This window comes from Herpailurus yagouaroundi, unplaced genomic scaffold, assembly GCF_014898765.1.
Source record: "Herpailurus yagouaroundi ecotype Mexico unplaced genomic scaffold, PumYag 438, whole genome shotgun sequence".
NCBI classification, from domain to species: domain Eukaryota; kingdom Metazoa; phylum Chordata; class Mammalia; order Carnivora; family Felidae; genus Herpailurus; species Herpailurus yagouaroundi.
Window position 1 is genome coordinate 1,131,411 of NW_024412655.1, and position 66,958 is coordinate 1,198,368.

The 66,958-nt window shown below is 52.6% G+C and overlaps 6 protein-coding genes and 1 long non-coding RNA gene across 15 annotated transcripts; 3 read left to right on the plus strand and 4 right to left on the minus strand.

Annotated features, from left to right (window-relative positions):
- Positions 1-4,303: 4,303 nt before the first annotated feature.
- LOC121022778 (uncharacterized) lies at positions 4,304-6,183 on the plus strand. The gene is made up of 2 exons (XR_005787104.1): positions 4,304-4,718; positions 6,017-6,183. It is a non-coding gene; the product is annotated as an uncharacterized LOC121022778 (long non-coding RNA).
- A 328-nt stretch (positions 6,184-6,511) lies between these two features.
- Positions 6,512-19,229, minus strand: PSMD13 (proteasome 26S subunit, non-ATPase 13). Its single transcript, XM_040464223.1, has 13 exons — positions 19,059-19,229; positions 17,387-17,465; positions 14,070-14,104; positions 13,930-13,985; positions 13,643-13,686; positions 13,367-13,453; positions 11,019-11,190; positions 9,970-10,049; positions 9,766-9,891; positions 8,156-8,218; positions 7,846-7,926; positions 7,542-7,658; positions 6,512-6,974 (listed from the first exon to the last, which is right to left on the minus strand). The coding sequence occupies exons 1-13, from the start codon at positions 19,151-19,153 to the stop codon at positions 6,879-6,881; spliced, it is 1,131 nt and encodes a 376-aa protein (XP_040320157.1). The 5' UTR covers positions 19,154-19,229; the 3' UTR covers positions 6,512-6,878.
- Positions 19,206-38,656, plus strand: SIRT3 (sirtuin 3). Of its 7 annotated transcripts, none has more exons than XM_040464215.1 (8): positions 19,275-19,557; positions 24,036-24,183; positions 25,183-25,371; positions 25,467-25,699; positions 27,286-27,386; positions 32,587-32,748; positions 36,474-36,683; positions 38,125-38,656. In XM_040464215.1, the coding sequence occupies exons 3-8, from the start codon at positions 25,325-25,327 to the stop codon at positions 38,143-38,145; spliced, it is 774 nt and encodes a 257-aa protein (XP_040320149.1). In that variant the 5' UTR covers positions 19,275-19,557; positions 24,036-24,183; positions 25,183-25,324; the 3' UTR covers positions 38,146-38,656. The 7 variants fall into 7 exon arrangements, with proteins under 7 accessions (XP_040320150.1, XP_040320149.1, XP_040320152.1 ...); XM_040464217.1 differs by having other exon boundaries at positions 19,483-19,793; XM_040464216.1 differs by lacking the exon at positions 25,183-25,371 and having other exon boundaries at positions 19,206-19,557.
- A 575-nt stretch (positions 38,657-39,231) lies between these two features.
- On the minus strand, positions 39,232-45,275 carry RIC8A (RIC8 guanine nucleotide exchange factor A). Its single transcript, XM_040464214.1, has 10 exons — positions 44,849-45,275; positions 44,576-44,623; positions 43,901-44,488; positions 43,354-43,445; positions 42,444-42,594; positions 41,278-41,373; positions 41,048-41,192; positions 40,829-40,973; positions 40,362-40,481; positions 39,232-40,019 (listed from the first exon to the last, which is right to left on the minus strand). Exons 1-10 carry the CDS (start codon positions 45,164-45,166, stop codon positions 39,899-39,901), a joined length of 1,824 nt encoding a protein of 607 aa, XP_040320148.1. The 5' UTR covers positions 45,167-45,275; the 3' UTR covers positions 39,232-39,898.
- Positions 45,276-45,831: 556 nt separating this feature from the next.
- BET1L (Bet1 golgi vesicular membrane trafficking protein like) lies at positions 45,832-50,874 on the plus strand. 3 transcript variants are annotated; one of them, XM_040464226.1, is made up of 5 exons: positions 45,832-46,737; positions 47,892-47,978; positions 48,258-48,314; positions 48,459-48,558; positions 49,011-50,874. In XM_040464226.1, the coding sequence occupies exons 1-5, from the start codon at positions 46,054-46,056 to the stop codon at positions 49,031-49,033; spliced, it is 951 nt and encodes a 316-aa protein (XP_040320160.1). In that variant the 5' UTR covers positions 45,832-46,053; the 3' UTR covers positions 49,034-50,874. The 3 variants fall into 3 exon arrangements, with proteins under 3 accessions (XP_040320160.1, XP_040320159.1, XP_040320161.1); XM_040464225.1 differs by having other exon boundaries at positions 45,944-46,737; positions 48,459-50,874; XM_040464227.1 differs by having other exon boundaries at positions 46,604-46,737; positions 47,887-47,978; positions 48,459-50,874.
- A 1,210-nt stretch (positions 50,875-52,084) lies between these two features.
- On the minus strand, positions 52,085-56,010 carry CIMAP1A (ciliary microtubule associated protein 1A). Its single transcript, XM_040464228.1, has 7 exons — positions 55,816-56,010; positions 55,298-55,414; positions 54,699-54,899; positions 54,252-54,353; positions 53,952-54,073; positions 53,007-53,147; positions 52,085-52,425 (listed from the first exon to the last, which is right to left on the minus strand). The coding sequence occupies exons 2-7, from the start codon at positions 55,404-55,406 to the stop codon at positions 52,336-52,338; spliced, it is 765 nt and encodes a 254-aa protein (XP_040320162.1). The 5' UTR covers positions 55,407-55,414; positions 55,816-56,010; the 3' UTR covers positions 52,085-52,335.
- Positions 55,652-59,214, minus strand: SCGB1C1 (secretoglobin family 1C member 1). Its single transcript, XM_040464281.1, has 3 exons — positions 58,362-59,214; positions 57,548-57,761; positions 55,652-55,775 (listed from the first exon to the last, which is right to left on the minus strand). The coding sequence occupies exons 1-3, from the start codon at positions 58,414-58,416 to the stop codon at positions 55,652-55,654; spliced, it is 393 nt and encodes a 130-aa protein (XP_040320215.1). The 5' UTR covers positions 58,417-59,214.
- Positions 59,215-66,958: the final 7,744 nt, after the last annotated feature.

A 66,958-nucleotide genomic window follows, 5' to 3' on the forward strand; every position in this document is an offset into this window, starting at 1 on the left:
TCCTGCTCTACTTACTTAGTGGAAGTGTGTTTTTGTAGGTAAAAGGAAAGGGCTGAGTTTTGCAGCCTGGGTGAGATTTATTTAAAAAAATCTTTTTTTTTTTTTTAATTTTTTTTTTTCAACGTTTATTTATTTTTGGGACAGAGAGAGACAGAGCATGAACGGGGGAGGGGCAGAGAGAGAGGGAGACACAGAATCGGAAACAGGCTCCAGGCTCTGAGCCATCAGCCCAGAGCCCGACGCGGGGCTCGAACTCACGGACTGCGAGATCGTGACCTGGCTGAAGTCGGACGCTTAACCGACTGCGCCACCCAGGCGCCCCAAAAAATCTTTAATGTTTATTTATTTTTGAGAGACAGAGCACGAGCAGGGGAGGGGCAGAGAGAGAGGGAGACACAGAATCTGAAGCAGGCTCCAGGCCCTGAGCTGTCAGCACAGAGCCCGACGCGGGGCTGGAACTCACGGGCTGTGAGATCATGACCTGAGCCGAAGTTGAATGCTTACCCCACTGAGCCCTCTCAGGTGGCGGGGTGTACATTTAGTTTCGAATGAATAGCATGAAGCGTCCAGTTTTTATATAACATAAAATGGTTCTCAAACTTGTCTGTGCATCAGAATTTCGTGGGAAGATTATTGTAACAGGCCACTGGGACCATCATAGAATTTTTTTTTTTTATGTTTATTTTTGAAAGAGACACAGAGAGAGAGAGAGAGAGAGCAAATGGGGGAGGGGCGGGGGGGGGGAGGGACACCGAATCGGAAGCGGCCTCCAGGCTCTGAGCTGTCAGCACAGAGCCTGACAGGGGGCCTGAACCCATGAATCGTGAGATCGTGACCTGAGCCGAAGTCGGACGCTCAACCAACTGAGCCATCCAGGTGCCCCTAGAATTTCTAACAAGTTCCCAGGTGATGCTGATGCTGCTGGTCCAGGGACCTTACTTTGAGAACCACTGTTTTATGTGATGAAATAGATTTCCAATGCAAGAAAAACAATATGCAAATGTTTGCGTGCATGTGCATTTTTTTCTGGGTCCCTGAGGCTAAGAACCTTTGTCTCGCTGTCAGTGCCTCTCTGGTTTCTCCAGCAGCTGCTGTGGTTCCGAGTATGGACACAGGGTGGTGCCATGCGCCCACATGTCTACCCCAGACCTTGCAGGTGGCCTGGCAGCTTTGAGAGGGAGGGTGTGCACGGGTGTCCCCGGGGCAGCAGGGACAGGTGGAGGGCAGAGATAGGTACATGCTGGATGTGGCTGGATGAAGGACACGAGGCTGAGGATTCGGGAGACAGAGGTACTTCTGTGTTGCCTTCGGGAGCTCTTCCTGATGCTACTTCTGTCCAGGACAGGCCAGGGACAGGCCTGGCTTGTCCCGAACCCTGGGCCCGCTCCCTCTTCAAGCCATGATTTCTCCTGCTGTTACAGGGGATTCATCCAACCCTCCAGCCCTCAGAGCCTTTTACTTTGTTGTTCAATACGACCCCCAACTTGGCCACCACACCCTTCTCCATGGGTTGTCTCATTTCCTTCCAGGTGGAAGAAGGCAGCCCAGGACACAGGGCAGTGCTCTGCAGAAGCACTGTGGCCACAGAGCAATGAAGGTAGAGGCCATGCCAGGCTCCCCACCTCTAGTAGCATCTGTGTGGGGTCGGGGCGGCAGGGATCTGTGCAGGGTTTGTTTTGAACAGGTGGTTCTTGGGACTAAAAACCCAGTAAGGTTGAGGCCTGAAGCCCACCACTACAGGTGGTGGGCTCCCCGGAAGCTGCGCGAACACAGAAGCGAGGGAGGCAGGTTTGTGCTCGGGAAGGCTGGGAAGGTTAGGCATGGAGGGTATGGATGGAAAGGAGCTGAAGGCGAAAGCTGGTGTAGCATAAAAGTTTGAGGACATCTCTCTCCCTTGGAGGGCAGCCCCAGCTCCCCTGTCCCAGCCCTCACCAGGGCCTTTCTCATCTGGTGCTGGGCTGCCATCCTGCAGCACAGTAGCACATGCCCCCCCCCCCCCCCGCCCCCCCCCGCCTCCTGAGCTGGGAAGGACGGAGAAGGCCTTCCTTACAACCACGCCTGGATGGTTGGGGACAGCAGGTCTTTTCTGTGAAAAAAGAAACACCGTAGGCTGGATGATTGATCATCTGACCCGCAGCCTTATTCCTGACTGGACCTATAATTAAAGGTTTAGGTGGAAGGGATTACTCTAGAGGAGGGGCAGAGCCCCCCACGGCCTAAGGCTGACATCGGGACCCAGCTGCTGGAGATAACATTCAGGACACACGCCCGCCTCCAGCCTCCAGGGACTTGGCTCCTCACTGGAAACCAAGGCACAGGGAGACAGTGGGAGGCGGGGTGGGGCGCCCAGAAAAGAGCCCCACAGTTGGAACGAGGGTGGTTTCCAGGGAAGGACAAAAGCGAAACTAGGATCCTCCTGCGATGTATTCGGATCATCAACCCACCGTTTGTAGACAAGCGGATTGGGGTGTCATCATACCTGGTGAGGACGGTGACCGCAGCCGAGTCTGGGGGCTGAGGGACCGATGTGGTCAGATGGCCTGCTGCTTCTCGGCGACTGGCCTGTGCCCACACTGATCAGGTCTGGGCTGTGACCTTTACTGCCGTCCACAGTAATCAAGGTCCTGCTGACAGTAGAGTAAAGCCCTGCAGTTTCCCCTCTCAATCCAAGCCGATGCCAGCTGTGACATGAGAACTACACCTGTCCTCCCGACCCCATCCATCCAGGCCCCGCTCCCATCCCTCCTTTCCACACCCCAACCTATCCTTCCAACATTGATTGGAAATCTGCCAGGCCCCAACAGTTCTGTGATGAGCCCAACAAAGTCCTTGCCCTTATCGGGCTTGTATTCCAGCTACATAAGCAGACCACCAACCAATAAGATGTGTCTGAGGAGAGGTCGTTTGAACAGGGCCTGACTAATTTGGAAACATGAGGCTGAGGCACCAGTGTGGGTGGGAGTGAGGTGTGGCTGGGACCAGGCAGGCAGTGGTCAGACCCTTTAGGCCTTGGAGGCCATGAGAAGGAAGTGGGTGGAGTCTCTGGGGGGGGGGGGGGCGGCGCTGAGCAGTGGCAGTGGCAGGCCCTGGTTGTTCCTGAAGGGCTGTCCTGGCCACTGTGTGGGACAGTCTCAGAGGACACATTCAAGGTTGTACGGGGGGAGGGTGGGGTGTGGTGATGTTGGTGACCTGGTGGGAGCGTGAGCACCCGAGGGAAACAAGGGTGGTGCTCAGACATTTGGGCTGAGCAGCTGGGGAGGGACAGGGTGGGGCACTCACTGTAGAGCCTCAGGAACCCCACCAAAGAGGGGGTAAGGGTTGGCGTCGGTACATCCTAAATATCGTGACGGATAAGCCGCCGGGGTACAAGGCCAGATGAGGCGTGAAGGTGGGTGGAGAGACAGCGAAAGTCCTGGGGCTGTCAGGGGTCACGCAAGATCCGGACAAGGTGGAAGGAAGAGCAGAGGCTCAGCATCCAGCAACCTAGGAGAGAAGGGCTGGAGAGGCCGCTGGGGACGTGACCTTGGCATGTGACCCCCTGGGGCTCAGGGCCACGGCACTCCTGGTCGACGGGAAGTGGGGTTGAGCAGCGGGTCGTATCTGGTCACTTCTGTTCTCTCGGAATCAGCAGCAGGGTCTCCAGTGAGGGGGGAGGGTTTGTACAGAGAGAAGGTGTGAAACACTCTCTCAGTAGAACAGATTTGCCAGGAGATGTTTGCTGTGGGAAGAAACGAGTGACCCATTCTCTGTAGAAGGGAAGAGAGGCAGGGAGGCTCTGAGCTCACACAGGGCTTGTGGGTGGGTTACAGGCCCACTACCCCAGGGTTGGTGGGCAGCGCGGACCCAGGACATTTGGCCCTGGGAGCCTTTACCTGCATGTGGGCCAGGAGGCAAGGGCCTGAGTGTTGCCCACCCCCCGCCCCCACGCCACCTCCCCGTCCCCGAACTGGCGTGCACAAAGTATCTGCTGATCTACCGTGTGCCATGCCTAGTGCAACGATGGTGCAACGGTGACTGTCTAGTCTCGGAACAAAGCTGTCAGCATTAGTGACAGTGCCACTGAAATCAGCAGCCAGGCTGCTCTGACCCACCAGTGCCGCGCGCAGGTGGAGTGGGGCTGTATCGGTCACGGACGAGGAGGCTGGGCAGCTCCGCCGGGAACTCCCAAGTCAAGAGAACTTAAAAATAGCTCCATGCACCGTCCTGCCAGCTGACACCCCAGATATTTAAGGCTCACTCTGAAATGATGTCACTTTTCCGTTCTTGCGCTCCCAAATTCCCTGACCTCCCTGGCCCTGCTTCTCCGAGCGCCTTTCTCAGAGGAATGAAGGCCTTCTCCAGGTGATGTCTGCCTGCGCTACACAGGGCCCGAAGACCACGGGGGCCACGGCAGGGGCAGTGCTGGCAGCTGCCGGTCTGCGCGCTGGCTCTCCCCACTTCTGAGCGGGCGTGCTTTCTGCCAAAGCACCACGACGGGAGGGGACAGCTGTAGTGCTCCCTGCCCCCTCCCCCGGAGCTATAAAAAGCCCCAACACCCAAGTGAGCAGAGGACACGCCGAGCCCAAGTGCAGAACTTTGCTGGACACGAGGAGCTCGGCTCAACGGCCATGCTGAGGTTAGCCTCCGCCAGCAGGCTGCTGCCAGCCCCCCGGAGCGGCTGGGTGCTTCCCAAGGCACACGTCTCCGCCAAGCCAGCCAGAACACCCACTTCTCCCATGGTAAGAACCCCCAGGGCAGCAGGGGGGCTGACCCGAGCAGGTGGAGTGGGCAGTCCTGCGCTGTTGTGAAGATGAGACAGGTTTGGGGGCAGGGCACAGAAGGCCAGGCTGGTAAAGGAGAGGGGGAATGTCCTCTCGGGGGTGCGGCTTCTGGAGGTGATCCTGGTGCTAGAACTCAGTCCGTGTCTGGGACAGTGTCCCCACTCCAGGAAGGGTCCTTGCGGTCACTACCTGAAGGCCAGGCTCCCAAAGCAGTCAGCGGAGTTAGTTAGGGGAGGGTTTGTTCTCAGGCCCCGACTCGCCTCCTGTCAAATGAGGGGTGCTAACCGCTGAGCTTGAAGGGCGCTCGGTGTCTACTCTGGCTCCACCGCTACTGAAGGGGAAGAGTGGGCTGCCTGGAGGCCCACACAGGAAGCACACAGGGGAAACATGCACCCCAGTCACCCTGGGGCTGCAGGAGAGCAGACAATGACCTGTTTTCAGCGTCAATAAACCAAGGTCTAGAAGGTCATCTGCCCAAGGTCAGACCGTAGGTGTAGCCTAAGGGCCCAGCTCTGGGCTAGCGTCGCTGAGGCTGCTGGGAGGTGAAGCCAAGAGGAAGAGTCCAGCCCGGCATCTGACTCTGTTTTAGGAACAGGGAGCGATGACTGGGCCCAGGCTCTCCTTCCGGAGGAAACCAAGTGAAGGGGACATATGGCTGGTTCTCCAGAACCTGGCTCCAGGTGTGCGTACACACACCTGCACACAGAGTGCAAGGGGTCCCCTCTCCTCCATCCAGGCTTCTAAGCAGGACCACCATTTAGGGAAAAGGGCCCTGCAGTTGTTTACACAACCCGAACCTCTTCCATCCTGCACAGCACCGGACATGCTCTTGTCTCCTGGTAACTGGAAGTGAGGGTGCTTGTCACGCAAGGTCAGAAGGAGTTCAAGGTCGAGGGACACATGGCCTGGCCAGGCAGGCTCTTGGTGGGGGGGAAGGGGGCTAAGATGAGAGGTCCCGTTCCACAGAGACTGGAGCCCAGGGCTGCTAGCCTGGTCTCCGCAGCAGCTGTCCAAACTGATGACTACAGTGGTCACTGCTGGCACCCCGCAGGCTTCTTCCATCTGACGCACAGGAAGTCTGGGGCTGGGCCAAGGGTCCCACCGGAGCAGAGGGGGCGGGGCAGGATGCCTGTAACTCTGGACCTGCTGCTCTGGTTAGGACCCGGGCACAGAGGGGCAGGTAATGGCCTTCCTCGATGACCTGGGAACGACCCTGGTAATGGCCCAGTGCACTCACCCGTGCTTCCCTCACCCAGGAGCAAGCCATCGGGCTCTCGGTGATGTTCCTCAGCTTCCTGATTCCTGCAGGCTGGGTCTTACACCACCTGGAGAGCTACAAGAGAAGCTCGGCAGCATGAAGGCTCTGTGGTTCCAGCTCCAGGCACAGGATGAAAGAATCGCATTAAACCCTTCCCTTCACCTAGTGGTCACTGGTGATTCTTCTTTGTGTACGAGCATCCCCGCCCCCCGCACACTCAGCACGGGGCTGAGGGCTGGCTGGGTGGGCATCGGGTGAACACCATGTCTGAGCCACAGCAGACAGGACTTGCTCTCTTGGCCACGGGGCCCACGGCCCTCTGCACCTGGCTCTGCCCTGTGCCCTGTGTGTGCAGAGACGCCCCTTGCCCAGGGCAGGAGTGGGGGGCCGAGGCCCACTCCCCACCGAGCCCTATCTCCCATCTCCCGCGTTTTAATCTCTCCAGGCCCAGGCTTGACATCAAAGCTAAGACCGAGGAAAAGAGAACCACAAAAAGGACAAAACAAGTGCGTTTATTACAGGAACATTCTCAAACGACACCAGAGATATTCACACAGGTGGATGGGATGGAGACGAACTTCTGAGTGGTGTCCCCACGCACTCAGGGTGGCGCCTTCTCGCTCCTCGGGGCATGTGCACGCTCGCGCCTGCCTGGTCACCAGAGACTGATGACCCCTCCCCACTGCGGGCTACAGGAGACCTCCACAAAGGAGGCTTCCATCTGTGGCCGCGCACCCCATCGGTGACAGTCCCGTTCTCACAGCAGGAAGAACGGTTCCCGTTCCACAAACACAACCCCACCCCCCACCCCCATTAAATGCAGATGGCCTCAGCTGCCACACACGGGCCAGGTGGGGGCGCTAGGTGAGGATGTCGTGGGCCTGGTGCTCCACCAGCATCTCCATGCTCCTGACGTCGGTGCACCAGAACTCCAGGCGGTCCTTCATGCCCGCGATCTGAGGCAAACCAGGACCACACGGTGTTAGGACACTTGGGAATCACAGCACCCGACAGGGCGGCTGTACGTTTCCAGCCAATTCTTTAGGGCAGCACTAATAAACAGGGCATCGGAGCTGGGGGAGTGGGCTACGTGAGACGGGCTTATCCCAGTCAATTCTTATCACCAGGACATTAAAAAAAACTTGCATGAAAGAAAACAGGCAAGAATAGAGGAAATCCACAGGATTAAATTTAAAGCAAATACGAACAAGATGGATCTGAGCTCAAACCACAGAACTAGGAACGCATTTGATCAGAGCACCAATTTGAAGATTAAAAGGCAGCATCAGCACAACCAGCCCTGTTATTACGATAAGCTTTTAAGTGCAGGGTTCAAACCCCAGGCTTGCACTAAATTCGGTTCTTTGAAAAACCCTCAGTCCCTACAGCAGTAAGATATTCTCTGAAATCCCTTTGTCAATACCGCTTTCTTCCTAAATGGCTGCCATCCAAGCGAAACTAAGACAGCACAGACACAATCCAAAACACCCACAAAGGTGAACTATGTGTTCCAGTCACATTACCTGTTGCAAATCCAACACGCGGGGCTGCACCCAGGTCATGTGAACCCGCTTATCCACTTCATCAATACTGCCTTTCACCAGCCCCACTGAGAGCGCCTTCATCACCAGCAACTCCACCTGTGCAGAGAGGGGCTCGTGTAAGACACCCCGAGGCCTGCGAGTACACACCAGCCGGCCCTGAAATATGGGGGAACAAGACACTGTCTTTTGTGGTCTGGAGTCTAGGGAGCCGTGCTCACAGGAGCCCTGACCCGTCCAGGTAGCAGCTGTACCACTGGACCATCCAGAGTCCAATAACCTGTACCTCGTTCACGGTGATTTTAGCACTTTTGGCAATTTCTTCAAAAGTGAGTTGTCTGTGATTGGCAGGTCGTGTGAAAGTCATCTGAAAAAAAATTTTTGCTTGTTAACTACTTTTCCAAATAGAAATTGTCAGAGAACTGACTGATAGGAACGTTTTTGTCAATACTTGTTCTGAAAACCTAGATCTTATTAGTGAACCACACACTAAACTCTTCCTTTAGGTTAGTCGTGTATCTCATTAAGAACACGCTTTCCACACTTAGCTTACGGCAGTCGTTCACACAGCGAGCGGTTCCTGGGTGCCTGCTTACCTCCATGAGGCACAACAGCTGAATTTTCCTCAGAAGCTGGGCTTCATTGGCTGCCAAGTCAGGCTGTAAAGTAGAAAGCATCAGTTACCCAACCTGGGCTTTGAAATTCTACAACAGAGTGAACACAAAGAATCTTTGCAGGTCCAAACACCTTACGCTGAAGATCACGGAGGCTCACTTTTCTTAGGAAACCATTAGAAGGTGCACCCCGGAAATGTCATGCTCCCACACAAGGCATTTACGAGGTTTACAGACACCAGGGGGCACCTGGTTTACAGACACCAGGTGACTTGGCACAAAGAAAGGCAGGGAAGGACCCATCCTGTGCCTGAGCAGGTCCAAGTGTACTGCCTGCTCCGTCAGCTCTGTGTAAGGGGAGCCTCTGAGGAACACACTCCTTACGCTCCAGGGGCTTGTTCTGAACTGAAAGAGCAGGTTATTAATTTATAATGAAAACCGGCCTTATCATGAGAACCATGCCCTCTGCGTGACCTGTAGTCACCCTACAGGTAGGTCACAGGTCACTGCTGAGCACAGAGACAAGAAAGGAGAAGGGGTTACCGGATTCAAACATTTAGGAACTCACACCCCAACACAGGCAGAGCCAGCAGGGAACTGGACAGGTCAGGCTCTTCAGAAAGAGCCCACTCGCCCCAGATGGGCTCTTGCTGCCTAGACAGGTGCCGCAGGCACACGGCTCTAGTTTTCTTAACTTTCTACGGCTAGCCATCTTTCTTTCCAAGTGGCACAATTTTTTCTTTCAGAGATCAAAATACAGACTACAGTTAGGATCGACTGGACTTGCTTTCTGCCTCTTCACAGTCCGTTTGTATCTACTCGGCTCTGTTATGTGTGAATTCTACAAGTTTATTTTGAACTTTGAGAAAACTGAAGCTTTAGAAAAGTACGAAACAGTAATACAACCATGATCCCTATCACTATGAACATTTTAGCAATTTTGCTTCTCACAGTTTCATTTGAAAAAGAATAAACTTACTATTAAAGCTCAGGTCCTTGTTAAACACCTCTCCTCCCTAATTCACACCTCCCAGAGGCTCCACTCCTTGCCCGGCGCCCTCTCCCCTGCTACCTCTTTTCCTCTGCATTGACTGCCCCGCCATCCCCTGCACTGACCCCTTCCTCCCATCCACTGCTTCTGCCCTGCGCAGACCGTCCTGCCTTCCCTCACCCTGGGCTCTCCCCGACTCTCATCATTCACTCACTTGAGCCTCACATACCCTACTGCAATTCAGCAACATGCTAAAAGCTTCCTTTTCCTCTGCTGAATATACTCTTCTCATATTCTTCCCTTGGCTAAATTCCACTCACACCTAAGGTCAGACACAGAGCATGGCTTCTTTGGGGCAGTCCTCTGTGATAGCCCTTTCGCCCAGATGACACTCCCCTATTCTATCAGAGTAGCTGAGTTACTACTCTAACTAGCCACTTAACCACCTGCTCTATGAGAGCAAGACTGGCTCGTCTTAGTCTCCTGTCTCCCCAGCGGCTGGCGTGTAGAAGGTGCAAGTCAACATCTGTTAAATAAACAGACGCAAGGAAGGAGAGCCAGGAGCATGTAGGAGTGCTCAGCCGTCCTTCCCATGGCTGACCTGCTGGCCCCAGGAGGTCTTCAGGGTCTGGAATCTCTCTACGTTGCCACTGTTAAAGGCATAAAGGGTGTCAATCAGCCACTGGCGGTCGGTGTTCCTCAGTGATTCCAGCACGGGGTGCATGAGCTGTGAGGACGAGACAGTTAGCTGGCAAAGAAATCAGTCTCCCCCTTGTTAAGAAATCTGTGACCAGGGTCCACTTACGAGTTCTCCAAAGTTAAAAACTCCCTCGCCAAGAAGTCCTGCTAGTCCCAGCGTGAAAGCTCTCTCCTGCTGCTCAGACACTACGGCAACAACACATCTCCAGTGACACCCCAGTTACAAGAATCAGTCCTGCTTGGCTTTAAAACTCTCATAAAAAAGAAACCATTCCCTGTAATGGTTATATCACAAAGCCTTAACGTTAGTCGTCTCTTTTAAAGTACCATATCAGCTCAAGTTATACCTGGAACCGCATACACAGGTTTTGTGGGAAAGACATTCATTCACTTATTTCTACCTAAATAAGTGAATCGATTTACATTTTCAGCTCATCTACTTCCTGGAGTAGCAGGTTCCTTATACCTCTTGTTTCCTATGGAAGTGATACCTCTCATTTATCTTAAAGTCCCCTCATTCGGCCTCTTTTCAGACTACAGTCTTCCTTTCCCATACAACAACTCCCTATTCTCTTGACCACATCAGCTGTGCTTTCCAACATATTTTTCTTGAGCTGCAGGAACTGCATCTAAAAACTGCACTAACATCTTTAGGCGTCGCTGGTCTCCACAGCTTCAATGGTGTACTGTGAGAAACACCCAAGAGGCTCAAATTTCTTCTTTAAACACATACTCCTCGCACTTTCCCCAAAACTCATTGTTCATTTTGCTTTGCAAGTGATTTTCGTAAGTAAGTTATTCCCCTGGGTCTTGTGCGGTTTTTGGAACACGACTCTCAGGTACAGGGTGGCGGCGCGCCCTTCGTGCTGTAGGGGTCGAGGGACTTGCATCGCTGCGCTTCTCACCAAGGCCTCTGACTCAGAGAGCCGGGAAGACTGGGGAAGGGACGGTGAAGGGCTATAGGGTGCAGGCTCATCTCAACTCAACGCTGAAGGCAGACACCTGTAAAAACTAACACTCTCATGGCTCTTTCCAGCCTATCACCACGTGGGCTTTCCTCAACAAGGGATAGATACACTGGAGGAATTTCTGAGGCCTGCTACCACGCCCCGAGAGTGAGCTCTCACGACACGGACTCTAACGGCCCCATGTTACCTGGAAGATCCTTGATGTCGACACAGCCTAGAAACCGCAGAGCATCTTTGTAGTAGGATGCGTGGTTTCCGATTGTTTGATAGTATTTACTAGAGAGATCGTAGAAACGACTGTGAACTGATGTCACGCCAGGGAGGTTGTTGAGCATCTCTTCAACGTCTTCAATTGTCTCCTACGTGCAGGAAACAAGATCACCTTTCTTTGTAACTTAAGACATTTTTAAAGAAATGTATGACGAGATGAAAAGCATAAGCCACAAAGATCGATAGATTTGAGTACATTAAAATGGAAAACGTCAGTTCACCTAAAACACAGAAAAAAGAACAAAGACAAGCTATAGACTGGGAAAAGATATTTACTGCACGTGAAACCCACGAGGGCATATGGCCAAAGTTATATAAAGAACTCTTATGAAACAACAAGTGGCAAGCAACACAGAAAAAATGAGCAAAAGAAAAGATGTTAATGGCAATTTACAGAAGTGGAGACATGAACGGAGTGGTCAATAAACTACCAGCAATCAAGAAATGCAAATTAAACCCCCAATGAGATGGCATTTCACCTCCATCAGATCGCCAAGAATTAAGTGGTCTGAAAATACCAAGTGTCGAAGATACGGAGCTCTGCAAGTGCTCGTACGGTGCTAGGGGGGTGCGAGCTATCTTGGAGAAAAGTTTGGCAACATCTAGTAAAAGTGGAGGGTATACACCTTATACCTGTAGCCTCACCTCCAGGCATATGTCCCGGTGAGATTCTGCCCATGTACACAAGGAACCAGGCATAGAAATGCTGATAATTAACATCACTATTCGCAGTAGAAAAGAGAACCTTGAATCCCTTCCATAGGAAGGAGACTGGATATGCAGGCTATGAGACAGTTACACAGTGAGATACCAAACAGTAAAAACGAATTGGTCCCAGGCACCAACACGATGACTCAAACCTCACACTGAGCCACCAACTGAAAACAATACTACACATCACTTAGACCTGCACATCCCCATCTAGTGAGCATCAGGAAACACACAAGTACGAGGAACACCAAGCACGTGTGCGGGAGCACTGCTGGTGCAGGAGCGTGCACGGGGGCCTGGCAGCTCCATTCCCAGGTTGCTTCACTCCCTGGCTGGGCAGGGCACGTGGATGCCCACGACAGCATTCTTTATAGTACTTTATGGATTTCAACACGCCTTAAATATTTCCAAGCAAAATGTAGTAAGTATGAATGCAGGCTAGGACTGGGCAGGAATAAGAAACAGTAAGTACAGGGACACCTGGGTGGCTCAGTCGGTTAAGCCTCCGACTTCGGCTCAGGTCACAATCTTGCGGCTCGTGGGTTCGAGCCCCGCATCGGGCTCTGTGCTGACAGCTCAGAGCCTGGAACCTGCTTCAGATTCTGTGTCTCCCTCTCTCTCTGCCCCTCCCCTGCCCACTCTCTGTCTCTCAATAATAAATAAACATTGAAAAAAAATTAAAAAAAAAAAAGAAACAATAAGTAGTATTATTTTAGGGCAATGAGAACATTAACACTTACCCTGATATTTTCTTTAATATTATGGTTACCAAAAAACCCCAAACCAAGACCAAAATAAACACATGTAGTCTCTGGTTCAACAAAGAGGACTGACAACATAAGTTGGTCTTACTGCCACTCCTATCCACATCTGTCTCCCAAATTGCACTAAAATTAAAATAAAAAAGAGACGGGAAACTTAACAATGATGAGGAGGCAGAGAGGGTGGAGGAGCAGCGTACGATATGACCTGTCATGGTAAGTGGGCCGACACCCGGATAGTGAGAACCTGGGTGCCGGGGACAGTCTGAGGCTGTCTGGATGCGTCCTGCTGACGGCTGTGCTCACCCAGGACAGTGCTCTTTCAAGGGGAACAGGCCTCGTACCAGCAAGTTACCCTCAATAGTTTTGAAAAACAAAAACTACACACACAGAGTAATACGGCAAAGAAGTGAAATGTCCACAATGGGAGTGTGAGGGAGGGGTATAGGAAAGTTCTTTGTGCTATTTTTGCAACTTTTCTAGAATTTAAAGTTACTTTAAAAGTTAAAATGGAAAAAAAAGGATTTTTCTCCTATAGCTCCAAACAACTTTTTATTTATTTATTTTAAATGTTTATTAATTTTTGAGAGAAGGTGAGCACAGCAGGGACAGAAAGAGAGGGAGACAGAGGATCCAAAGCAGGCTCCATGCTTTTAGCAGACAGCCTGATGCGGGGCTCAGACTCACGAACCATGAGACCTGAGCCCAAGTCGGACGCTCAACCGACTGAGCCACCCTGGTGCCCTTCTAAACAACTTTTTAAACCCAAGGGAATCTCTTATGGCAACCTTACCTTTGTAACCTGTAGGTCCCCGATGTTTAATTTCAGAGCTCCAATTGCGGTTTTACACAGGATCACTGCCTCATCACTGCTTTTCACCTGAAGACGTCAGAAACAAAAGAACCTGAGAAGTGTGGGCAGGAGACTAACAAAGCAAGGCCATCTGCGTACTGGCTTAACTGACATGATCAGAGACACAGTAGTCTCTAAAAGGTGTGCACAGCGACCACAGACACGAGCTGTAAGTCACACGTATTCTAAAAGTCTTGGCCCAGGCTTCACATTTACCTTTTCACGAGTCTTTTCCAGAAAAGTAAGAGCCACGTTGGGATCTAGAAAAGGCAGAACAATGTGAGAAGAGCCACCATCACAGTATCTTTAGAGACCGGTTCCGGTTCCTACCAGTGAGGACACTTAGGTAGGATAACCTTTAGGGTTAGACCGTAAATATAATAAAAACCTAACTTAGAATCTGGTATTTTCTATCAAAATGTAAAAGTTCAATTAACTTACATTTCCAAAGAATTTGAATTACCACTTGGATCTGCTCCTTTATGAAATAAAGTCAGACTCACCAGTCATCTGTCTAACTACGTGAAGAATGATTTCTACCAGGGACAAAGGATTCACCCTGAAATAAAAACCACCGGTTTTTGAGTGTCAGTAGTATCAATGTTTCCATGTTCAAAGTCAAAAGCTGACAAAGGTATTTTACCTGTGTTCAAATTCACTGATGAAGTTTTCATAAAGCTGTGGAACCAAAACATGCACAGTAATTACAGGATGTCTTTCATTCTGCAAAATCAAACAACCAAAATGCCCACCATATAGCAGGCGTTGCAGAAATGTTTGCGAGTTGATAGGAGACCCATATTTGGGCTTATTAATCACGAATGGATTACTGAAGACAGCTGTGCTTTTTTTTTGGAATTAGATACCTGACCTATAAGGATCTCATAAAGACCAATTCCTATATTCTTTCTCCAAAGTACTCTAAGCAAAACAAACTATCTGTTTAAAAGATTCACTAACTTTCAGATTTTAGAAGATTTTAGGCTATATTGCCAAATTTACAAGCCATTCAGCAAACACTTGATCACTTACTCAGACCTTTTGCCAGGTACTGCAAACACAGAATATGTAAAATAAAAGACAGGCTTTCAAGGATTTCTGGCTGAGGAGAGCAGACTCGTAAACAAAGAACTGGCAATATCGTGAGTTTACAAGCGAGGAAAAAAAACAGCACACAGGTGGACCAACCCAAAGGAGAGGTTCCAAAAGTTATTCCAGAAATGGTGATAACTGAGTTTTAGGGAAGGAAGAGCAGTTAGACAGGTGAACAGATTTGGTACGGGGGAGGAGGCAGTTGGGAGAACATTCCAGCAGGAACAAACGTGTAGAAGCACTGAAGAAAACACTGCGCATGTGTTAGCAGCACTCTGATGGACACAGACAGGAAGGCACTGGGGCTTGTCCTTGCCCTGAGGTCAAATCTGAACCGGTGGAAACACATGCTCACACTTCTGCTTTATAACAAGACTAGGGGGAAGGCGGGGGGAGGGAGGGAACAGAGCGAGGGAGCAACGGCAGTTAGGGTGGACAGAGGGTCTGAGAGGTTTGCTGGTCACAGGGAAGGGGAGCTAAATGACTTCTGAGCTATGGCTGGGTAACTGGGCAAACGGAGCACCCCATGTGGGCAAAGTGGGAAGAGGGAGCCTCAAGATGAGGTCAACTTGGATAAGTAGAGTCCACAGTTCCTCTGGGTTATGAAGACAGAAAGATGGAAATGTCCCCGTGAAAGAAAATGTGGGTATATGCCCACACACTGTGGGATATTATTCAGCCATAAAAAGAAGGAAATCCTGCCATTTGTGACAACATGAATGAAACTGGAGGGTGTTTTGCTTAGTGAAATAAATTAGAGACAAATACTGTATGACCCACTTCTAAGTGGAATATTAAAAAACTGACCTCATAGATACAGAGAACAGATTGGTGGTTGACAGAGGCAGGGGGTCGGGGGGTGCAAGAAATGGGTGTGAAGGTGGTCAAAAGGTACAAACTTCCAGTTATAAGAGAATTCCTGGGGATATAACTTATAGTATTGTAACTATAGTTAACAACACTGTGTTGTACGTTTGAAAGTTACTAAGAAAAGCAGATCATAACAGTAGCCATCACATGGGGTGCCTGGGTGGCTCAGCAGGTTGAGCATCTAACTCTCGATTTTGGCTTAGGTCTCGATCTCACAGTTTGTGGAATCGAGCCCCGTGTCAGGCTGTGTGCTGATAGCGTGCAGCCTGTGTGGGGTTCTCTCCCTCTTTCTGCCCCTTCCTCGCTTGTGCTCTCTCACTCTCAAAGTAAATAAACTTAAAAAATGTCATCACAAGGAGAAAAAAAGTGTGAGATGGATGTTTAGTAGACTCACTGTGGTTATTTTCCGTATAAACATATACCAAACCATTACATTGTATACCTTAATAATAAAGAGAAATATGCCAATTATTTCTCAATAAAACCTGGTGCGGGGGGGGGGGGGGGATGTGTGTGGGTGGGAAATGTCCCTGAAGCAGCCAGTGAGTTATTTAAATCTGGCACCCAGCAAAGAGCCATCTAAATAAAATGGCTTTTTCATTACAAAGGACTATTTTAAAGATATCTTCTCCAATAAGAGAGTATTTTCAACTTTTCTGATACCCATTTTAATTTATGGAATTACCTAAACCACAAACCCCTCCAAAGAAAAAAGAAACTCAAAATTACTTCTGGTGACTGCAAATTCATGAATACTATCTCTCTGAAAGTTAGCTGGGCTGGGTCCCAACAATTTTTAGAGGTTTACTTGCCCACTGAAATAGTAAACTCAAATCTGCTGACCTAAGTGTTACGTTACCATGGGGTTGAGGAAATATTTTGCTCCGGGTAGAAAGTGATTTAAAGGCAAGAAAGCAAAGGTTGGAGAGGAATAATCATGAATGTCCATTGCTATGATATAGAACCTTAGGAAACAAATTGTAAGATAGCTCTAATTTATCATTTTTTCCACATAATCCAGAAGACAGAATGCCAAGCAAAATCTTTAGGTTTACAGATGAATAGAAGTTCCTTTGAGTAGTAAAATGTCCAATTGGCAGATATAAAACACAGGAAAATCTTTAGATCCCCAGTCGTGGAGTAAGAAGGTGGTAAGCTTCACTGTAAACACATATAAAGTAATGCATCCAGGGCAAATAACTCAAGTTATCACGAACTACCTTTTGGTTTCCATGCAGGCATAAATCTCGGATTCTTTCAGAATCCAAGAGAAAGGCATCAAAGAGAAAGATGTCAGCGAGAGGTTTCCAAGAGGAAGAAACTACCAGTGAACAACTGGTGGGGGTTTGTCAGGGAGTGTGGGGAAGGCTGGGGCAGAGAATATTTTTCTTTCCTTTTTCTGTTGTCAAATGCTAAAAGTGCTACACTACAGAGGATTCCCCCCAAACCTCCCCACCTCCAAGTGAAGCAGGAAAGGGGCTCGATCTTCCACACTACCCAAGAGAAAGCCTCTGGGCAAGCAAGCAGAATCCGTGGGAGTGGAGGAAGAGGTGCGATCAACCGCTACCCGTAAGATTCCTGCGGTTATCTTCCACTACGTCCTACCCTACCCCCCAAATGATTCTGAACTTTCTATTTCCGAATGAGTTTCCAAAAGCACAGTAAGATACAGGGCATGCTATGCTATAAGACGGCATTTTAAGCTGGGATTTCAGAAGAAGCGAGACTGTGTTTGAAGCCTCTTCTACCACTTGTTAGCTGTGATATCTGGCAAATTACTCAATCCCTTAGTGTTAGCTTCTACATCAAGTAAGTAGGATTATCTCCCAAGTTGTCACGAGGAATAAACGAGTAAATGTACAAAGTCCTTATGAGACTACCCGACGTACAGTGACTGCTGAATAGTTATAGTGTGTTATTACTACAAAGCCCACCTATTATTTTTAAAAGTCCTTGAGCAAGTTTATACAGTCTGACCTAGCATGGCAGATCATTTACCTTAATGAGGCCATCTCCTTGGGCAAAGCATGGGTCCTGCACAAAATCAAGCACCTGAAGTGTCAGTTGATGCCACAACCTGAAAAACATAAGGCTCTTAAGACCTATGAACCAATATCCAGTCACAGACACCTTCAGCCTTGATGGTCCTATCACATAACACATATTAACTGGTTTCTATTTGTAACAGGAAGACAGCTAACACAGATGCTACTAAACCTGTGTTCCTCTCTTGGTTCTGCTGTTCAATGGTGATGCCACCCTGGAGAATATCTTAGATTACCTCAAAGAGTTATTGTGAGCTTTGACTGAAAACAAGAATTTGGGATCACACATATATAAGCTGAAATCCTGGCTCTTCTACTTAGTAGTTGCGCATCTCAGGGAAGGAGTTTAGGTGAAATTGTTTCCTCTCCTGTAAATGGGATGAATGAAGGATTAAATGGGCAACTGAAGGGCACCTGGGTGGCTCAGCTGATTAAGCATCCGACTCTGGATTTCGGCTCAGGTCATGATCTCAGGGTTCCTGAGTTCAAGCATCACATTGGGCTCTGTGCTGACAATGCAGAGCCTGCTTGGGATTCTCTCTCTTTCCTTCTCCCTCTGCTCCTCCCCCGCTTGTGTTCTCTCTCTCTCTCTCAAAATAAATAAACTTAAAAAAAATTAAAAAAGCAAATGGGCAAATCAATAAACCTCTGGAAAAACGATAGTACATTCGAAACCAAACTCTAATTTTTAAGAATGCACAAAAAAAAAGAAAAAAGAAGAAAAGAAAAAAAAAAAGCTTTGAAAAATACAAAGTGCAATTATTTGCCAAACACTAAGAATTTTCTCTCAAAAACGCTAATAGCAGAAGGCCACTGAACATCATGCAAACATGTATTCATTTTCTACGTAAAAGGCATTATGCTCAACGCTAGGGTTCTTAACAGGGAAGTTATCACAGCAAGTGTGCTCTCCTGTGGAACAATGCTAGCAAATTATTCTAGCCACTTAAGAGGTCAGTGCTGAGCAACAGAGAATTTGTCATAAAACTCATCTCGTTATAAAACTCAAACTCAGAGCTCTTCTTAGGGGCACAAAGCCCAAGATGAAGTGCAATGGCAAGTAGGAACCGGGAGTGGGGAGAAGCGGCTGAAAGCAGAGTGTAACCGCTTGCAGAATCAAAAGGGGAAAAAACTAAAAGTGCACTTGTTTCTGGTTTATCCGCTGCAGACCGCTGAGAAACGGCACGGAGGCCGTCGACTATACGGGGCAAGTGCAAGGCACCAGGATCTGTTATTCGGCACGGATGGCAGCCTGACCCTGAAACGGTGTTTGCTTGTTTGACTGGAATCAAGGGCGGAAAGCCTTCAAAGCCCTGAACGCTTTTCATAAGAGCAGGGGAAGGGAGTTCAGAAACCCAAGTCCCAGCCCCTGAGTCAGGAAGGCAGGGAACCCTAGGCCCCAACACTGTGCCTATGGCTCTGCTCCTCAGTCCTCGGGGGCTGTCACCCCGTCTTCCTCCACAGCCTTGCCGCCCCGGGCTCCTCGGCGCACCTCCCCGGCCTAGCCTGCCCCCACTCTCCCCACACGGGTCTGGGCACCCTCAGTCCACAAGGTCCCGCCCCTCCCCGGCAGCCCCCTCGCTCTCCCAGCACTGGGGCCCGGGGCCCCTCGGCTGGGCGCTCACTTCTTCGTGTAGAGCTCCTCCAGACGGTGCCACACGGCGGCCTGGCCGGGCCCGGAGCTCTGGCTCTGCTGCAGAAAGCCAGGTACGTCCTTCATGACGGCAGGAAGACCCTGGGACAGCCGCACTTCGGAGGTGTCAGCGCCGCGGGGATGGCCACCGGAAATGCTCACTCACTTCCGGCGCCGCGTCGCGCGAGGCAGGCCGGGAGCGTCCCCGCGGCCTGCGGCGCCCGCTGGTTGTCAGGGTAACCGCGCCCTTGCTTTGGAAGAAATTCTCTGCAGGGTTTGTACCGGATTTCCCGCGCAGCTGGCTGTGCCCTTGAGTACGAGGGCCTGGTGGCCCTGTGATGGAGGGCCATCGACAGGCTTTGTGGCCTCGGCCTTTGTGACCAGCAGTTTCTCGTCTCAAACGGGGACCATAATAACAGTAACTCCTGGCGGTAGGAAGCGCTCGCCAAATGTTACCATCACCCTCCTGATTGAAAACGGCGGGACAGCAGGTTAGAGAAATGCAGGCTCCTGGTTTGGTGTCCAGGGCCAGAGGCGGGAGCTCAGCAGGCTAGGAAGCCGCCCCCACCTGGCGTCCATCCCAACCTGGGCTCGCGGGGAGGGGCGCGCGGCGGAGGCGGACACGTGGCCCTCGGGGACAAGGTCGCGAGCGGGCGGCGGAGCAGCTGGGACATGGCACGGTGGGTTCGGCCTGCTCTTTGCGCCCTCAGGCTCTGGGGCCCGGCAGGTGAGTGGGCCTCGGTCGGTGGGCGCGGGCCGGCAGCCTCTGGGGTGGGGCGCGGCGGGCAGGGCCCAGGGTGGGGACGAGCACCTCCGCGCAGGCGAGTGGCTGCGGTTCAGTTCCCGGCGAGCGCGGGCGCCGTGCTTTCCCTGCGTGCGCGGCGGGGCACTGCAGAACCTGACATGTCAAGTTCCTGTTCACGCAGCTCAGTGGATATTCCAGAGGCCGCCGTGGCATGTTTCTTGTTTCTTCTCACGGGATTTAAAAAATTCTTTTTTAATGTTTATTTATTTTTGAGAGAGAGAGAGAGAGAGAGAGAGAGCGAGAGAGCGCGCGCGAGCGCGTGCGATTAGGGGAGGGGCAGAGATAGAGACAGAATCCGAAGCAGGCGCCAGGCTCGGAGCTGTCAGCACAGAGCCTGATGCCGGGCTCGAACTCACCAATGGCAAGACCATGACCTGAGCCAAAGTCAGATGCTTAACCAACTGAACCACCCAGGCGCCCCTTCTCCTGGGTAGTTTTGATGTGTATAAGCAACACTTGTATGTTCATAGTTGACACTTTGTACCTTGCCTTTTATATTTAGCAATATGTCTTGGGAGTTACTCTCTTTTTTTTTTTTTTTTCAACGTTTATTTATTTTTGGGACAGAGAGAGACAGAGCATGAACGGGCGAGGGGCAGAGAGAGAGGGAGACACAGAATCGGAAACAGGCTCCAGGCTCTGAGCCATCAGCCCAGAGCCCGACGCGGGGCTCGAACTCACGCGAGACCGTGACCTGGCTGAAGTCGGACGCTTAACCGACTGCGCCACCCAGGCGCCCCGGGAGTTACTTTCATCTCACACATAAACGCTTTCTCAGTCTTTTATACTGATCTGTAGAATTCCTTTTTTTAATTTGTTTTTGTTTCTGTTTTTTTGTATGACTTTTTATTGGAACCACCAGATCTGCCCCAACGAAGAGCTCCCCAGGCCCTGTCGCGCCTTACAAGAAAGGGCTTAGGGTCAAGGAGGAGGGAACTGTTGCTCCAGTCCCCACAGAGGGAGGTCAAGATCTAGTCTCCGCTTCTTGGTGACCATTCAGATTCCTCCCACTGCCTCTGTCCCTGCTGGGGAAACTGAGGATGCACCGCCCTGCCCTAGGTTGGGGGTGGGATCTGTAGAATTCCATTCTATTGATGCTTCATAATGTATTTAATAATTTTCTTATTTAAGTAGTTTGTAATATTTAGTTATTAGGAATAATGCCGAGGTTCATTGTTTGTACTCACTTTTTGGATAAACTCCTAGTAGTGGAAATCCTGGGTCTAAAGATATATACATTTTTATTGTTCCCCATGCAGTAATTGTACATTTTGGGATCTTTGCTGTTAACCTTAAAAATAAAATGTTAGTTATTGCCAGCAAAATGGATTTATTCAGGAATAGCAGAGAACTCCAAATGAAGACTAGAAAGCTATGGCAAAACCATAGGCAAGTCCTAGGCACAGAGGAGAGAAATGGTGTTTTACAGAGGAAGGGGGATGGGGCTTGGGAAGTCTGTTACAAGCAAAAAGTCCTCCGAAATAAACTGGGAGCTGGAGTGTAGTGCTTCTCATTGGCTGGGCTGGGCTGGCCTCTCATTGGCTGGGCTGTGATGGTCCCTCATTGGCTGGGTTGTTGGGGGAGAGGGAGGGGAGAAAACCCTCCTTCCTCACTCTGGGCTGTGAAGCCCAGGTTTTTTTCCCCATTGGGAATGCAAAGGACTGCGGGGAGTGAGGGGGGGGAGTGAGGGGGTGGGGGGGGGGGGGGAGGGGGGGGTGGTGAGGGGTGCGTGTGAGAGCTCCTCCTGTTCGTCTCCACCGCGTGTCAGTCAGGTTTCCTTTACATCATTGCCTAGAAATTGAATATACATATGGGAATGTCTTAAAGGCCCACAGTTATTAAGAAACTAACTTAAATGCCCAATAATGAATTAATACTTAAGTAATGGTACATCTACTTGATGCAACCTTACACAGCTACTAAATGTTGGTGAGGAGTTTAATAGATACCCAGGGGGTTTTCATTTATCCAAGAAACCTTTATTGTACTGGCCAGGTGTCCCACCAAAGTAACTCAGTTCTGACTCTACCTGCCTGAAGAAAGCACCACAGGTGAAGGACTCAGTCCCACAAGCCCGCCCCCAGTTCAGACTCCAATCCAGGTTGTCTCCTGTGCTTCTGACTCACCAGCTATTAATTGGTTTCCATGACCCCCTCCTCTGGTTCTGTTAATTTGCTAGAGCAGCTCACAGAACTTGGAAGACAAGTTGACTTACTAGATTGCAGGTCTATTACAAAGAATATTAAAGGATATGAATGAACGGCCAGATGTAGAGATACATAGGGTGAGGTGTGCAAGGGTCCCTGGACCCTTCTGCACGTGAGTCACCAACCTGGAAGCCCTCAGGACCCCCTCCTTTTGCGTTTTTATGGAGGCTCCAAACCCTCTAATCATAGTTGGCTCCTCCTGGCACCCAGCCCCCATCCTTAGGGCTCTTCCAAAAGTCTCCTCATGGACACAAACCCAGTTGTGGTGTAAAGGGGCTGTTTATGCGGAACAGGACACCCACTTCACCCTCATGGCTCCGAAGGGACTTCAGGAACTGAGGATGGGAGACCAACTGTTGTAACAGAAGATGTTCCCTTTTCTCTTAGAGACTCCAAGGGTTTGGGGATGAAGACCAAAAACATATTTATTCTAAATCACAATGTTACAACTTTAAAAAAATTTTTTTAACGTTTATTTATTATTGAGAGACAGAGAGAGACAGAGCACGAGCATGGGAGGGGCAGAGGGAGGAGGAGACACAGAACCTGAAGGAGGCTCCAGGCTCTGAGCTGTTAGCACAGAGCCTGACGTGGGTCTCGAAGCTACAAACCCAGCGAGATCATGACCTGAGCCAAAGTCAGATGCCCAACCGACTGAGCCACCCAGGCGCCCCATATTACAACTTTTTAAATTCCTTTTGTATTTCTTATAATAAGTTGCATTTGGGAGGAATGTAGTAAATTTTTTGAAGGAAGACTATAGGGGAAGAGTTGTTTTAGATGCTGTGTAAAGTGGGGTGTTTACTAGGTAGAGCTTGAGCCAGATGATTTTCTTTTCTTCCCGACCATCTGGCCAGTTTTCTTTAGAAAATTTCCTTTGGAAACCTCCTCAACTTGCACTCAGAAGAACTGCTTGACAGGTGCTTTCATGCAAGTCTCCGATGCAGCAGACCGTCCTTTAGGGTCTGTGGGCATCTCTGCAGGAGTGTGGGGAGGAGGGGAAGCACTGTGTTCTCTACTGTATTTTCTGTACTTTCTGCTGGGAAAGATCTGCTATAGATCTTCTTAATAAGCAAGATTGTAAAGAATCATTTCCTGCTCTTGACTTGAGCCTCTGAGGCTCAGGGTGTTTGAGTGATGATGGGACATCAGAGCCAGGGCTCTGATTCTCCTTTGGGTGCCCTCAGCTCTGCACGCTTTCCTTTGTCATGTTCCTTGTTCCCTTTACTTACCTTTTAGAAATCTGTTCTTTTGAAAACCAAGATGATGCTTTGTATGCTGGGAGAGGCAACGACACAGAGGCAAGTGGACCGTGAGCAGCAAGCAAACCCCTGACCCCAGAGTGGAGTGTGCAAGGCAGCACAGGGTCACTGCAGGAGAGGAAGGGGTGTCAGTCTCCCTAAAAGGAGCAGGAGCCCGACGAGGGCAAAGTGATTGCTCACTGGGGTTCAGCAGTGGCTTCATGAAGGAGCCTGACATTTGGTCCTGGCCTTGCTGTGGGAGATTTGGACATGCTGAGGTGGAGAAAGGTCATTCAGGCAGGAGCTGATTTTAGGGCATATACAAGAGCTAGGGAGTCGGTTGTTTGGCTGAACCGGGGGGGGGGGGGTAGGTACGCGGGCATCGGGGGGGCTGAAAGTGTCACTGGGGTGGGTATGCTGTGCTAGGGTGGGGAACAGAGCTTCAGGGGAGACCTGAATTGGTTTCGTAAGGGGCAAAAGAACACAAAGACAACATGCAGGAGAGTAAGTTAGGGCCACACTCCTAGAAGATACACTCTGAATTGTCCTGATGTGTATCTGAGATGTGCTTTTAGGGTGCTTATTTCTTGCCTGTATCACAAAAGAGTAAAAGAAACACTCTCGGTTTCCTGTTTTTATGTCTGTATTCACTTTAGACTCATCACTCATTTGGGGAGGGTTGTCGGTTCCATCTGTTGAATCTCTTTTCCCATCAGGGTGGAGGAGTCTCTATCCGGAAGTCAGAGATGTCCCGGGGAAGGGTCATCAAGGGCCTTCCCCTGGAAGAACAGACGCGGTGGCCGCCAGCCTTTGGGGTGTGAGAAAGGCGTCCTGTGCAGTGGGGCTGGCAGCCCTGAACTCTGGGTGAGTTGCCAGGAGATGTAGGAGTCATGCAGCTCGGTTAGACGCCAAGCAGGGGCCTGAGCGGCAGATCAGTAAACCCGGGAGGCCTTACCAGGCCCATGTGAGGTGCGGCTCTGGTGCCCCATATTTCCCACAGCTGCAGCCTCGCCTCAGTGGGATGTGTTCAGACCGTGCTATCGGCTTTGTGTTAGTTGTATTGCTTTGTTTTCCCTTCCTGTTGCTTTCTGAGCGTCCAAGTCCTGAGGCCTCGCTGGAGCCTGTGATTTGTTTATTGTGTCTGGCTCTTTTTTCCTATGGCAGACCATCTCCTATTCCTGATACTTAGCCCTGTGAGTGTTTTGGCTCCTGGCTTCTGCGGGTGACTTGAGAAGTCTTCCGGTGCTTTGCAGAGAGAGCCTGGGCTGAGTGTGCCCACCCCCTTACCTTGGTTGTGGGGTTCCTTTGGCAGCTGCATAATATGAGCAGCTTCCTGAACAGCTGCAGACGTTGAAGATCAAGTCTCTGTGGCAGTGTGAATCCCTAGCTGCCAGGGCATGTTTCTTTCTGGAATGGTCTCTAGAACCACTTTTCCTCCTGCTAAGATTCGGTGTAAAGCCTGGGACATTTAGCTTTCTTTAAAGGTCACTGCCTGTTTGTCACATCTCGGGTGTGCTACAGTGTATGGCTCTGCAGAGAGCGTGTCCAGAGCCCCCCACAGAGCCCCCACACCTCTGGTGAGCAACCGTCTTCTTTTCACACTGGCATTGGGTAACAGGAGTTAAGACGTGACGCGTTCCTTGTTTGCACAGGTCTGACCTGATTTTTTTTGCTCCCAAAGAAGTTTTGATTTTTAAGTTGAGACTTCTTTCTCTTTCAGCCCAGTAGTCATCGATGATGAGGAAGTGATCATCTGGGGGGGACAGGAGGGAAGTGTATGGTCATTCTCCATGGTGGGGGTCATGGCAGGGCTAGCATGAGCTTGACTGTCACAGTCACCTGGCCACTCTCCTTTTCTGTCAGCATTACAGGTGGAAGAAGACCTATATCTTCTTCTGCTAGTGCCTCAAGCATCTTTGGAAGCGGAGGCAACGGCAAGGAGAAGCTCTTTCTCCAGGACATAGCTGAGCTGATTCGAGCCGGAGCCTGCCAGAAGGCAGTGGTCATGGTGGGGGCCGGCGTCAGCACGCCCAGCGGCATTCCGGACTTCAGGTGCCCTGCAGTGCCTAGCTAGATCCTCCCTCGCCACCCTGGTCCGCTGCACGGCCCGCCTCACGGGGCTCAGGGCGTCTTGCCCCTCCTTGCAGGTCTCCAAGGAGCGGCCTGTACAGCAACCTGCAGCGGTACGACCTCCCATACCCTGAGGCCATTTTCGAGCTCACTTTCTTCCATCACAACCCCAAGCCCTTTTTCGCTCTGGCCAAGGAGCTGCACCCCGGGAGCTACAGGCCCAATGTCATACACTATTTCCTCCGCCTGCTCCACGACAAGGGGCTGCTTCTGCGGCTCTACACACAGAACATCGATGGGCTCGAGAGAGGTGAGCTCTCCACCTGTCCACGCCTCTTCTTCTGCAGGGACCGCTTCTCCCCTCCCCTGTGACTCATTTCAAGCCGGCTTGTTTTGCCTTCATCCCTGACAGAAATGTCCACTGTGTGTTTAAGGGCCACTGTCGGGACCTCTTTGGTGGACCTGATGCCTTGACATACTTGTTGGGCTATGAGTGTTGGATAGAGCTAAAGGTGACACTTGAGAGCTTTAGTTTGCTAATCTGATATGACGATTTCTTTTTTTTTTTTTAATTAAAACATTTTTGTTAATGTTTATTTATTTTTGAGACAGAGACAGAGCGTGAGTGGGGGAGGGGCAGAGAGAGAGGGAGACACAGAATCCGAAGTGGGCTCCAGGCTCCGAGCTGGCAGCACAGAGCCCGACGCGGGGCTCGAACTCACGAGCCCTGAGATCGTGACCTGAGCCGAAGTCGGACGCTCAACCGACTGAGCCACCCAGGAGCTCCGGTGATGATTTAGTTTTCAAGAAATTTATTGTGAAATGTTTTGAGCACAGAAAAGTAGAGAGAACGTAACGAGCCCTCACGTCCTCCTCACAGCCAGTCCTCACTTCATCTGTGTCTTCTTTCCCCCACCTTTTCTCTCACCCCGTTATTTTGAGCAGATCCCTCGCATCATAAACTTAATCTGTAAACAATCTGTAAGTACTTCAGTGGGTAACTCTAGAAAATAAAGATTCAAAAATCATAACTACGATATCGTAACTACGATATCGAAGAAATCACTATTAATGCCTTAGAATTACCAAACTCTGTGTGTAATGATTTCCTGACTGTCCCGAGGGCGGCCACAACCAGTGATTGACAGATCGTACTGGCTGCTGACCGCATCTTAGAGAAGCATGGCTGAGCCTTTCTCTTATGGGCAGATTCCAACGAGTGCTGACTCTTAGCGAGCCAGCATCCGCTCAGCCAGGCTGCAGACATCTGGTGATTTGAAGAAAGTAGTCTCCTCAACTCCAGGAAAATAATCCCTTGCCAGAAGGATTCTGCAGCTTGCAGCCCCATAGGCAGCAGTGGAACCCCTGTGGGGGCGGCCTCTTCTTCTGGAGTTGCAGCAGGCAGGCCCGTGCGAAGGCGCGAGCTCTGGCTTGTGGGCTGTAGCGTATGGAGATTTATGACCATGGCGGGGATAGCGGAAGCCACTTGCAGCTGGGACTGTCTGTCCACCCACAGCCCAGAAGCTGACAGCGAGAACAGACAACTGTCATAATAAGTTACCTCTGTTTTTCTATAGTTTTTTGGAAACTGTCTTTGTACGGTTTTTTCACTTTTACTGGGTATCTGTAGAATAGAAAATGTTTTCCTAGTTATCAAATATAATTTTATCTGAACTTACATCAAACTTGTTGACAGGCCTCGTTTTAACCTTGATTTGGCTCCATCGGTGCTCATTCTGGTCAGTGGGGCGTCATCTGGAGGTGGTGGAGGCAGGGACACCAGGCTCGCACGAGGGCTGTGACTGCCTCCGGGGACCTGCCAGGCTCGGAGCCATGCTTGGGGGCCTGTGCACCCACCCCAGAGCCAGCAGCACTTTGCTTTGGCTTGAATTTCAGTGGCTGGCATCCCTGCCTCCAAGCTGGTTGAAGCTCACGGATCCTTTGCCTCTGCCACGTGCACTGTCTGCCGAAGGCCCTCCCCAGGGAAGGACGTTTGGGTGAGTTGTCATGCTGGCCGTTCTCTCCCTTCTGCGGTGGGACTGATCCGGAGAAGTGACGTTTGGCAAGCGTTGTGCTAGAAGAACAACAGAACAGTAACGGTGTGAAATGTTTTTCTTTATTTGTAAATTGGAAAAGTGATATATGCCTGTCAAAAATTAAGAGATATGTGGGGAGATAAGGCATATGTAGGGAAATGGGGAAAATGTATTTCCCTTCAGCCGATTCCTACAGCCCACTTTACCAGTTTGGTATGTAATGTTACAAGCCTTTAAAAAAAAGGGGAGGGGCGTGGCACCTGGGTGGCTCAGTCGATTAAGAGACTGACTCTTGATTTGGGCTTAGGCCATGATCTCATGGTTCATGAGTTCAAGCCCCTTGTCAGGCTCCGTGTGGAGCCTCCTTGGGATTCTCTCTCTCCCTTTCTCTCTGCCCCTCCCCCACTCCTCTCTCTCCCTCTTTCTCTCTCACAAAATAAATAAATAAGCTTTAAAAAAATTAAAAAAAGGTATATATAAACATACATGACCATATCTGTGTACCTACGACACACAGTGACAAATTTTTTTTTTTTTTTTTTTTTAGCTACAGGATTATTAACCTTAATCTACAACCTGCTCTGTTACAGAACAAAATTTCATGGATTTATCGTGTCGATAACCACAGCTCCGCTTACTGTTTTTAGTAACTAGAGTAATACATTTAGCCATTCACCTACTGTGGGACATTTTTTGATGTTTGTGATTTTTACTATTAAAAATAATGCATCAGTGACGCTGATGCTTATACCCTTGTGTACTCCTGGCAATACTTCTGTAGGATGGGTTTCTCGAAGTGCAATAGGACAAGCTGGAAAATTTTAAATAAAGATGAAGGTCTGAAATATTGATGAGGTATAGGGCCTTGTCTTTTACTTTTCAATGATGTGAAATTCACATAACCGTAAAATTAAACATTTTTAAACCTGTTTTTTTTTTTAAGTTTATTTCTTTTTAAGAGAGAGAGAGAGAGAGCAAGAACAGGGGAGGGGCAGAGGGAGAGGGAGACACAGAATCCAAAGCAGGCTCCAGGCTCTGAGTTGTGTGCACAGAACCTGATGTGGGGCTCGAACTCACAAACTGTGAGATCATGACCTGAGCTGAAGTTGGATGTTTAACCAACTGAGCCACCCAGGCGCCCCCGTAAAATTAAACATTTTAAAGTATGTAATTCATTGGCATTTAATATATTCACAGTGTCGTGCAAACACCACCTCTGATTCCAGAACATTTTCATCACCCTAAAGGAAAACCCTTTACCCACTACTCAGTCAACGCTTCCCAGCACAATCCCTGGCAACCACTGATCCGTTTATTGTCTCCATGGTTTTGCCTTTTCCAGAATGTCAGAGTTGGAATCATACAGTGAGCAGCCTTTTCAGACTGACTTCCTGCACTTACTAAGATGCATTTACATTTCCTCCTTGTCTTTTCATGGCTTCATAGCTCATTTCTTTTTAGTGCTGAATAATATTCCCTTGTCTAGATGGACCACAGTTTATCCATTTATGTCCTGAAGGGCACTTTGGTTGTTCCTAGGTTTTGGCATTTATTAAGAAAGCTGCTGTAAACATCTGTGTGCAGGTTTTTGTGTGGATATAAGTTTTTCAGCTCATGTGGGTAAATACCAAGGAATCTGATTGCTGGATTGTATTGTAAGAGCATGTTAGCTTAGTGCCTTCCAGTGTGGCTGTACCATTTTGCATTTCCACCAGCAATGATGAGACCAGCATCTGGTGTCGTCAGAGTTCTAGAGTTTAGCTGTTGAGACAGGTGTGCGATGGTATCGTCTTATGCAATTCCATGATGACGTAAGTAATGGAATATCTTCTTTAAAAAAAATTTGTTTTTGTTTTGGAGAGAGAGCATGAAGTGAGCAGAGGGGCAGAGCGAATATTAAGCAGACTCCATGCTCAGCAGTGTGGAGCTTGATGTGGGGCTTGATCCCACGACCCTGGGATCATGACCTGAGCCGAGATCAAGAGTCTGATGCTCAGTCGACTGAGTCACGTAGGTGCCCCATGGAATATTTTTTCAAATGCTCATTTGCTACCTGTATATCGTCTTTGGCGAGCTGTGTATTTAGTTCTTTGGCCCATGTTTTAATTAGGTTGCTGATTTTCTTATTGTTGAGTTTTAAGAATTTTTTGTGTATTTTGTATAGCAGTCCTTTATCAGACGAGGATATTCTTTATCTGTGGAGGACAGGGAGAGACCAAAGAGGTGGCCACTCTAGGTTTGTAGGTGGCAGTTTAGTAAGTAAGAGAACTTATGTGCGAGGCTCCTCCTGGGCAGCAGCAAGACAACCAGATCCCTGCACCCACCTCCACATCTGACAGGTTTATAACGAGGCCTTAACTGGGCTCGGTCACGTCTACTGTGCACATCACCACCTCCAGGCTGTGTCCTTGAGCAGTCTCCGGGACGGGGAAGGCAAGTGGAACCCGCGTTCCAAGGACGGGGGAGTGGGGAGTGAGGAGCTCCCAGGTGCCGGGTCCAGGCCACAGGTCAACTGGCAGTTTCGTCTTTTGATGACCTTCCCCAATACTCAGTGGTGATTTCTTGCAAGTATTCTAGCATCTTGCCAAAACTTAGGCATCTGTTTCTTTAAATCCCTTCCAGGATGTTCCTATTAGGATGCTTTCATCCAGTGTTTGGCCCGACCCTCACCAACACGCGTGTGGACCCATTGATATAAATCTGAGCACTCATATTAGTGAATTTGAATAACTATGTTAAATTCTTCAGCAAATTTATGGGGTCTCAGTCACTTTAGGAAACTCTTTCACTATGGCTCAAAACTCAGCCTTAATCCAGGCAACGTAAGCAATGTGGCGTTCTTCGGGACCCCCAGCAGAGTTAACTGTAGAGGGGTAGGTATTAATAGGCTTGGGAGAGGAGGGGTGAGGAGAAGTTTGGAGGGAAAAGGAAGCTCAGCAAAAGGGTTAGAATGAGAGGTAGGTAGAGGGGGGTTGGGGACAGTGAGGAGAGAAGAGAGGGAAACGGTGCCAGAGGTGGGGCCTGAGCGCAAGGCCGCCCCACCTGTCAGGAGACAAAGAAGATGGGGAGGGGACAAGGCCTCAGAAGCCATGTGGACATCTTTCAATTGTTTGCCTGCCTCGGTTAGTTTACAAATAGTACTTTGCAAAAAGGCAGACTTTGAATCCAAAAACTGTTGGAAGCCTCAAGGTATCAATGAAAATAAGCATCCAATTCAGTTTTGACAATTTTAGAGCCCATGGCTGTCCGATTGAGTTGTGAGGAAGGGAATTTTGGGGAGCTCGAAAGTTCCCAATAATGGCCATTGAAGTTGTAAATTGTTTTTTGTTAAGTTAGTCCATATAAGAATGCACGTGAGGAGGGAGCACAGTTTTTAATCATGGAACCGGCGGGGCTCCCAGAAGAGTGGGGGCAGGGGCACCCTCAAAGCATTTTGATCACTGGAATCCCATTTCCCACAGGCTTTTCTCCGGAGCCAAGAGGAAAATTCCTGAACAGCACAGCCCCGGTAGGAATGGCCGGGCTCTAGAAAGGAGTCAGACAAAGGCCACATGAGTACTCTCTGAAAGGATGAAGCCTTAGAGCAGGTCCCGAATAAAGTCTGGAGAGCTCAAAACAGAGAGTGAAGCACAAATCCAGGCAAAAACTCACATTCAAACCCCAGGGTTGGTGAGGAAGCAGTGAGCCCAGCTGGCGCTGAGGGTGCCGGCACCTGTTTGTTTGCTCACCAGCCTCAGTCGCTGGGCGGGGTTGGGGATGTGTGTGTGGGTCCTTCCTGCATCCCACTTCTGACACCTAGTAATGTTTTCCTTAAAAATACCCCTTTCAGTTATTTTACCAGGGAAATGGGTTTATTCAGGAATAGTAGAAAATTGCTATTTGGGACAAGCAAGCTATGACAAAACTGTAGGCAAGTCCAGCCAACAAAGGAGAGGGACATTATTTGATGGAGAGGAGGGAGGGAGTTTGGAGGGACTGGAGAACCAGGTCATGGAGTTGATGTTGTCTTGCTTGCTGAGTCACTGGAGTGGTTGATTAGATGTAGGGGAGGTGGTGCATTTCTTCCCTGATTGGGCCTGTCATTGGTGGTTCTCTCCTGTTGAGGGTTCTTCTGTTGGGTCTACAGTTGACACTTCTTTGTGTGATTGATGGTGAGTGGTATGGCTCCTTCCAGCCTCCTGAGTCCACATTAGCAAGATCTCCCTGTGTTAATTTTCATAATGCTCAGCTGTTTGTTGAAGAGGAGAAATTTGGTTGACTGTGCTTATGTGAGTCTGCTTCTAGGGTTTCTGGTCTGGTCCTTCACTAGTGCCACAGTCTTGATTCCTTTTTTTTTTTTTTTTCTTTAAGTTTTTATTTAAATCCAGGTTAGGTAACACACAGAGTTATATTAGTTTCAGGTGTGCAATATAGTGATGAAACACTTCAATACATCGCCTGTTGCTCAACACGAATGTCCTCCTTAATTCCCATCCCCTATTTAGCCCATCTCTCAAACCCCTCCCCTCTGGTAACCATCAGTGTGTTCTCTGTAGTCAAGAGTCTGTTTCTTGGCTTGCTCCCCCCCTCTTTCTCCCTTTACTGAGAGCCATCTTTTATTTATTTGTTTTAAATTTATTTATTTATTTTGAGAGAGCACACATGACTGGGGGAGAGGCAGAGAGAGGGAGGGAGGCAGGCAGAGAGAGAGAGAGAGAGAGAGAGAGAGAGAGAGAGAGACAGACCCAAGCAGGCTCCACGCTATCAGCATAGAGCCCAATGCAGGGCTCAAACTCACAAACTGTGAGATCATGACCTGAGCTGAAAACAGGAGTCAGATGCTTAACCAACTGAGCCACCCAGACACCCTAAGAGCCATCTTTTATTTATTTATTTATTTATTTATTTATTTATTTATTTATTTAAAATTTATTTATTTTGGAGACAGAGCATGAGCAGGGGAGGGGCAGAGACAGAGGGAGACACAGAATCAGAAGCAGGCTCCAGGCTCTGAGCTGTCAGCACAGAGCCTGACGTGGGGCTTGAACTCACGGACTGTGAGATCATGACCTGAGCTGAAGTCAGACGCTCGACCGACGGAGCCACCCAGGCACTCCAAGAGCCATCTCTTAAAGTGTGTTGTGATATCTTCCTTGGTTCATTTTCTATTTGTGTTACACAGGATGAAGTGATGGTGGACAGGATCCCCCGCTGTCCAGTCTGCACTGGCATCGTGAAGCCCGACATCGTGTTCTTTGGGGAGACACTGCCCCAGAGGTTCTTGCTACATGTGGTTGATTTCCCCATGGCAGATGTGCTGCTTATCCTCGGGACCTCCCTGGAGGTTTGTCCACAGGCCCAGTGGTGGGCTGAGTGTGTGGGGAGGAGGCTAGGAAGATAGGGTGGAAGAGGTGGGGCTGATGGGCCAGCTCCAGCTGCTCTCAGAGCCCCCTGGTGTCCCAGCTTCAGAAGATGAATGGGTTCATCTGGTGCGGAAGCAGAGGTATTCCCGGCCTAGGGAGTGGAAGCCTGGGCAGAATGGGAGGAGGGAGGATGCTCAGCTTTGGAGGTGCTGTCAGTGTGGGTGGGGCACAGCATGTGAAGGGAAGGGAGAAGGGAGGGGTGTGGACAGATAGAGAGGGACAGACTTCCCAGGCCACATCACAGAGGCCAATTTTGTGCTAGAAGCAGTGATAGACTTGAAAGGATTGGACCAGGGACATAGCTTGTGCCTCTTGGGTCAGAGAGAGATCGTTGATGAGTGGGATGGGGATTGAAGCAAGATGTCCAGGAGGGCTAGTCCTCAAGAAGGCAGGGCTGTGGGCACAGTCCGACCACGTGACTGAGAGAGGGCAGGGAGAGGGACTGGCTGCACCAGGGAGAGGGGAGGGAGTGGTCTGGCTGTCTGTGGGTCCTCAGGGCATTTGTTGGTAAGGAGGAATTTAGAGGGAGGGTGCCGAGCTCAGTTCTGCACATGTGTGTTTGAGGTGCCTGGGAGAGACTCATGGACACATTCCAGAAGCTATTCTGCATCTGGATCTGGGGCTCAGGAACTTTGTAAAGGAATCAAGAGCAAGAATGAGACCCTGCAATGAGCTCTGCCTAATTGGATGTAGGCAGCAAGGGCCAGAAAGGCCTGTATTCAGGGCCCGGGCAGCCACGGAGGCCTAGAGTGGTGTGCCCGCTGTTCCAGTGCTTTGGACAGACACAGTAAGATGGTGTAAGCAAGTGACACAGTTTTAGATGATGGCAGCTGGAGAAGTAACAAATGGGACAGGAAGGCTGGGAAGGGTTGTGAACTGGTCGTGATATCAACGTGGTTGGTTTGCACGGCCGAGTCAGGAAGGTGACCTTGGAGCTGAGGCCAGGGAGATGCAGGTGTCAGCTGAGGGTGTCTGGCGGTGGAAACTGCCCGTGACCAGCAGTGACAAAGGTCTGACCTCCCGACCCTGTGGGTGCTGTGTCGTGAGTGTGCCATGGCGCACGGTGAGGTGGTGGGAGAGCCAGTAGAGGCCTTGCAGGTGGTGTCCAGGTGGCGGCGGTGGTTGGCCAGGTAACGCTGCAGAGGGCATTGGCACCCAGGTGTTTAAAGGAACACTGGGTGGGAGAGTGTGGACCCCCGCAGGGCTCCGGGCTTGTGACCTGAGTGACCACAAGGATGGAGCTGGTTTCTGAGACGGAGAAGCCTAGTGGGCAGGTTGGGGGATCTTGGCCTCCGGCACACCGATTCGAGGGCTGTTTTGGGCTGTCGAGTGGATGAGGGCGGTGGGCGGGTGGATTCCTGCATCTGGAGTCCAGGAAGGAGCAGAGGTATGACCTGGGGTGGCGCAGCGAGCAGCCGGAAGAGCCCAGAGCATGGACAGACCCATGATGCCCACCCTGGGCCTGGTTGGAGGGCTGGGCCTAGGGGACAGGCAGAGGGCCAGGGCCATGGTGCCAGCGGCATGTGGTGCCGAGTCTGGCTGCCCTGTGCTGGCTACTGGCGATGGACATTGGGGCCATCAGCCCTCCCGTATTTTTTAAGTGAAATGAAAATAGCCTTTCTCTTTGATTCTAAAAGTACCACATGCTTGTTTTTAAAAATTTACGCATTAGGTAGAGATGCAGAGTGAATTAAAGAATCTCTTCTGTTCTACCAGCACCGTGAGTGTTTTGCTGTGTTCTCACAGGCTTCTGCGCTGCACAGATGTGGTGATCTTAACCAGAAGTGCAGAGAGACCTAGCTTGTCAGCACCCCTAGTGTCCCTGACAAATGCCGATACAAGGTTCCAGTCGGGAGCCCCAAAGCAGAGTGCTTGTCTGTAAGCACCGAGCAATCCGCAGTGTGGCTTAGACTTTATCTCATATGCCGTGTGGAGGAAATATTAATGCACTTGGTTATGGATCACCCCTCCGGATGTCACTGAGGTGTGACATAATATATGGTATATAAATCATGTGACGTTTTCTAAAATGTGAAATATTCTGAATTCTGGAACACACCCAGATCCAAGAGGTTTGTTTTTTTTTTTTTTTTTTTTTTTCTACTTTAGGGAGAGAGAGTGCACACAAGTGGGAGAGGGGCAGAGGGGGAGAGAGAGAGAGAGAGAGAGAGAGAGAGAGAGAGAGAGAGAGAATATCTCAAACAGGTTCCATGCTCAGTGCAGATCCTGACGTGAGGCTCGATCCCATGAACTGTGAGATCGTGACCTGAGCCGAAATTAAGAGTTGGATGCTCAACTGACTGAGCCACCCAGGTGCCCCTGAGCCCTGCGAGTTTTAAGATAGGGATGACAGATGTATGACAAAATTTATTGTTGATGGGCAACAAAAACAGTAGATTTTATATTAAGAATGATGTAGTGAATAACCACATGTATACACATTTGCACATTCATGTGAGTACTTTTGTAGCAAAGAAATATTGAGAAGTTGCTTTCCAGAAAGATACACTAATTACATTGCCACCAACAGATGTGGGCCATTTTCCCACATCCTCACTGACAGCAAACATTACCTGTCTTTAAGTTTTCATCCATCGGATTGGCTAGAAAGAAATAAGTGTGTATGTGAGAGAGAGAGAAAGGGAGGGGATATTTAACGTGTCTGTAATTAAGAGTGAAGTTCGTCTTTTCATGTTTATTGATGACCGTGTTCTCGTTGGATTGCATATTTGTATCTCTTGTCCATTTCTCATTAAATTATTTTCTTAGTTGGTCTATAAATTAGCAATATAAATTCATTAAATAAAATGTTTATAAATTAGTTTAGCAATTAGAAATATAAACTATTTGTCACATGTTGTAAATATTTTTGCAGTTTGTTTACGATGATAAAGTTTAAACAATTATTTTTCTGCATAGTATTTTTATGTAGATGATAATGTGACAGTATTACATAGTCAGACCTGTCATGAGTTTCCTTTGTCTGATCTGACTTCACTATCAGGCCTGAAAAGTCCTTCCCTACCTTTACTTATGAACCCTAAACTTTCTTTAAGAACGATTTTGTTTACATTTAAACCTTTCACTCATTTGAAATTTTTTCAGTGAAGGCAGGAGTTGAGCATTTTCGTCCCAGATAATGATCCAGTCTCAATACCATTTAATAATCTGTTTCTAATTTCTAATGGAAATTTCACTTGGAAGCAGCATGAAGAAGCCCAAAGTCACCGAGTTAGGACTCTCTGGAGGTCTGGATGGTGAGGGCTGTGGAAAAGTGGGGCACCCTCTCTGCTGGGCATGTCAGGAGCCCTCTGTGGGGCCAGGTCCTTGCTCCCAGGGAGCGTGGGTGGCCCAACCAGATGCTGCTGGGAGGAGGGTAAGGTGGAGCATAGTTGCTGGAGCTCAGATGTGCCTGGGCAGAGAGACCCACAGAGGCCAAGACATGTGGGAGGCAGAAAGAGGGACGCGGGCAGGAGGGAGGCTCGGGAAGGGAGGAACCCAAGCATGGAGACTAAGCTGACAGTGTGACGGGAAGAAATGAAATAGGTGGTGAGTTTTCCCTGTACCCGAGGTCTTACTGTCAGTCTGTGTCCCGAGGGGCTCAGAGGGTGGGCACTGTGCTCCTCACTTTTGGGCAATTTTTCAGGTAGAACCTTTTGCCAGCTTGTCTGAGGCCGTGCGGAGCTCGGTGCCCCGACTGCTCATCAACCGGGACCTGGTGGGGCCCTTTGCTTGGCGTCCTCGCAGCAGGGACGTGGTCCAGCTGGGGGATATGGTTCACAGCGTGGAAAGGCTGGTGGAGCTTCTAGGCTGGACAGAAGAGTTGCGGGACCTCATGCGGCAGGAAGCCGAGAAGGTACGGACTGTGAGAGGGTCATCTCCAGGGCTGCCTTCCTCACTGCTTGGGGGTCTGGGCCCACCTGGTGTGGAACCCTGTCTGGCTAAAACAGAACTAGCAAATACTGGCTGTTCATCCCGTACCGGCCGCTGCCCAGGGCCACCTCCGTGTGGACATGAAGAAGGGATGCTAGATGGCTGCTCTCCACTGGCAGAGCCGTGACTTGGTCCCGGTGGACTGGGGTTGTCCTCGCATCACAGAGCAGCATTGCCTTTTGTCCCTAAAATAAAGCGGCACCAAACAGCTCCAGGCCAAGGTGCGGCTCTGAGCCGAAGTTTGAGGAGCTGAAGTCTGTGCCTGTGTGGTGTGGGATGAAGCCCACCTCGGGGAGGCTTTCGGAAGATCATCAGTGTGAGAGCCGTTGGCCTGACAATGTGCTGAGGGTGGAAAGCCAAAGACCCTTGGTACCTTCCAGGTTTCAGACCTGTAACAAGTGAACTTACAGAAAATGCAGTTTCCCATAAGAATCAGCATGTGTAGCCTTGATGTGAGAGGTTGTTTTGTAAAGGAGGCAGCATTAAGCATTTGAAGTCCGTTTGTCTCACAGGGACAATCATGTGACAGTGCCCAAAGGGGACGGGGCAGAGGTCTGGGGACAGCCTTACTCTTCAGCTGTGACTGCCTCAGGGCTCAGGGCCGTGGGTCAGGCCTTCCCCTCACCTCCACTGGCAGTGGCCCCAAGCAGCTGGTTTCTTACCAAGTTGAACCCAAGAGAGAAGAATAAGGCTTATTAAGGATAGGAGACTTCACGCTTTGTTTCCACACGCAGTGGACATCATGGCCACGTTTTTTCTAGCCTTCCACTCCAGAGTTTGGCTCTAATGGCTAACATGTAGGCTGGCGTCACTCGTCCTCTCAATTGAAATACCAGTTATGCTGCTCGGTCGTTTGAGGGAAGCAGAGAGTGCAGGTAGCACTGAAGCGTGTACCTCACACGCTGAGAGGAGGGTAGATGCCCTGGTCAGACCCGCCTGGCCGCTTCCTGGCTCTGGAGTCCCACTTCCATACAGGAACAACACTAAGTCACGTGGCCCCGGGGATTTGACCTGTGCATTTTCTGGTCTTACAGAAATCTATGTAAGGTGGGTCCTGGTCTTAGGGGTTTATGTATTTAAAAAGAGGTGCCATCCAAGAGTAAACGTCAAGGGACGGGCTGCAGTCCAGTTTGGGTTGCTTTGCCAAAGAGTGCATAATCTTGAGCACGTGAGCTCCAGAACATTTCACATGGTTACTTAAATGAAGCCCTCCATTTAGCCACCCAGTTTTGCCCAGCCCTGCTGGCATCATGTTACTTTGGCTCAACAGCAGCACAGGCAGAGGCAGAAAAGCTTTTGTTTTATGATAGTTCAAACCCAGGCCCTGAGATCTGCAGGACTGATTTCCCTTCTTTGTGTTCCAGCTCAATGAACGGGACAGATAGGGTGATGGCTGGTCCCCCCACCACTCCCGGGACCAGAAATGGTTCCATGGAGTCACTGCCCACCGCTAAGGAAACAGTTTTGGCTGGACTGGAACCTGCGGCCTAAGGAAGAATGAGGCTGCCCAGGTCATGAGCTCTGTGCCGACCGGTCGTGTTGTGCTCACATCACAGGCTACCCGTCACACTGGCACCTTTCTGCTGTTGGGACTCTTCAGTCTGCTGAGGCTGACTGCAAAAGCTTTGACAGCTTCAACTCAAACAGACCAACGGAAAGCCCCGACTGGATCAGCCATGTGTCCAGGTCTCCATCCGAAGGGCTCGGCACCTCGGTCTGTTAGAAGGACCCAGTCTCTGGCTGAGTGGCCTTAGTCACTCCCAAGGCATGGTCCTGGGTCCCAAGTAATAGAATAGGGTCCTTTAGTATGTTGGTCTCCTTGGTAATGTTATTTTTAATTAAAGAAACTTTATTCATTTCTGGCATGAAATAAACTCTTTGGTCTCCTTAAGGGAATACAGGTGTTAACAGTGGCTGTAGAAAGGGGACCTTGGGGGGTGTGTGGGCATTCCTCCCACTAGAATAACCCAAGGATGGAGAACGTGCCCCTGGATTCACCCTGGAGGTAAGCCCAGTGCCACTTCCCACGGAGCACCAGCACCCCTCGCGGAAGGGCGTCAGGCCATGTTCACTCTGCTCCGGCATGTAACCACCCCGTCCCCACTCTCCACCAGGCCTTCCCAATAATGCCTCTAGGATTGACATCTAAGTTATGGAAGGCCTTAAGTCATTTAGAAACCTTGGCTGGTCCCCAGCCAGACATGTTCTCAGGCCATACTTCCTGCACCTGCACAGGCCCCTTCTGCTGGGGTTGCCCCAAGGCCCAGCATGGATAGCACCGCCAGGCACATCATCCTGACCCCTGGCTCCCACCCTGCGTGTGCTCCCTTGGGCGCTGTTTCACCACCTGCCACGCGTTTAAGAGAGTCCTCAGAGAGGGTCTGGTGGCCTCCACAAGAACAAAAGACATGAATGATGATCTAGGAAAAGGACTGAATTCTGATAACAATGACATTAATTCCTCACACACATTCTTGCTCGAAACTCTTTATTCCAAGATAGTTCAGTGATGCTTTGTGGTACACGACAGAAATCCAGACTTGTGGTTTTACGAGGTGCGTTTCCCTTCGTGTATTTGTCTACGCCAGTGGGAAGGCCAGGATTCCACTGTCACAACCAGTGAGAGCTTGGCTGCTGTGGACACTTATAGTAGAGTGCTGAGCGAGGACCAAGAACGCACAGGAGGCTCCCAGTCCTGAGCTCAGTGGGGACAGAAATAGAGCATACCTTGAAAGTATGTTTCTGACATTAGGATACAGGGTCCTAGCAAGTTCTTTTCCTGTCAGCTGCAGCGCCTGCCTGACACAGAAGCTCTGGGCCGGTATGCCAGCCCTGGACATGCTTGCCTGTGCATGTGCCCATGCTCAGCTCCTGCCCCCAGGCAGCAGCCTCTGCACACATCCTCTTGGCACACAAGACCACCTCATCTGTGGAGATCATGGTGGAGTTCCCAGAGTTGCAGCAGGACAAGGCCCTCACAGTCCTAAAGATAAGAAATTGGACCAGAGACAAACCATTAACAGAACTTTGGAAGTAAAGAGAAAAGGGTCTCCAAGCATGGCTTCCCTGGGTCACAGTCCCAAGGCCATCTCTGGAAGCAGCACCAGTTCTGAAGGGGGAACAGAAGAGTGGGTGTCCTCAGTCGGGGTCTGAGTCGGGTTCCGAGGAGAGCTGCCCTTCCATGGTCTCACAAATGGCATCCTGCAGGGATGTGAGCTGACCCCGGGGACTCATCCCCATAGGCTGGATGACTCTGTGCCTGTGGGGGAAAAGCATGGTGGGGAAGGGGCACGGCATGTGGGGCAGAAGTCGGGTTCACCCCTGGCCAAACAGGCCTGAATCCAAACTGCTACCCAGTGGCTTTGAGACCTTATGCACTCTAGAATTCTTATTTCTCCAGGTCTCAATTTTTGTCATCTACGAAACAAATGTAATACCAACCTCAAGTCTAATCCTTTCCTGAGGCATTTCCTGTTTCTGACACAGCCTTGCTAAGCCCAACTTTAACCCCACTTCCTGGCGCTCACAGGACCGGACACGGGTCCTGGGCTTCTGTTCCCCCTTCTCCCAGCTGTGGGCCCCTCCTTGACACAATACGTACCTGGAGAGCTTGTCAAACATGTTCACCAGCTTCATGGCCTCATGCTCCTTCTGCTCCTCTGTCATGCCCTCCATGGGGTTGGGCGGTTCTTCCTCCACCCTCCCGGTCACTGGGTTTATGCTGCTTCCCAGGGGAGGGATTGTGGGGAATGCATTAGCGACTCTCTAGGACAGGAGGCGGCTGCATGGGGTGGGTGGAAGCAGGGCAGCCACAAGAGGGCTCTTTCCAGGAGCAGCAAGGACCCAGCCCCTGCTCGGGGGACATCCTGGTCCCCCGACTGCCTGGCCCCACTCAGCCCACACTCACAAAACATCCTGACATCAAGACAGGTTACTTATGCGACCAGTGCCTGACTCCCAAAAAGTTCAGCCATCTGTCATCTTGTCCCACCCACCCTGCGAGTCCATATGGGTGTGGCAACAGGGACCAGGGTGAGTGAGAGGAGCCGAGGGTGTAGGGGCACACACCTGGCCTTGGCTTCTTTGTACTCCTCTGTGTCCGTGTCCTCGTCCTCCGAATACTGGCCCTCAGGCCGGCCCCCAGCCATGAGGCCCCTGGCAGCCAGGAGGCCAGCAGCGTTCCCGTAGCCCGTGTACTTGATGAATCGGGGCACTGAGAAGCAGGGCAGAGATCAGTGTGTGAGGTGGCTGGGAGGGATAGGCGCTGGGCCAGATCCTGCCACTCACCACTCTCCGAGCACAGGACAAACAGGAACTCAGCTGCCACTCTCTTCACATCAGTATCCAGGTGTGTCATGAGGCGAACGAGCTTGTTCCGCAACAGCTCCCCGACCTCGGGCCGCGTCCTCACGTCCCGCAGTGGGGGCAGCACCTGGGGAGGCAGCCGTCCCTCAGCCTGGGCCTGCAGCAGCTGGGGTCTGTAAGCAGGGTCCCACCCCGGCCCCTGTGCCCCATACCTGGGCCTTCAGGAACTTCCTTGCAGGGCGGTGCATGCGGGCACACTCCGTCAGCACGCTCAGCACGGGGGCCACGCTCTCTTTCAGCCTGTGCGTCTGCAGAGGAGCCTCTGTCACCGGGGCTGTGCCCCCACCTGACTTGAAGTGGGGGGGGGCGGGGGGCAAACACACGCACACCAGATGGTCCTGGCAGGAGGCGCTCAGGAAGTGGCCTTGCCCTGGTTAGTCAGCTGAGGGGCCAAGACTGGGCACATTCTTGTGAATTTGTGTGACTTTCAAGAGGGCCACAAATGGAACTTAACTTAGGATGCACTCACATGCTCTGTGACCTGGGGCAAATAACTCATCTGCTCTCACTTCCTCGCCTACATACCAAGGTTGCACGGGAAATACAGAGCATTCAGTTATTAGCACACCACTGGCACATGACCTGTCCTCAGAAAACAACAGCCAGAACACAAAAAGAAAATCTCTACTCTGTGGGCTTCATGGATCCAGAGAGCTCCTGTCCTTCCCCGGCCTTCTCCCGAGTTATCTCCCTGGACCCCAACCCCAGCAGCAGCAGTGGTAGGGACAGTCACAGCCATCACATCCAATGCCAGGCGTTTGTACTCCAGCTCACAGCATAGATGCGCGATGTGGATTCTGGAGGTGTCCATCTAATCCCACTCCCTTGCACTCTGTAGCTTAGTGATGTCTGCAAGCTCCCAGAGAAGCTGGTCAGAGGTCTGGCCAATGTCCTGTGTGCAGGCCCAAGAACCAGGGAGCCTCTGGCTCAAGACGCCTGTGGGTCCCTGCAGGGATGCTTGTTCCCACGGGCCACCTGTGTGCAGCAACACTGAAGTTCTACAGTCACAAGCAAGGGCTGGGGACTTCTCAGATCACTCAAAAGAGATCCACAAAGAGATCTAAAAGGTAAGTACTTTGTTTTAAAACGCGTGATAACCAACGAAATGAAAACCTTCAAATATGTGTGTGAGGGTCCCCGTATTTCTCAGGGAGGAGGAGTCTGGTGGCTGGACCACAGAGCAGATGGAGAAATTGCCTGACTCACACTGTCAGGCTGATCTCCACTTACCAGTGGGTACCGTGAAAAAGCACGGACCACAGCTGCTGGGGAAAGTCAGAGCCACTGAGGTACCCACACGGTAGGTCCCTCTGCCCACCTGGTGCAGACGCTTTTCTAGGAAGCTGAGGAGGACATGAATCACATCCATGTTTGCTCCCAGGAACTCCAGGGAACCTTCGTGTGGCTCCAGGGTAAGAAGGACGTCCAGACACTTGAGGGGCAAATTTCCCAAGAGATTCACTGTGTGGCTGAAGACAGATGGGGGAGAGGGGCTTGGTAAGTCTGGTCCCCCTGCACAAGTACAACCCTTGATGCCCCCTGCAGAGGCCACATGTGATGTGAACTAGCGTCCAGGGACTTAATGGCCAGCAAGAGGCCAGAACTTAGAGTAGGACTAACCTCAGAGGCTCATCCCACTCAGTGGGGTGAGTTCCCAAGGAAAGGGGCACCCTCTGTCTGGGTTGAAGCACCACAGACACTCTTGAAAGCCAGAACCTGAGGGCGCCTGGGTGGCTCAGTCAGTCAAGCATCCGGCTTCAGCTCAGGTCATGATCTCACAGTTCGTGAGTTCAAGCCCCACATCGGGCTCTGTGCTGACAGCTGGGAGCCTGGAGCCTGCTTCAGATACTGTGTCTCCCTCTCGCTCTCACCTCCCCTGCTCGTGCTCTGTCTCTCAAAGATAAATAAACATTAGGAAAAAATTTAAAAAAAAAAGCAAGCCAGAACCTGCCTAAACACAGGTCATGGAGAAGAGAGGTGAGTAACCACGTTGCCCTGTAGATACCACACTGCCTGTTGCTACCACCCAAGTTCCAGGGACACGTTCCTGTCTGCAGATCCAGACACTTGTCCTGATCACGTAGTACTGTAGAGACACACTGATGTCTGCTCCCAGCCAGACAGATGAAGACTCTCTAGGGTGGAGCCTAGCCCACAGCCAGAGCTGGGAAGCACTGTTCAGACACGCGAACACACTTCCCTTCCATCTCGAGAGGCCGCACCCTCACCCGTGAAACTCTTCTGTGCGGTCTCCAGCAGCAGCGACCATCATACAGTGCCGCAGGATAGTCCCCAGGTGCCGATAAAGGGCAGCATCTTCCTGACCAAAAAGAAAGGTGTTCTTGTGAGAGGAAGCACCGCTCCAGGATCATGTGCAGAGACCATGCATCTCCTCTACTTGCCCTCTTCTACTCTACCTTCAGAGTGTTTCTGTGATCAAGAACGTCACTAAGTCCTCTTGGGATGAAGTCACAGAGTACTCTAGCCACATGGTCACGGCCTCATGGTGGGAAATCTCCTACAGCCACCCCACGCACCAAACAGCCCTCCTGCTAGGCTGGAAGAGCCAGACATGCCCTCCACCTCTCTCAGAAATCTTCTCTAAGGCTCCCTGCCCAAAACGTGCATCTCCTTGCCTCCTCCCGATAAGCTAAGAGCTCCACCTGCCCTCTCCCCATCTGATGCCCAGAAACTTGCCAGTATTGCTACAGGCAGACAGATCCAGGAAACGTCCACACCGCTAAGCTCTACCCACGGACTCAGGTCAGCCCTCACCTCATCCACTTCCCTCTTAATGGAGTCAAAGGTGATGTTGAAGAGCACTTTGAGGATCTCCATGGCCCGCTCAGTCTCCTGGGGAGGAAGGAGCTCAGGAGGGCCCCCATCAGGGGTCATTCCCAGTGTCAGCTCCAAGGCAGCAGTCAGCAGGCGCACCCCCTGCAACTCCTGAAACAGCTGCTGGCGCGCATCAGTGCGAAGTGCCGTGAGCAGGAAGAGGAGGCGCAAGTCAAAAAACTGGACTTCGTGTGGGAAGCTGCTCTTGTGATACAGCCCCACACGCTCTGCGAGCCTCACCACTAGGCGGGCTTCTGCGGCCAGCACCTGTGCCACCGGGCTGCTGAGCACGAGGTTGCACAGGCACTTAAGGGACTCGAGTACAGCGTCCATGTCCAGAGGCTCAGGGACGGACCCCTCCAAGGCGATGCCAGCATAGGAGGCAAGTGCCTGCAGGCTCTGGCGGCTGGTGAAAGGCTCCAGGCAGCTGCGGTCTCTGGTCAGGATGCGGATGCTCTGCAGCCAGGTGACGCGGCGGGACGGTGGCAAGCCCCGCTCCAGAACCGCGACCAGCAGCTCCGCCAGTCTCTGTGGGCAGGAAGAAGAGCGGCTCCACCAGGCCCCTTTTCCCGGGACCGCCCATCCCTTCCCCTTTACCCCTCGGTCAGCACCCACCTTCCTGTCCTCCTGTTGGGCATCATCAAACGTGAAACTCTGGGAGTTCTGCAGAGAGACCCAGGGGCTCAGGGGCACAGATCCACACCAGGCAGGACCCGCGCTCCGTGGATGGGAAACAGACGGCGGCCCGCCCCACCCGCCCAGCGGCGAGCGCACCCGGACTCTCTCCCGGTAGCAACTCCTCACCGACTCGGCGCCCCGCCCGCCGCGCTCGCGCCCCACCCTGCCCCACCTCTTCTTTCGTGTACCACGTTCACGGCTCTCGCTCACCTCCCGGTTGTACGTGCGCAGAGCCTCCATAATCACATCCTCCTCTCCCGTCTCCACAGCATCCGCAACCACCCGGGGCTCCATGGCGCCCCCGGGATACCGCGCCGGGCGGGTGGGAGAGGCTTGGCTTTCCGACTCCAGGATGAGCCCGCTCGCTCCGCCCTGACTCGCCGCGCGGGGGAAGCCGGGATAGGGGTGCGCGGCGCCGCGGGGCGGGGCCAGGACTGCGCGCGGGGGAAGCCGGGACCGGCGTACGCGGCGTCGCGGGGCGGAGTCTGGGTTGTGCGCCGGGGAGGTCGGGACCGGCGTGCACGGCATCTCCCTCGGGGCTGTATTAGGGCTGCGCGCGGAGGAATCTGGGACGGGCACGCGCGGGGCTGTGGGGCGGGGCCGGGGCTGCGCTGGGAGAGGCCGGGATGGGCGTGCGCTGCGGCTCTGGGGTGTGTCAGGGCTGCGAGCTCCTTAAGGAGGCGAGACCTGGACCAGCTGACTGGAGCTTGAAGATTTTGCCCGGAGTTAGCTGGGGTTTCAAAGATCCTACTCGGTGATCGTCCGACTTTGGGGCCGAGTAGCCTCCGAACCTAACAGGGACCCCTGCTTCTTGGACTGGAATTCCCAGCAGGCGAGGACCTCAGCCCGCCCTACCAACCCCTCCCATCCACGCCCCTCTTGATGGACCGAACGAGTGGAAGTCGAGGGGAAAGTCCAGGTGGAAAAGAAAGGACTTTGCAGCCCGGAGACCACCTGATGTAGTAAACAGGGGTTTGAGTGCCTACTGCATGCGAGGTCCCTGCTTTCGTAGAGGTTGTGTTCCAAAGGTGAACACAAGGAGACACGGACAAATAAGACGCCGATAGGCAGCCGTAGTCCTGTTTTTTAAGAAAAAAGGCGGAGAGCCTGGTGGGCCGCAAAGGGATCTGATGAAATGCCACTTTTGGAGACTGGACGATAAGAAGTGATCTGGGGGAAGGTCATGCAAAACAAAAAGAGCAGCTGGGAATGGTCGTGGTGGGAGAGAAGCAGACCTCCTTGAAGCTTAAAGAAAGGGGAGAGTGGGGAGGGGTCAGGATGAAGGCAAAGCATTATCTTGTGCAGCAACTTCCTGGGTGTGTAACCCAGACACAGTCTGGCCTCGACCCAGCTTCCTCTTTTGAAAAGCAGAGATGGTAGAAATTCTCGTTTCAGTGTGTTGTTAGGAGGACTAAATGACACAGAGCAAACGCTCCAGTAGGGTGGGGACGTATCCACTGTGCAACAAGCCTATGTTGACTATCTCCTTCGCACCGCGCCCTCAGCGCCCGGGTGCAAAGGCAAGCGCCCGGTTCCTACTGTCCCCACCACCCCCACACTCTGACCCTTCGTCTGGTTCATTTTCCTTCAGAGTGCTTTCACCCCTGCATCTTCTGCAGCGCCCGCTCGCCCCAGGCCTTGAGATCTCCACTGTCCCACCGGCAGTAACCGGGGCCGGGACTCCCACCGCAGCCTGGCGGAGGCGGATGCCCATTGAGACCCCTTCCAGCCTATCTCGCCTGATAAAAGGCCTGGGAGCGCTTCCTACGGAGGACCTGACCCCGCCTTCGGCGCGGTTGGCTGGTAGAAGTGTCTGTCAACGCAGTAATTGGCAGAGGAAAGCACCAACCAGCAAGCCGTCCCCAGAGCCCACGGCCCGTCCCCTCCCCTTGTCCGGCGGCGGAACAGACCTCAGGCGAGTTCGGCTCCCATCACGTCACCCCGGCGGCCGGACCTCGGCAGGAAGTCGGCGTGCCCGGGCGGAAGGGGCAGGGCCGCAGGGCCCTTCCCCGCTGCTGCGCCACGTCTGCGGAGGTTGTGGCCGTGCCGTTGACGGAGACCCCGGCCGGGGCCGGGAGCGATGGCTGACTGGGCGCGGGGTGAGCGCGGGGGAGCGGGCCGGATGGCGGCGCGGCCGGCCGTGGACGATGCGGCTGCCCGCTGGAGCCGCCTCCGCCCGCCCCTGCCCCGCTGAGTGGCCGCGGCGGGGAGAACTGCCGGCGGGCGGAGCCAGGCTGCGCGCGGGGGGAGGGGTCTCTGGGGCCCTGCAGGGGTCTCTGGGGCTCCTGACCCTACGAGGTCGTTCTGCCTGGGACCTCTGGCGGGCCACGGGCCACAGGTCCCGGAAGCTGGCGTGGGAGAGGAGGCTTTTGCGTGGTGGGGTGGCCTCGGCTGGCCCGTTTGCCCTCGGGGAAGCCCCTGTTCTCATCTGGGATTGGGATGCTGATGGCCTGTGTCGCTGGGCTCTTGTAACTGTTAAGGGGTTAACGAACATGAAGTGGTTGGCAGGACGTTAACAGCCTTTCTTTTGGGATTTGTATTCATCAGTGATTCCTAAGGCTGTGCCTCGGTGGCATATTAAGGCATCCTGGCCGCCGCAAAATTGCACTCCGAACTTGGGGGGAGATGGTTCCCACCCACCTGATGTGACAGATTCAGCATCACTAGTCATGGGTCAGGGCGTCCTGTAAGGTGTGGGGTGTAGAGGTGAGCAGACCTAGGGCCTGCACTCAGGATCGACCTCAGCCCCCACTTTTGGGTGTTGGGAGCTTTGCGAATTTGTTTCCTCTTTGGTCACTTGTCATCTCTTCAGAACCCAGTTCATGGGCCATCCCTGCCAGGGCCTTTCTGCTTCCCTCCTGGGTGCTCTTCCTGCCAGAAATAACTATCCTATCTATCCTTATGATGCCATCTGTGGAGGGATCGTGCAGGTTCTGTGACAATATCAGAAAGTGCTAGTAGGACTGTACCCCTTTGGGGTGCCCAGATATGTTTACAGGACATGTGCTCACATGACAGGTGCTCACAAGGCACTATCCTTTACACAGCCTGTCATGTGTGACGTCCATGCACTGGATCCCGGGTTAGGGTTGGGCCCGCTCAACAGATGTGAGCTCAGTCCTCTGAGACTTCCAGCATGGCTGGGTGGGATTGGAGTGCGAGCCCTGAGGCCACAAAGGGCTGACATGCAGGGGTCAAGGGCAGTGCTCACAGGTGGATGCTCCCCCTCAGACTCTCCCTTCTCGCAGCTCAGAGCCCCGCCGCTGTGGAGGAGATTCTAGACCGGGAGAATAAGCGGATGGCCGACAACTTGGCTTCCAAGGTCACCAGGCTCAAATCGGTCAGTGGTGGTCGTCCCTTCACCTCCACCTAGCACCCTGGAGTGGGGACCAGAGGGAGGGTAGAGGCTGGGACGGGTTTCACGTAGTTCCCATCTTCCTTGTCTCGTCCATGGCAGCGTCCATCCGTGTGAGGTCCGGGTGACACCTGAATCCTGATCTCTGCTGGTGGTACTGTGTCTGGCAGAGTTGTTGGCAGGGTCTGCTGGTCTTACGGGGGGTCAGGCGCCATCCAGTGTCCCTTCTCTGGCCTGACCTTGCCCCCTCTGTGTCCTGACCAGCTGGCCCTGGACATCGATAGGGACGCAGAAGACCAGAACCGGTACCTGGACAGCATGGTAAGGGTCTGCAGTGTGCGCGGGCATCGCGGTCAGCTCTGCCCCACACCACCTGCTGTGCAGGCTCCCAGCGTGCCTGCAGCACCTGCGTGTCGGTCGTGGAGATGCCCCCCCTGTGTGACTGTGCTGGGATTCCTCCCTCAGGACTCGGATTTCACAAGCATGACAGGCCTGCTCACAGGGAGTGTGAAGCGCTTTTCCACAATGGCGAGGTCTGGGCGAGACAACCGGAAGCTTCTATGTGGTATGGCCGCAGGCCTGATCGTGGCCTTCTTCATCCTCTCGTATCTCCTGTCAAGGGCAAGGACATGAGCCACTAGGAACTGGCTTCTGTGAGTGCCCGGGGCAGCCAGGGTCTCCCCCTGCCTGGTGTCCTGGGCTCCAGAAGACCTACGTACAAAATACTCCTTTGAAACGATGATCGTGGCTTGGGAATCTTTTCCTGTGTGACTGGGAGTTCGTGGCTTCCTCTGACCCCGTGAGCTCATGTTGGCCGGTCCCATGTGTGTGAGGGTCTCTTTCCCTTGGAGAAGCCAAGGCCCAGCTCTCTGTACTGTTCCGGGTGTTAGAGGCTCTGGCAGAGCAGGTCTGACCTGAGCAGCTGGGAATCCTGGACATGGCTACCTGTGGCTAGCAGCCTTCCCCTGTTCCTTGGGGCTTTGGCGTTTTAAGGCTCTGTCCCGTCCTTGTCTCTAGGTCAGGCCACATCTGAGATCTGAGGTGCCTGGAGCTGACACAGGAAGGGGGTGTGGCTGTGAACTTTGAGCACCATTTCGACTCCGAGATGGCAGATCCTCTTGGCTAGGGCTGCTGGGCATGGGTAGATCAATGTTGAGGGTTCCGCCCTGAGGCCTTGCCTGCCCTCCGGACCCTCGGGAAAGGGCAAGGGGCCGTGGATGAAGGAGTGGACTGCAACCTTGGCTGGAGGCCCTGGGCCCTCCCAGTCCTTCTGGATCTCACAGTCTTGTATCCAGGAGAAGAAACTCCCCGTTTTCTCAGGATTCGAGAGCTACCCAACACCAAAGGTGTATTTCCGCGAGAGCAGACCTTTAGAAGCAGTTCTGTCTGGCATTTCAGAGTCAGGCAGTGTGTGTGTTGAGGGGGGCACCTTCTGTGGGTCAGGACAGGAGGCTTCCCTACAAGGACTCTCTTCGTAGGACCTGTGGGTCGCTTCTGGAGTGTCAGCAGGCAGCTTCCCATCCACCAAGCGAGACCCTTGGACAGTGAGTACCACCTTACTGTGGGGACGCTTAGTTCTTCTCGCATCCCTCTGCGGACTGCCCTCCATGCCCACCCACCGTTTGTTCCCTGGGCCCTGACGGCCCACTTGGCCAGCCCCATGTTCACACAAACCGAACCACAGGCCCAGCTGGACCAGCGGCATCTCACCCGCTGGTGAGATGTGGTGAGGTGTCGGCACCCTTGCTTGTGCACAAATACATGTAAGAAACGATTCATTGGCTCTGTGTTCTTCCCCGTCTTCTGTCATCCCAGTTACTCCCCTTACTCCCTGAAGACTGTTGGCGCCCTGTCCACCTCCTTGCCCGGGTCACACACATTGACCACACGTCAACTCTCTTGGCCCTACCTTGCTCTGGTCTCCAGCCCTGGGCACTGCCCCTGTGGCACTGATGCCTGCCTCCCCTTCCAGCAGGATTGGCCTGTATCCTCATATGGTCATTCCATTGTACCTGCTGGCCCTCTCAGCCTCCTGGAGGAGGAGGATCCCACCTTCCTACTTCTGAGTGTTCTGTTCTGCCTCTGCTCCTCCAGATGCTCGTTTCTCATCCAGTGAGGTCGGCTTACATGCCTCTGTGTCTCTGGGACTTCACTGTTTCCCCTTACTCCCTGGCATTCTCAGGCTCCCGTGGTCCTGCCTCCCTTCCCAGTCGCCACGCTCTATGGCTTTGACTTAGTCCTCTGCTCATCTCACCTTAAATCTTGCCACGGGGGCGTGCCCACTGGCCACTGTGCTGGCAGCTGCCAAGGGCATTGCAGACACACCCTCACCCTGCATCCCCCACTCTGCCTGGGTTTGTGGTGCTGACTTCACTTTCTGAGAACATGCTCCATTGTGGGAGCCACACCACACTAAGCGAGCTGTGCCTGTTCGTCCTGCCATGGCAGGCTAGTTTCCATTCTGCACTTGGGTGGTCTTGCTGAGTGTTTTCTGCTGTCTCCCTGAGACCTCCAGCTGTAACGTTCTCTCCTAAAGTTTCCATCTCTGCTTCCAGCTATTTTGGGGTCTGGGTTTTAGTTCCTTTCTGATTGACCTTTTGGTCTCTCATTCTCGTTGCATTGGGATGGATTCCGTGAGGGGGGCCTGGCAATTCTGCCAACCGGTCAGAGGCTTCACCCTCTTCCTGCTCAGCCTTGTGCACTCAGCACCTACTTTTGTGCATAGGCGGGGTTTGCTGATGTTGGTGCCTGAGACTAGTAACCCAAGAAGGACCCGGGGACCCAGTCTGTGCCAAGGTAGCTGCCAGGCTCTATCCCGCAATTCAAGGACAAGGCATTTACCAATAAAAATTTGGAATAAACAGTTTCATGGTGGAGTAAACACTGTCTTTGGTGTCCTCATTTCTTTGGGTGCTTGAGAGTTTCATCTGGAACTGACTCGGTCCACAGACAGGCCATGGACACTGCTGGTCCAGACCCCACTTCTTCCCTCTCTGGTTCTGCCTTGTCCCTGTACCTCCCTCCCTCACTTGGCCCCCACCGCCCTAGGCTGGTGGTCACAGGCTTACCACTTTCTCTGCCAAGTTTCTGTAACTCAGATAGGGTGATGATAGTATTACTCCCAAGGGTTAGATGAATAAATGTGAGGTGCTCAGAACACCAAACCTGACGTGGTTCCTGCTGGGCCAGGGTCAGCAGCCATATTGTGCTCTGTGTGGCTATGGCTGGCAGGCTCACGGGGACAGCAGGCAGGACCACCCATCTTGAGGTCCTCCGCAACCTCCCCAAGATCAAGGTGAAATCCAGACTCCATTCCTCAAGGCCTGGCCTTAGACTCCAGGAGGCCTCTAGAAATGCCTGTTTTGGGCCTCACTCAGATACCCCCTTCCTGGTCCTTGTCCTCTTGTGCTTCCTGTGTTGCCTTTGCTGCATAACAGATCACCTTAAAACTTAGTCACTTATAGTAATTTTTGTCTTTGGATCACTGTGGTTGGAATTTGAGACCCGCATGGTGGGGACAGCTCTCTGCCTAGAACATTAAGGCTTCAGCTGGGAGACCCGAGGCCAGGGCTGCTGTCACCTGAAGGCTTGCTCACATCCCCACTGGTTGATGCTGGTGTGAGCTTGCGGTCCAGCTGTGCTGGCTGCCGGGATGTTGATGTGGCCACACCACGTGTTGGGGGCACACCATGGTGTGAAGTGAGCGAAGCGAGGGGGATACACAGGCAGAAGCTGTTTCCTCTCTATGTCATGGCCTGGCGTCAGGAGTCACAGTATCACTTTATTCAGGGTGGTCACAGGCCCTAGTCCAGATTCAAGGTGGGGACCCAGATCTCATGGGTGAGAGTGAGTCATGCAGGCAGAAGACCATATAGGAGGGGATAGGTGCTTGTGTGACCATCCCTGGAGTGTACGACGAAATGCGAGGTGAAGGGCCCGAGGCAGAATTAGGAGGGTGGGCGCCCGGGGGTCCCAAGCCCTCCTCTCTGCTCAGACCCCAAGCCCTGGAAGCCAGGGTAGGACCCAACAGCCTATGTTGGCCGGGGGGGGGGGCGGCGGGGGCGGCTTTCTGAAGAAGCTTGATTCTACTGTCAAGACAAACCCATTACTAATGGGATCTGTGGTTTATTAAACATGTGGGCACAGCAGGAAACAAGATTAGCAAATGGGAAAGCAGCATAGAAAAAATAACTGGTCACAACTGTCCAAACAGGTATGCTCTGCCCTACAGGCCAGGCGGGCCACAGCCCAGCTTGGGGAGGAGGCGTTCCTAGCCCACGGCCCAGATGTGGGAACATGATGTGCAGAGGCTGTGGGTGATGGGGTGCGGTAGGGGTCAGGGCTATTCCACATCCACCACGAGGGGCATCATGTAGTCAGAATGTTTGATGCCGAAGGTGACGATGGGGGCACAGGGCTTGGTCACTGTCACCTGGGGAGGAGAGGCTGTGAGAGGCTCTGGCACCCCTGCCCCTGCCTGACACGTTCTGCCCTCCCTGGGGCTAGAGCTGCTGACAGTGGCTTCACTGTCCTTCCTGAGCCCTGGGCCAAGGTGACCAGCGCCAAAGCCACATTACTGGGTTTGGTGAGTGTTCTGCACACTAACTGTCACTGGTGTCTAGGGAGGCAGGACCTGCCAGCTGGGGAAATGGTATGTCAGGAAAGCCTAGCATTCTAGGGATGCATGGCCACTGTGCCCCCCACCGGCTCACCGGCCCCTCCCCCCCCCCCCCCACTCTGGGCTTGCTTCCCAACTACTCCTGCAACCAGGCTGTGCCCCTGCTGACTTCACACCCCCGAGATGTATCCCCCAACAACTCAACCACACAGGTTGGCCTGTGTTCCCGGCTTCCCAGGCTGTGCCCCATCACCCTCTCTGAGTGGTGCCCCTTCTCCCCTGCGCTGGGTTGTGACCACCCCTATGCCCTCTGGGCCATGTCACCATCCCCACTCCCTCCTCACTGTAACTCCCCACCCCTCACGCCACCCCTCTGGGCCCTGCTCTTCCTGGACCTTCTCAGGGCTGTGGGCTCCTGGTCCTGGCTTGAGGGTCTTGTCCCCTGGGGGCTCCACCCGGGCTGCCATGGTGTATTGTGGAGCCTTGAACTTTGTCACCTGCACATCCATCTGGCGGTAGGCTGCAGGACCTGGGGTCTGGAAGGTGAAAGAGGCTCAGACAGGCTTGGCCTGCCAGGGCACGTGACCCCAAAGGGTAGGCGGCCAGCATCGGACAGTGCGTTTCAAGCCTTGAGTCACTGTGTGTCTGTGTGTCCAGGGGTCCCTTCTGTCTCCAGACAACAGTCACACTGTGGGATGACCTTCTCTGTGTGGGACATTACTCCTCTACTGAAGCCTCACCAAGGCGATGACACCTCAGTGTGTGTCAGTCCCAGGCTTGTCCCTTTGGTGTGTGCAGGAGAGGCCCCTTTGTAGCTGGGATTCTGTCCTGTGGGATTTGATGGCCATGGGCTGGACTGGCGGGGTCAGCAGTGCTGTGAAACCACTTTGGAAGTCTCCCCAGGCTCCTCAACCTCCTGAACACATGGCCACCTCAGGGCCTTTGCACTGGCTGTTTCTGCAGCTGGAACCCTCCTCCCCCAAATATCTCACATTTTACTCCTCTCCTTCTTATTTTCCTGCATGCCACCTTATCGAAGACTGCACCCACCCTCCCTGCAGCACTCCATAAATTCCTTCCTTGCTCCACTCCCCCGGCAGTGTTGCTATCTCTGTCCTTGTCCATTGTCTGCCCTTCCTCACCCCAGGAATGTAACCTGGGGGTGCAGGGGACAGGGTGGTGCCATGCATGTGGCAGACACCGGAGGGTGAAGAGCTGATAGCTTTCACTCTGATGGGACTGGGTTCTGGGGAGGAAGGGCCAGATGGACTGTCTCTGGGGGATGAACAGTGCTGTGCCGTGGGGGGGGGGGTGGGGGGTGGGGGGGGGGGAACCCTTGCCTTGTGAAGGTCGTCACTGAAGCTGCCCAGCTTGCTGCGGCCTTTGATGGAGAAGGAGGGTTGGGACGCCTTGCCAACGGTGTGGGGCCCCATGACCACAGGCAGCATGTAGGCGGCAGGGCCTGTGGGGCGCACAGGCAGTGAGTCTCAGGTTGGACAGAATCCTGCATCCAGAGTCTCAGCTCCTTTCCTGAAGTTTGCTACTTCTAGGAGTGCAGCCATCAGGTTACCCTGTCTCACCTCCCCCACCCCCCGGGTGTCCACCCTGGTCGGATGTTGGCTATCAGGGCTGGTGCACACCTGGGGTGCTGTCCACTCGGAAGGTCTTGGTTCGGGCAGAAATGGAGTGGCTGGGTGCTGAGTCAAACACGTGCTTGGCCGATTTCTCTGGAAAGTAGTCACCTGGCTCGGGAGAAGAACGGAGGGTGTGCTGGGAGGGGATGGTGACCGAGATTGGTTAGGGGTGTCCCGGAGTTGCAGGAGTGGGCGGGACAGGTGCAGCTTTGGAGGGGGAAGGGCAGAGTCTGGTGTGGGCCTGGTGTGGGGACGTAGGGCAAGAAAAGCCCAAGTTAGAGCTGGGCTTGAGGGTCTCCGAGGCTGCTTTGGGCCTGATGGTGTCCCTCGAGAGGAAAAAGAGGGGACAGGAGAGCCAGGATGCCTGTGCTCCTTCACACCTTCACCTGGACAGGACGTGCAGTGGCCACCATCAGGGTTGGGCAGGTCTGCGGCTGGGCCAGGCTCACTTACCGGGGCCAGGGGTCATGATGGTCTTGGTACAATAGCGCCCCAGGATGGAGTAGGCAGGGCCAAGGTCCTTGCCAGTCCTCAGTATCTTGGGGTTCACGCTGTAGCGGGGCCCTGGGGAGCAGTTCTCTGCCAGGAGCATGGGGGCCCCACGGAAACTGTAGGCTGGTGCACGCAGCTTGGTGGGTGTGTGCTTCACAAAGCCTGTGGGGCAGGGGTTCTGAGCAGCCCGGAGTAAGATGCCACCCTTCTCCCCACCCTATTGACCCCAGAGGGGTTGATGGGCTGGGAGTCGGGGATGAGCCCCCAGCCTTCCCAATGCCCTCCCTGCTCTGAGCCTCTCCAGGCCCACCCCCTGCCCCTACTCAGACCCTCCTTAGGCCCACCTCAAACTTTCCCTAGACCCTCCCCAGACCCACCCCAGGCCCACCCGTGCCCTCCCCAGACCCTCGTCAGACCTCCCTGACCCTCCCAGAACCTCCCCAGACCCACCCCATGCCCTCCCAGACCCTCTCCAGACCCTCTCCAGGCCCATCCCGAGCCCACCTCAGAGCTGGCTTCTTCCGCTACCCCAGTCCCATCCCAGGCTCCCAGGCTCTTACCCGTGGTGGGTGGAATCAAGTACTTGGGTCCTGGGCTGCTGTAGAGGGCCATGATGGGCCCCCGGGGGCGATGGGGCCTCCAGGTGCCCACCCATACTTCCTCTGCCATGGTTGGCTCTGTCCATGGATGGAAGTGTGACCAGGTGCTGGGAAGTCCCAACTCCCCACCCTATCCCTGTCTTGTCCACACTGGTGGGCAGAACTGCAGGCCACAGCCTCCTCAGTAAGGTCTTGAGCTGGGGTCTACACAGAGGTTATGCTTGGAGCAGTGGGCTTGCTCTGCCCTCACCAGCCTCCAAGAGGAGGAGCATTAGACCCTCACTCACAAGCTGGGAAGGGCTGTCTCCTCCAGCCTCACTGACCACACTTCCCTGGCTCTGCAGGGGCTCTGGGTAGCTTCCTCCTATTCAGGGGATGCTGGGCACCACTGGGCAGGGAGTGGTGGGCAAAGGTGGAAAACTTCTTGGCTGAGGCTGTGCTGTGGGGCAGGGAGAGGGCCACTCCAGAGGGGCCCTTACCTCTTCGGTCCAGGAGCTGCACTCAGAGCAACCTATGGACCGGGCCTCCTTGGAGGTCGTCCCGTCGCACTGGCCTCAATGCCAGGCAGTTCCCAAAAAAGGGGCATGGAAAGGAAGGCCTTTCCCTCTCTCTCCTCTTCCCAGGGGGCTTGGAGAATTGGGTGGGGGTGGGGAGAGATCCTGGCCCCTGAGCTCTAGAATGCAGCTCAGTGGGACAGCAGGTTCTAGATCACTATCTGTATGATGAAGACAATGGCCTCTGCCCAGGGGACCCCCACCCTCACCAGGCATGGCTCAGGTCAGGACTTTGCTCTGCTCCTCACTATGGTGGGTAGGGCAGAGGCTTGGAGGGTGGGAAAAGGGACAGTGAGGTTCTGTACTGGAAGGTGAGGCCACAGGGCCCAGAGCTGGAGTGGCCAGAGAGCAAAGGTTGTGAGGGGCAGAGATGAACCTAGTCAGCCTTGCTTCCAGTGAAGACCACTGATCTGGGGAAACTGAGGCACAAGAAGGCTCCAGCAGTTGGGATCCTGGGTGAGGGTAGGGTCAGCGCTGGCTGTGGAGTTTGGGGGGTGGCGCTGAGCTGCTGCCCTTCTGCGGAACCTTTCCAGACCCTGCTCTCCCTCCTGTGCCACTGCTGGCCATGCCCACCCCTCGACCACGGGTGTCCTCAAGACCAGGTGCACTTTCTTCTCCACTTTGTCAAGGTTCCTCTTGGGGATAGGGCTCGGGTGTGCACGTCTTCCGGACAGACTCTTTCCTTGGGTGACTTTAGGGGGAATGCTTTCAACCCCTGGACCTGGGCCAGGTGTATATTGTGGATATTTATTGTCTTGGAATGACAGTCTTCAGACGCAGAACGCCCCCAGCCTGACCTCCCAGTTCTAGCCTCATCGTCGGCCTGGGGCTCTTTGCCCTGCTGCCTCTGACGCACTGGTCCTGCACCCCACCGCTGCCTCTGTAGCCCTTCCTGCGTCCACTCCCCTGCCTGTCCGTCTTGCTCTGTCCGCCTACATGGGGGTCTGGTGGGTCTGCCCTCTGTGTGGGGCAACTTCTACGTGCATGCTCTGCGGATGTGACCCCATGTCTGTGAATCCGCATATCCATGCGGTTGTGTCCCTGACTGTGGGGAGAGACAGGAGCCAGAGCCTGAGCTGCAGGAGGCTTTATTGATTGAACAGTTTTATGATAAATTTACACACGGAGAAGTGGTAATGGGGCAGTGTGGCCATTGCTGCTTGTGTAGCTGGTCCTGTGGCTGCTTGGAGACATGACTGGGGTCCGCTATGCATCATCTTGACTGCCCAGCACTTGCACCTGGAAGGCAGACAGGTGTGGGCCAAGAGGGCTGGGGGTCCCATACCTGGTGATCGATAACTAGAAAGCCCATCCTGTTGGGCAGGTAGGCCCAGGCCAGCCCCTGGAGGACCGTAGGCTCTGGCACACTTCAGCCAGTCCCCTCCTAGCAACGGTGGAAGTGGTGCGTACTTGTATGTGGGTGTGCCATATGCATGTATGTGCTCTTAGGGGAGGCTGAGGCTGCTCTGGGGGAGTGAGGTCTGGGATGTCCACTTCTGCTGACTGAGGCAGGTCAAGGTGTCTGTGGGGTGGTGGCTGTATTGGGGTGATAATCAGGAGTCATAGCATTTGGTGGAGGGCTAGTGGGGCAGGGCTGTGTGTCCTGCTGGGGCTGCGGACCTTCAGGGAATGGGGTGACCCCCCCCCCCGCCCCCACCCCAGCCTTGGTACCAGCAGCTTGATCAGCTCCGCCTTGTGCATAGGCTGTAGGCCATCGATACAGGACTTGAGCTCCGTCAGTGCTGCCTTGGCATCTGCATTGACATCGTACTTGCCAAGAGGTCCCTCATATAGCTCCTCTGGGGACCCCACCAGCAGCGTTTGCAGGAAGTCCATGAAAAAGTCACTGTTGTCATCCCCGATGGCCAGCCCTGTGAGGTGGGGGCAAGGTGACACCAGCACAAGAGAATTCCATTCCAGCCCACCCCAGACCTCCCAGCACTCCAGCCTCGGCGGTGTCCAGAACTTCTGCATCAATGCCCACCTCACTTGCCCCAGGTGTGCCCCCATGATCACCCTGCCTCACCTCCCCCAGGTCTTACTCCATAATACCCCCTAACTCTACCTGGCCACAGGCCCCTCCTGTCACCCCTAGCCTTGGCAGCGTCTCCCACTCTGGGGTTCCCTGGCATTACTAGGGAAGGGGCGGCAAGACCCTAATTGTGGCTGGAATTCACCCTCTGAGTGAGGTTGGCTGACCTGGGGCTTGGAGGGTTGGGGTCAGGCTGGGCTGGGTTGGTGACATTGGGCTTGGTGACGCTAGGGCTGGGGCAGAGGTTGGAGCTGGGCTGGGTGGGGACTGGGGTTGGCGGGAGCATCGGGGACATCTGCCCACATCTGTGATGGAGGCTGGTCGGGCACCTAGGAAGGCCGCCGCCCATCCTTGTGAGGGGCCTAGTGCCTGGGTTTTAGCCCCCCAGGTTCCTGTCTGCCCCCCACACATGGGCCCTGCTGGAAGCACACAGACTCACCGCAGGAGCAGAGCAGGGTGAGGGCCACCAGCAGGAGGGTGCTGCTCCCCTTCATGGCAGATAGCAGAGCTCCCTAAGGAGCTGCCTCTGCAGGCTTTATGCCCCACAGGCGGCACCTGGCCTGGGGGCGGGCCCAACCTGCCCGTCAAGACCTTGGCAGTGAGAGCACAAGTTGGACAGCCAGGGGTGTGTCCTCACCCTGGGCCCCCACGGGTGTCAAGGAGCAACAGGCTTGGGGTGCTGTGCTTGGGGCAGTCGGCTTGTGGTTGAGTTGAGTGGACGTGGGAGAAAGTCAGATCTGAGGTCGCTGAGGAAGAACAGTGGGGGCTGGGGCATCACGGGCCTCCGGCCATGCCTGGCTTGTGGCTGAGGGTGACAGGTTCTGGGGTTGGGCTCAAGCCTTTCTTTTTGGCTGGGAATCCCTGCTCTGCTCAACATGCCTCAGCATGCCACTGGGGCAGGGGTAGGGGACTTCCTGGGCCTGAGAGTCTGGGTAGTGGGAGATGGGCCCAGGGCTGCAGGAGGCCCGAGTGGATAGCAGGGTCCAGGGGGTGGAGGTCGCCTCAGAGGGACTGAGGCGAGAGGAGTCAGGCCACGCCTGGGGACTGGTGGGATTATCCCGTCACGGCAGGAAGCGAGGAAGGGTCACCCGAAACTTATTTTCCTTCTATGGCAGGCGAGCCCCGGGAAGTGTAGGATTTGGGGGAGATGGTTCTATGTTAGAATGGAGATAGGAGGCTGAGACACCTGGGCGGCCAACCAATCGGGCCCAGGAGCAGCTATTCCTGTGTGGGGCCTGGCCCCTCTCCTGTCCCCTGCTGCCACCTGGTGGTGACTGATGGCATCCTGCTGGACTGGCATGCTCACCCTCAGGTGCCCGTGAGGACTCAGGGCTTTAGCCCCTGGCCGGCCCTGGGGGCTCCTCATTCAGACTTTGGAGGGAGGTGTGGGGGAGGCTTGATGACCATGGTGACTTTGTCGCCCTGTCCCTCACTCACCTCCACCTGGTCCTGAGTCGGTCACAGACACCAGACCCTTGTCCTGTGTCCTCCTGAACACAGCTTCTCAGCCACGCAGGTGACTGCAATTCTCTTTGCTGGCACACAACAAAATCCAGAGATGGTCTAACCTGTTCATACACATAATTCCAAAAATACAGGACAAATAATGTGTACTGAGATCACCTGTAACAAAACAATGTGGCTGCATCAGTGAGACTGTACTCAAGGCAATGTGGAGCCCCGGTCCCCAAAGGCCTCAGGGGTCGTGGCTTCCGGGATGGCCACTTGGCAGCCTAGCGGACACACAATGTTACGTTAGTTTCAGGAGTACAACATAGTGATTCCACAATACCCTTACTCAGAGCTCCCATCTGTCCCGTACAAAGTTATTACAATGTGACCGGCTCTATTCCCTGCGCTGGGCTGTGCCCATCACCGTCCTTCACTCACCGGTCTCTGGCTGCCTGTTGTGTCACCTGGGTGGATGTTTAAAAGTGCCAGCCCTGGACTTTGATGTAGCTCAGAAGCAGTGTCCCCGGGGGCACCACCTGGGCTTCTGTTGTTCTGAATCCCTCCAGATGATTGTGACCATCAGGCTGGCCTCTAATGGAGACCAGTCCACCCAGCTTTAATTCCTCCTCTTCTCCATTTTCCTCCCACCTCTCCAGAGTGTTGTCCTGCTGGAGGTGGACTGGGTACCCCTCTGGCTGCATCTGGATCGTGGCTTCTCTTCTTCCACAAACCCCAGCCCCTGGAAGCACAAGCTGTTAGCAGTTGCCCTGCAGCCTTTCCTGGGCAGTGTCGGGGACAGAACCTCCAACCATCTCACAGTTGATGAGGACTTGAGCAGTGGCGTCAGTCTTGCTCATTACCGATCGTGGTGACTTTGCTGGCACATACCTAATCCACCTAGGTTCTAACCCCCTTCTCCTGGCCACCTCACCTTTCCTTCCTTCAGTCAGCCACTGCCAAGCTCATTCCCTGGCCTCCACAACACCAAAGGCTATGTTCCTCCATTTCTAGTTCAAGTGCCCTCCCTCTGACTACGTCCTCTGTTCCTCAGCTTGCTGCCTCTGGTGCCCAGCCTGGCTGACCATCACAGCGCACACACACTTCCATGCCCTGGATTCACGGCACCGCCATTATACCGCACCCCTCCCTTGCTTGCAGCTGTGCTCCGTCCCCTCCCTCCCCTCCCCCTAGTGCTGGATGACTCCACCTCTCTCCTTCCACCTACCAACTCAGCCAACCTCTTGTCAAGACTTCGCCTTGGGTGGGTCCTTGGTGCTGCCCATGACTTCTAGGTCTCCAGGGTGGGTGTCCTCACATCCTTTGAGATGGCTGCTTATCACACCGCCCCTCTCATCTTACCTTCTGGGCCTTGACTTGTATCTCACTGAGAAACTGAAGAAATCAGAAGAGAAACTACACACAGTCCCGACACTGCATCTATGTCTGCCTTTCTTTGCAGGCATATATCTGTGTGTCTTCGTGTCGTATGCAAGGACCTGTCTTCACACACCAATGGCAATGCAACAAAGGCCTCCCCAATGGAAGACTTACTGCCCCTCTCTCTACAAATCAGGGTTTTATCTCTATCACGTCATGCATGTCAGCATTTATTATGCTCTAACGTCACCCGATTTCAAGCAAAATACAGCAAAACACAAGTGCCTCCTCTTGACACTGGTGATGGAGGCCTCCCCTTGGCCCTTCAGACTCTCGCTGCTCTGCCGATTCTGGTTCGGTGCCCCAGGAGGCTCCCAGCTTCCGTTTTCTGGTTCGGTTTGGCTAACAATTGGGGGCAAATAGGTTCAGCATCCATTAACATCCTCATTGCAGCAGTGTCTTTATTTGACGGAAAATTATATTTAAAATGTTCAATCAAAAAACTCCACATCTTATTGGTTCATAAGGTGTTTGGTTACAGTTTTCACAGATGTGCAAATGCCAAAACAATACTTGTTAATAATGGAATTCATTATCACAATCTGCATGAGCCTCTGTTCTTCTGGGTTTTTTTTTATTTTTATTTTATTTTATTAATGTTTGTTTATTTCTGAGACAGAGCACGAGTGGGGGAGGGACAGAGAGAGAGGGAGACACAGAATCCAAAGCAGGCTCCAGGCTCTGAGCGGTCAGCATAGAGCCGGACGTGAGGCTCGAACTCACAGACCGTGAGTTCATGACCTGAGCCAAAGTCAGGAGCTTAACCAACTGAGCCACCCAGGCACCCCTGTTCTTCTGGTTTTTTAACATTTATGCGTGCTCTCTGACCTTATGTGTCTTAATGAAAATGCATGGCATTCTGTTCTTGCACGGAAATATTAATATCTTTAAATATAGAGGATATTAGATAAATCAGGGAGTCAGACTGTCTGATTCATGATGTTAATGAGCTGGGGCCACAATCCTTCATTTCTTGCCGAAACGCTAGGAGCCCATCCTCGTCAAGCATTCTCAGCTGGGCCCCCTCCCCTTGATAACTACCCTATCTAAAAATGTATCACCAGTTGCTTATGATGAGCTTCCATTTTGTACAGAATAAAGAGAATGATCTTGAATTTAATGTGTCAGTTGTTAGGGAAGTCACAATTTTACTGCCTCTTTAAGCACACTGCTTGGGTCGGATGTTTTTCAGGCAAGACATTGTCATTAAAGAAGGCAGGGCTTTGACTAAGATCCTGGTGCAAGTTCATCATTCCAGGCAGCTGCTCCAGACCATTTTTCTCACTGCAGCTGTGCCGTCAGGACTCGCCACACAAAGCTCAGTCTCCAAACTACACCTGTTGGCAATGTTGCTGTGCGTGGTTCAAATTGGTTCAGAGCTAACAGTTTTGTTGGCAATGAAGCTATAAACAAATTTCTCATTTTGCATCATCATCGTATTCAAATGACACATGCATTGTGTCATCCATAACAGTCCATCAGGCCATGATGGAAAATCTTTTGGTAGTTTCATTTATTCTGACTTCTATCTCTGAACTTCTATTTCACTAACCAGCTCCTTGATGTGCTGAGAAGTGGTGTCTTTGGAAAGTTGTGCCCAAGCTCTTTGTATGCCACAGACACACCCAATATTTTCAAGCGATGACTTTGGTGCTTCAAGCCTGTGACGCGGTCTTCCATGAACATGTCAGCCTTCATGTATACTTGTTTGGTAACTTGGTACCAAGGTACCACTTTGTCAAGAACCTGAAAAGCACTGGTTTATGTATGTGAAATATTAAAAATCTGGTGCTGCCAGCTTCTCAACTTAATACTCTCTCTCTCAAGGAATTTGGTTTGGAACCAATTTACTTACGTTTTACCTGTGACTGTGGCTCCAGTGCCGATAGTCTCATTGCCTCAGCAGCTAGTCTGTCACCACAAGTAGCACACTGCAGTTTCACCCTTTTGCTGTTAATGAACATGGGACCAAGTAAACAAGAGACTGTTCTCCCAAGTTCAAAGAACACGAACTCTGCCTTTATTTCTTTGGGATTGCTTTAACTGTCATCATGCGATTCACTCTTCCTGTCCCATTCAGAAAAGCGGCACCTATTCTTGGCAGTGGAAATCTCAGTGAATTGTGCTTTCCTAAGTTAGTGTTAAAGTAGAAATTAAAAAATAGACTTGAATAAAAAGATAATTAGTTTAAGAGAATACAGAGACAGATCATAGACTGGGGGAAAATATTTACAGAGAGATATATCTGATAAAGAATTGTTATCCAAAATATGCAAAGTATTCTTAAAACTCCACAGTAAGAAAACAACCTGGTTAAAAATTGGGCAAAAAATCTAAATGGGCGTGCCGTCAAAGAAGATGTACAGATGGCAGATGAAGAGAAGTTCAACATCATATGTCATTAAGAACATGCAAATTAAAACAATATGAGATGCCCCTACACACCTGTTAGAACAGCCAAAATCTCAAAACATAGACAACACCAAATTCTCTAAGAGCCAGGGTCAGGATCAGGGTTTAGGGTGTGGTGATGTCTTAGGGTGATTATCTGGGCGGTCTTCAAGAAGACAGACCTGGGGACCTTGGATGCTATATCTGCCAGGGACCCCTTCAGGCAGCCAGTCCAAATTGGATCTGACTGTTCTAGGTCTAAAGTTGCTGCCTGACAATGAGAAAGAATGAAATCATGCCATTTGTATCAACGTGGATGGAACTGGAAGGTATTATGCTGAGTGAAATAAGTCAGTCAGAGAAAGACAGCTATCATATGTTTTCACTCATATGTGGATCTTGAGAAACTTAACAGAAGACCATGGGGGAGGGGAAGGGGAAAAATTACTTACAAACAGAGAGGAGGGAGGCAAACTATAAGAGGCTCTTAAATACAGAGAACAAACTGAGGGTTGATGGGGTGTGGGGAGACGGGAAAGTGGGTGATGGGCATTGGGGAGGGCACTTGTTGGGATGAGCACTGGGTATTGTATGTGATGAACCATGGAGATCTACTCCCAAAACAAAGAGCACATTTTACACACTGTATGTTAATCAACTTGACAGTAAATTATATTAAAAAATAAATAGATAAATAAAAAATAAAGTTGCTGCCTGAGAAAGATTTTTGGGGTTGTATGCCTCCACCCAGAAGGCAAAGCAGACTAGCCCTGGTTCCACAGACTTGTAGGGCACAGGCTGCCCTCTGCAGGCCGAGGGGGTGTGTAGTGTGCCAGCTGGGCGGGTCCAGGGAGCTGGAACAGGGCAGCTGTAGGGACAGGCCATGCCTGTCCCAAGGAGCTGATTATTTGGGGGGCACCAGACATCTGCCTGATTCCAAGACTTATCCTACTCAAATGCACACATTTCCCCTGAAGACAGAGCTGGAGAAAGGTGCACTGCCTTGCCAGCATCAGACTCCACAAACTTGCTGGGGTTTCCTCTGATAAAACAGCTGGGAGCACCGATTGCTGTGGAAGTCAGCATCCCCAGCATGCGGTCAGTTCAGATGTGGGCTGACTGACGCCAGTTTAAATCTGCCACTGCGAAATGATTTTGGGGGGTGCACTGCCTCCTTTCAAATGGTTATACACTTTGGTGGGGGCAGTCTGAACTCCACTGACTTGTTGGGTCCTGGATGCACCAGGCTGGCTGATCAGTGTGTACTGTGCACGCATCTCCCACACAACTATTTACCCAGGGAATCTGTGCAGAGAAAAGTTCAGGAGAAGACTGGTCTCAGGAGCGGGCAGTTGAGGATGCATGGAATCTACCCATTTCCAAGCCTGAACCAACACAAATGACCTATTCTCTTGAAGGCTGAACTGGAGGAGAGTGGACCTCTTTGTCAGGATGCAGCTTGATTGACAGGCTTTGTTATTGTCCTGTAAGAGATGCTTGTGAGACTTGAGGGTTGAAGAAGCAAGGGTTAGGGTTAGGGTTAGGGTTAGGGTTAGGTGTTATGGGTTAGGGTTAAAGTTAAGGTTAGGGGTTAGGATTAGGGTTAGGGATAGTGTAATGGTTATGGTTATGGTTATGGTTATGGTTAGGGTTAGGTCCCAGGAGGCTCCAGGCACTGAACACACAGTGCAGGAGGGAGGGTCCCGGTCAGGATTAGTGTTTAGGTTCCAAGGCCACACAACTCTATGGGCCACTGGTCAGGTAGGCCTCAGGAATCCTCTTGCGCAGTTGCATCCAGGCCTTGGTAATGATATGTTGACGTTCCACGTTCCATGCCAATTATTTTGCACCGATTCTCGAGCCCGTGTGTGTGTGTTGTCAGACTTTGAAATGGGTCCCCATGGGGAGAGAGCCTTAGCTAGGGTTAGGGTTCTGTCCGGGGAAGGGTTAGGGTTAGGGTTTAGGGTTTAGGGTTTAGGGTTAGGGTTAGAGGGTTTGGGTTTAGCGTTAGGGTTTAGGGTTAGGGTTTCGGGGTTAGGGTTAGGGTTACGGGTTAGGGTTAGGGTTAGGGTTAGGGTTATTGTTAGGGTTAGGGTTGGGTTTAGTGTTGGGGTTAGGGTTAGGGTTAGGGTTAGGCTTAGGCTCAATTGCAGGGTTAGGGATCGAGGCAGGCTTAGGTTTCCGTGGAGGGTCCCACTTTGGGGAAGTTTTAGTGTTAGGGTTATCACCCAGGAGGCTCCAGGCGCCGAACCAACAGCAGGACAGTGGTCTCCGCGAAGGGCTGAGTTGAGGGCACAAGGGACGGTGCTGGTCAGGATCTGTCTTTGGCCTCCAGGGCCACTCTCGTCGATCTGCCCCCGATCGAGGAGTCCTCCGTAATCTTCACAGGCAGCTGCAGCCGGGTACGAAACGACATGGGGAGCTTCCAGCTTCCATGCCGAGTCAGTCTACACCTCTTCTGGACCTCAGACGAGTGATGTTGTCAGACGTTGGAATTGGGTCCCTATGGGGAGAGAGCCTTAGCTAGGGTTAGGGTTCGGTCCAGTGACGTCGCCAGGGCCGAAGCGACTCCAGTGTTGTGATCTCCCATGAGGGTGAAGTGAGGGCCCATGCCAGAATGCGCCTCAATTGCAGGGTTAATTGTCGAGGCAGGCTTAGGTTTCGGTGGAGGGTCCCGGATCGGTTTGGGTTAGGGTTAGGGTTAGCTCCCAGTAGGCTTCAGGCGCCGAAACCATAGCAGGTCAGTGGTCTCCGTGAGGGGCTGAATTGAGTGCACATGGAACTCTGCCGGTCAGCATCCATATTTGGCTGGCAAGGCCACACACGTCAAACCTCATCTGGTCGAGCAGACCTCCGGAAACCTCTCTGGCAGTTGTAGCCGGGCCTGGGAAAAGATATGGGGAGCTTCCCGGTTCCATGCTGAGTCAGTCTGCACCGCTTCTGGACTCCAGACGCGTGGTGTTGTCAGACGTTTGCATTGAGTCCCCATGGGGAGAGAGCCTTATCTAGGGTTAGGGTCAGGTCCAGGGACGTCGCCAGGGACGAAGCGACTCCAGTCTCGTGATCTCCCTTGAGGCCTGAAGTGAGGGCCCATGCCAGAATGCGCCTCAATTGCAGGGTTAGGGTTCGAGGGAGGGTTAGGTTTCGGTAGAGGTTCCCAGTTCGGGGTAGGGTTAAGGTTAGTGTTAGCTCCCAGGAGGCTCCAGGCGCCGAACCCACAGCAGGGCTGTAGTCTCCGCCAAGGTCTGAGTTGAGGGCACAAGGGGCGGTGCCGGTCAGGATCCGTCTTTGGCTGCCAAGGCCATACACGTCGATCCCCCCTGGTCGAGGAGGCCTCTGAAATCCTCTCGGACAACTGCAGGCTGGCCTGGGAAACGACATGTAGAGCTTCCAGCTTCCATGCCGAGTCAGCCTGCCCCGCATCTTGACTCCAGGTGCGTGATGTTGTCAGACGTTGGAATTGGGTCCCATGGGGAGAGAGCCTTAGCTAGGGTTAGGGTTCGGGCTAGGGACGTCGCCCGGGCCGAAGCGGCTCTGGTCTCGTGATCTCCCTCGAGGGCTGAAGTGAGCGCCCGTTCCAGAAGTCTGCTCAATTGCAGGGTTAGGGATCGAGGCAGGCTTAGGTTTCGGTGGAGGTTCCCGTTTCGGGGTAGGGTTAGGGTTAGGGTTAGCTCCCAGGCGGCTCCAGGCGGCGAAACCACAGCAGGTCAGTGGTCTCCCCGAAGGGCTGAGTTGAGGGCACAAGGGACGTTGCCG

Coding starts and splice junctions, on each gene's coding strand:
- PSMD13 (XM_040464223.1), bottom strand. CDS start 19,153: ATGAAGGACGTACCTGGCTTTCTGCAGCAGAGCCAGAGCTCCGGGCCC. Junction 17,466..19,058: donor GAGGAGCTCTACACGAAGAA/GTGAGCGCCCAG, acceptor TATGTTTTTCAG/GTTGTGGCATCAACTGACAC. Junction 7,659..7,845: donor CTAAAATCACCGTGAACGAG/GTACAGGTTATT, acceptor CTCTCTGCACAG/GTGGAGTTGCTGGTGATGAA.
- SCGB1C1 (XM_040464281.1), bottom strand. CDS start 58,416: ATGAAGGGGAGCAGCACCCTCCTGCTGGTGGCCCTCACCCTGCTCTGC. Junction 57,762..58,361: donor CACCCTGCTCTGCTCCTGCG/GTGAGTCTGTGT, acceptor CCCACCTCACAG/GGCTGGCCATCGGGGATGAC. Junction 55,776..57,547: donor CTGCTGGTACCAAGGCTGGG/GTGGGGGCGGGG, acceptor CCTGCCCCACAG/CACAGCCTCAGCCAAGAAGT.
- CIMAP1A (XM_040464228.1), bottom strand. CDS start 55,406: ATGGCAGAGGAAGTATGGGTGGGCACCTGGAGGCCCCATCGCCCCCGG. Junction 54,354..54,698: donor CATCATGACCCCTGGCCCCG/GTAAGTGAGCCT, acceptor CTCCCGAGCCAG/GTGACTACTTTCCAGAGAAA. Junction 52,426..53,006: donor GAGCCCACAGCCCTGAGAAG/GTCCAGGAAGAG, acceptor TCTCCTCCCCAG/GTGACAGTGACCAAGCCCTG.
- RIC8A (XM_040464214.1), bottom strand. CDS start 45,166: ATGCCGTGCACGCCGGTCCCGACCTCCCCGGCGCACAACCCAGACTCC. Junction 44,489..44,575: donor CCCAACAGGAGGACAGGAAG/GTGGGTGCTGAC, acceptor TCCTGCCCACAG/AGACTGGCGGAGCTGCTGGT. Junction 40,020..40,361: donor ATGTTTGACAAGCTCTCCAG/GTACGTATTGTG, acceptor TTTCCCCCACAG/GCACAGAGTCATCCAGCCTA.
- SIRT3 (XM_040464216.1), top strand. CDS start 19,221: ATGCTCACTCACTTCCGGCGCCGCGTCGCGCGAGGCAGGCCGGGAGCG. Junction 19,558..24,035: donor TGAAAACGGCGGGACAGCAG/GTTAGAGAAATG, acceptor TTTTCCCATCAG/GGTGGAGGAGTCTCTATCCG. Junction 25,700..27,285: donor CATCGATGGGCTCGAGAGAG/GTGAGCTCTCCA, acceptor CTTGAATTTCAG/TGGCTGGCATCCCTGCCTCC.
- BET1L (XM_040464225.1), top strand. CDS start 46,054: ATGACACAGAGCAAACGCTCCAGTAGGGTGGGGACGTATCCACTGTGC. Junction 46,738..47,891: donor GATGGCTGACTGGGCGCGGG/GTGAGCGCGGGG, acceptor CTCGCAGCTCAG/AGCCCCGCCGCTGTGGAGGA. Junction 47,979..48,257: donor AGGTCACCAGGCTCAAATCG/GTCAGTGGTGGT, acceptor TGTCCTGACCAG/CTGGCCCTGGACATCGATAG.